Source organism: Schistocerca serialis, unplaced genomic scaffold (genome assembly GCF_023864345.2).
Source record: "Schistocerca serialis cubense isolate TAMUIC-IGC-003099 unplaced genomic scaffold, iqSchSeri2.2 HiC_scaffold_1420, whole genome shotgun sequence".
Lineage (NCBI taxonomy): Eukaryota > Metazoa > Arthropoda > Insecta > Orthoptera > Acrididae > Schistocerca > Schistocerca serialis.
The window spans coordinates 642,813-711,605 of record NW_026047648.1 but is presented as its reverse complement, the minus strand read 5'-3'; the positions used below and the strand labels follow the sequence as shown (position 1 = coordinate 711,605).

Below are 68,793 nucleotides of genomic sequence, written 5' to 3'. Positions count from 1 at the left end.
GGTAAAGCTGTGAGGATGGAGCGTGAGTTGTGCTTGGGTGGCTCGGCTGGTAGAGCACTTGCCCGCGAGAGGCAAATGTCCCGAGTTCGAGTCTCGGTCCGGCACGCAGTTTTAATCTGCCAGGAAGTTTCATATCAGCGCACACTCCGCTGCAGAGTGAAAATCTCATTCTGGAAACATTCCCCAGGCTGTGGCTATGCCATGTATCCGCAATATCCTTTCTTTCAGGTGTGCTAGTTCTGCAAGGTTCGCAGGAGAGCTTCTGTTAACTTTGGAAGGAAGGAGACGAGGTACTGGCAGAAGTAAAGCTGTGAGGATGGAGCGTGAGTCGTGCTTGGGTGGCTCAGTTGGTGGAGCACTTGCCCGCGAGAGGCAAATGTCCCGAGTTCGAGTCTCGGTCCGGCACGCAGTTTTAATCCGCCAGGAAGTTTCATATCAGCGCACACTACGCTGCAGAGTGAAAATCTCATTCTGGAAACATTCCCCAGGCTGTAGCTATGCCATGTCTCCGCAATATCCTTTCTTTCAGGAGTGCTAGTTCTGCAAGGTTCGCAGGAGAGCTTCTGTTAACTTTGGGAGGTATGATACGAGGTACTGGCAGAAGTAAAGCTGTGAGGATGGAGCGTAGGTCGTGCTTGGGTGGCTCAGTTGGTGGAGCACTTGCCCGCGAGAGGCAAATGTCCCGAGTTCGAGTCTCGGTCCGGCACGCAGTTTTAATCTGCCAGGAAGTTTCATATCAGCGCACACTCCACTGCAGAGTGAAAATCTCAATCTGGAAACATTCCCCAGGCTGTGGCTATGCCATGTATCCGCAATATCCTTTCTTTCAGGAGTGCTAGTTCAGCAAGGTTCGCAGGAGAGCTTCTGTTAACTTTGGAAGGTAGGAGACGAGGTACTGGCAGAGGTAAAGCTGTGAGGATGGAGCGTGAGTTGTGCTTGGGTGGCTCGGTTGGTAGAGCACTTGCCCGCGAGAGGCAAATGTCCCGAGTTCGAGTCTCGGTCCGGCACGCAGTTTTAATCTGCCAGGAAGTTTCATATCAGCGCACACTCCGCTGCAGAGTGAAAATCTCATTCTGGAAACGTTCCCCAGGCTGTGGCTATGCCATGTATCCGCAATATCCTTTCTTTCAGGAGTGCTAGTTCTGCAAGGTTCGCAGGAGAGCTTCTGTTAACTTTGGAAGGTAGGAGACGAGGTAATGGCAGAAGTAAAGCTGTGAGGATGGAACGTGAGTTGTGCTTGGGTGGCTCGGTTGGTAGAGCACTTGCCCGTGAGAGGGAAATGTCCCGAGTTCGAGTCTCGGTCCGGCACGCAGTTTTAATCTGCCAGGAAGTTTCATATCAGCGCACACTCCGCTGCAGAGTGAAAATCTCATTCTGGAAACATTCCCCAGGCTGTGGCTATGCCATGTCTCCGCAATATCCTTTCTTTCAGGAGTGCTAGTTCTGCAAGGTTCGCAGGAGAGCTTCTGTTAACTTTGGAAGGTAGGAGACGAGGTACTCGCAGAAGTAAAGCTGTGAGGATGGAGCGTGAGTTGTGCTTGGGAGGCTCGGTTGGTGGAGCACTTGCCCGCGAGAGGCAAATGTCCTGAGTTCGAGTCTCGGTCCGGCACGCAGTTTTAATCTGCCTGGAAGTTTCATATCAGCGCACACTCCGCTGCAGAGTGAAAATCTCATTCTGGAAACATTCCCCAGGCTGTAGCTATGCCATGTCTCCGCAATATCCTTTCTTTCAGGAGTGCTAGTTCTGCAAGGTTAGCAGGAGAGCTTCTGTTAACTTTGGAAGGTAGGATCCGAGGTACTGGCAGAAGTGAAGCTGTGAGGATGGGGCGTGTGTCGTGCTTGGGTGGCTCAGTTGGTGGAGCACTTGCCCGTGAGAGGCAAATGTCCCGAGTTCGAGTCTCTGTCCGGCACGCAGTTTTAATCTGCCAGGAAGTTTCATATCAGCGCACACTCCGCTGCAGAGTGAAAATCTCATTCTGGAAACATTCCCCAGGCTGTGGCTATTCCATGTATCCGCAATATCCTTTCTTTCAGGAGTGCTAGTTCTGCAAGGTTCGCAGGAGAGCTTCTGTTAACTTTGGAAGGTAGGAGACGAGGTACTGGCAGAGGTAAAGCTGTGAGGCTGGAGCGTGATTTGTGCTTGGGTGGCTCGGTTGGTAGAGCACTTGCCCGCGAGAGGCAAATGTCCCGAGTTCGAGTCTCGGTCCGGCACGCAGTTTTAATCTGCCAGGAAGTTTCATATCAGCGCACACTCCGCTGCAGAGTGAAAATCTCATTCTGGAAACATTCCCCAGGCTGTGGCTATGCCATGTATCCGCAATATCCTTTCTTTCAGGAGTGCTAGTTCTGCAAGGTTCGCAGGAGAGCTTCTGTTAACTTTGGAAGGTAGGAGACGAGGTAATGGCAGAAGTAAAGCTGTGAGGATGGAGCGTGAGTTGTGCTTGGGTGGCTCGGTTGGTAGAGCACTTGCCCGCGAGAGGCAAATGTCCCGAGTTCGAGTCTCGGTCCGGCACGCAGTTATAATCTGCCAGGAAGTTTCATATCAGCGCACACTCCGCTGCAGAGTGAAAATCTCAATCTGGAAATATACCCCAGGCTGTAGCTATGCCATGTCTCCGCAATATCCTTTCTTTCAGGAGTGCTAGTTCTGCAAGGTTCGCAGGAGAGCTTCTGTTAACTTTGGAAGGTAGGAGACGAGGTACTGGCAGAAGTATAACTGTGACGATGGAGCGTGAGTTGTGCTTGGGAGGCTCGGTTGATGGAGCACTTGCCCGCGAGAGGCAAATGTCCCGAGTTCGAGTCTCGGTCCGGCACGCAGTTTTAATCTGCCAGGAAGTTTCATATCAGCGCACACTCCGCTGCAGAGTGAAAATCTCATTCTGGAAACATTCCCCAGGCTGTAGCTATGACATGTCTCCGCAATATCCTTTCTTTCAGGAGTGCTAGTTCTGCAACGTTCGCAGGAGAGCTTCTGTTAACTTTGGAAGGTAGGATCCTAGGTACTGGCAGAAGTAAAGCTGTGAGGATGGGGCGTGGGTCGTGCTTGGGTGGCACAGTTGGTGGAGCACTTGCCCGCGAGAGGCAAATGTCCCGAGTTCGAGTCTCGGTCCGGCACGCAGTTTTAATCTGCCAGGAAGTTTCATATCAGCGCACACTCCGCTCCAGAGTGAAAATCTCATTCTGGAAACATTCCCCAGGCTGTAGCTATGCCATGTCTCCGCAATATCCTTTCTTTCAGGAGTGCTAGTTCTGCAAGGTTCGCAGGAGAGCTTCTGTTAACTTTGGGACGAAGGATCCGTTGTACTGGCAGAAGTAAAGCTGTGAGGATGGGGCGTGGGTCGTGCTTGGGTGGCTCAGTTGGTGGAGCACTTGCCCGCAAGAGGCAAATGTCCCGAGTTCGAGTCTCGGTCCGGCACGCAGTTTTAATCTGCCAGGAAGTTTCATATCAGCGAACACTCCACTGCAGAGTGAAAATCTCATTCTGGAAACATTCCCCAGGCTGTGGCTATGCCATGTATCCGCAATATCCTTTCTTTCAGGAGTGCTAGTTCTGCAAGGTTCGCAGGAGAGCTTCTGTTAACTTTGGAAGGTAGGAGACGAGGTACTGGCAGAGGTAAAGCTGTGAGGATGGAGCGTGAGTTGTGCTTGGGTGGCTCGGTTGGTAGAGCACTTGCCAGCGAGAGGCAAATGTCCCGAGTTCGAGTCTCGGTCCGGCACGCAGTTTTAATCTGCCAGGAGGTTTCATATCAGCGCACACTCCGCTGCAGAGTGAAAATCTCATTCTGGAAACACTCCCCTGGCTGTAGCTATGCCATGTCTCCGCAATATCCTTTCTTTCAGGAGTGCTAGTTCTGCAAGGTTCGCAGGAGAGCTTCTGTTAACTTTGGAAGGTAGGAGACGAGGTACTGGCAGAAGTAAAGCTGTGAGGATGGAGCGTGAGTTGTGCTTGGGAAGCTCGGTTGGTAGAGCACTTGCCCGCGAGAGGAAAATGTCCCGAGTTCGAGTCTCGGTCCGGCACTCAGTTTTAATCTGCCAGGAAGTTTCATATCAGCGCACACTCCGCTGCAGAGTGAAAATCTCATTCTGGAAACATTCCCCAGGCTGCAGCTATGCCATGTCTCCGCAATATCCTTTCTTTCAGGGGTGCTAGTTCTGCAAGGTTCGCAGGAGAGCTGCTGTTAACTTTGGAAGGTAGGAGACGAGGTACTCGCAGAAGTAAAGCTGTGAGGATGGAGCGTGAGTTGTTCTTGGGAGGCTCGCTTGGTGGAGCACTTGCCCGCAAGAGGCAAATGTCCCGAGTTCGAGTCTCGGTCCGGCACGAAGTTTTAATCTGCCAGGAAGTTTCATATCAGCGCACACTCCGCTGCAGGGTGAAAATCTCTTTCTGGAAACTTCCCCAGGCTGTGGCTATGCCATGTATCCGCAATATCCTTTCTTTCAGGAGTGCTAGTTCTGCAAGGTTCGCAGGAGAGCTTCTGTTAACTTTGGAAGGTAGGAGACGAGGTAATGGCAGAAGTAAAGCTGTGAGGATGGAGATTGAGTTGTGCTTGGGTGGCTCGGTTGGTAGAGCACTTGCCCGTGAGAGGCAAATGTCCCGAGTTCGAGTCTCGGACCGGCACGCAGTTTTAATCTGCCAGGAAGTTTCATATCAGCGCACACTCCGCTGCAGAGTGAAAATCTCATTCTGGAAACATTCCCCAGGCTGTGGCTATGCCATGTCTCCGCAATATCCTTTCTTTCAGGAGTGCTAGTTCTGCAAGGTTCGCAGGAGAGCTTCTGTTAACTTTGGAAGGTAGGAGACGAGGTACTGGCAGAAGTATAACTGTGAGGATGGAGCGTGAGTTGTGCATGGGAGGCTCGGTTGGTGGAGCACTTGCCCCCGAGAGGCAAAGGTCCCGAGTTCGAGTCTCGGTTCGGCACCCAGTTCTAATCTGACAGGAAGTTTCATATCAGCGGACACACCGCTGCAGAGTCAAAATCTCATTATGGAAACATTCCCCAGGCTGTGGCTATGCCATGTCTCCGCAATATCCTTTCTTTCAGGAGTGCTAGTTCTGCAAGGTTCGCAGGAGAGCTTCTGTTAACTTTGGGAGGTAGGAGAAGTGGTACTGGCAAAAGTGAAGCTGTGAGGATGGGGCGTGAGTCGTGCTTGGGTGGCACAGTTGGTAGAGCACTTGGCCGCGAGAGGCAAAGGTCCCGAGTTCGAGTCTCGGTCCGGCACGCAGTTTTAATCTGACACGAAGTTTCATATCAGCGCACACTCCGCTGCAGAGTGAAAATCTCATTCGGGAAACATTCCCTAGGCTGTGGCTATGCCATGTATCCGCAATATCATTTCTTTCAGGTGTGCTAGTTCTGCAAGTTTCGCAGGAGAGCTTCTGTCATCTTTGGAAGGTAGGAGACGAGGTACTGGCAAAAGTGAAGCTGTGAGGATGGGGCGTGAGTCGTGCTTGGGTGGCACAGTTGGTAGAGCACTTGGCCGCGAGAGGCAAAGGTCCCGAGTTCGAGTCTCGGTCCGGCACGCAGTTTTAATCTGACACGAAGTTTCATATCAGCGCACACTCCGCTGCAGAGTGAAAATCTCATTCGGGAAACATTCCCTAGGCTGTGGCTATGCCATGTATCCGCAATATCATTTCTTTCAGGTGTGCTAGTTCTGCAAGTTTCGCAGGAGAGCTTCTGTCATCTTTGGAAGGTAGGAGACGAGGTACTGGCAGAAGTAAAGCTGTGAGGATGGAGCGTGAGTCGTGCTTGGGTATCTCGGTTGGTAGAGCACTTGCCCCCGAGAGGCAAAGGTCCCGAGTTCGAGTCTCGGTTCGGCACCCAGTTCTAATCTGACAGGAAGTTTCATATCAGCGGACACACCGCTGCAGAGTCAAAATCTCATTCTGGAAACATTCCCCAGGCTGTGGCTATGCCATGTCTCCGCAATATCCTTTCTTTCAGGAGTGCTAGTTCTGCAAGGTTCGCAGGAGAGCTTCTGTTAACTTTGGGAGGTAGGAGAAGTGGTACTGGCAAAAGTGAAGCTGTGAGGATGGGGCGTGAGTCGTGCTTGGGTGGCACAGTTGGTAGAGCACTTGGCCGCGAGAGGCAAAGGTCCCGAGTTCGAGTCTCGGTCCGGCATGCAGTTTTAATCTGACACGAAGTTTCATATCAGCGCACACTCCGCTGCAGAGTGAAAATCTCATTCTGGAAACATTCCCTAGGCTGTGGCTATTCCATGTATCCGCAATACCATTTCTTTCAGGTGTGCTAGTTCTGCAAGTTTCGCAGGAGAGCTTCTGTTATCTTTGGAAGGTAGGAGACGAGGTACTGGCAGAAGTAAAGCTTTGAGGATGGAGCGTGAGTTGTGCTTGGGTGGCTCAGTTGGTAGAGCACTTGCCCGCGAGAGGCAAATGTCCCGAGTTCGAGTCTCGGTCCGGCATTCAGATTTAATCTGCCACGAAGTTTCATATCAGCGCACACTCCACTGCAGAGTGAAAATCTCATTCTGGAAACATTCCCCAGGCTGTGGCTATGCCATGTCTCCGCAATATCATTTCTTTCAGGAGTGCCAGTTCTGCAAGGTTCGCAGGAGAGCTTCTGTTATCTTTGGAAGGAAGGAGACGAGGTACTGGCAGAAGTAAAGCTGTGAGGATGGGGCGTGAGTTGTGCTTGGGTGGCTCAGTTGGTAGAGCACTTGCCCGCGAGAGGCAAAGGTCCCGAGTTCGAGTCTCGATCCAGCACACAGTTTTAATCTGCCAGGAAGTTTCATATCAGCGCACACTCCGCTGCAGAGTAAAAATCTCATTCTGGAAACATTCCCCAGGCTGCAGCTATGCCATGTCTCCGCAATATCCTTTCTTTCAGGAGTGCTAGTTCTGCAAGGTTCGCAGGAGAGCTTCTGTTAACTTTGGAAGGTAGGAGACGAGGTACTGGCAGAAGTAATGCTGTGATGATTGGGCGTGAGTTGTGCTTGCGTGGCTCAGTTGGTAGAGGACTTGCCCGCGAGAGGCAAACGTCCCGAGTTCGAGTCTCGGTCCGGCACACAGTTTTAATCTGCCAGGAAGTTTCATATCAGCGCACACTCCGCTGCAGAGTGAAAATCTCATTCTGGAAACATTCCCCAGGCTGTGGCTATGCCATGTCTCCGCAATATCCTTTCTTTCAGGAGTGCTAGTTCTGCAAGGTTCGCAGGAGAGCTTCTGTTATCTTTGGAAGGTAGGAGACGAGGTACTGGCAGAAGTAAAGCTGTGAGGATGGAGCGTGAGTTATGCGTGGGGGGGCTCGGTTGGTAGAGCAATTGCCCGCGAGCGGCAAATGTCCCGAGTTCGAACCTAGGTCCGGCACGCAGCTTTAATCTGCCAGGAAGTTTCATATCAGCACACACTCCCATGCAGAGTGAAAATCTCATTCTGGAAACATTCTCCAGGCTGTAGCTATGCCATGTCTCCGCAATATCCTTTCTTTCAGGAGTGCTAGTTCTGCAAGGTTCGCAGGAGAGCTTCTGTTAACTTTGGAAGGAAGGTGACGAGGTACTGGCAGAAGTAAAGCTGTGAGGATGGAGCGTGAGTTATGCTTGAGTGGCTCGGTTGGTAGAGCACTTGCCCGTGACAGGCAAATGTCCCGAGTTCGAGTCTCGGTCCGGCACGCAGTTTTAATCTGCCAGGAAGTTTCATATCAGCGCACACTCCGCTGCAGAGTGAAAATCTCATTCTGGAAACATTCCCCAGGCTGTAGCTATGCCATGTCTCCGCAATATCCTCTCTTTCAGGAGTGCTAGTTCTGCAAGGTTCGCAGGAGAGCTTCTGTTAACTTTGGAAGGTAGGAGACGAGGTACTGGCAGAAGTAAAGCTGTGAGGATGGAACGTGAGTTGTGCTTGGGAGGCTCGGTTGGTAGAGCACTTGCCCGCGAGAGGCAAAGGTCCCGATTTCGAGTCTCGGTCCAGCACGCAGTTTTAATCTGCCAGGAAGTTTCATATCAGCGCACACTCCGCTGCAGAGTGAAAATCGCATTCTGGAAACATTCCCCAGACTGTAGCTATGCCATGTCTCCGCAATACCATTTCTTTCAGGAGTGCTAGTTCTGCAAGGTTCGCAGGAGAGCTTCTGTTAACTTTGGAAGGTAGGAGACGAGGTACTGGCAGAAGTAAAGCTGTGAGGATGGAGCGTGAGTCGTGCTTGGGTGGCTCGTTTGGTAGAGCACTTGCCCGCGAAAAGCAAAGGTCCCGAGTTCGAGTCTCGGTCCGGCACGCAGTTTTAATCTGCCTGGAAGTTTCATATCAGCGCACACTCCGCTGCAGAGTGAAAATCTCATTCTGGAAACATTGCCCAGGCTGTGGCTATGCCATGTCTCCGCAATATCCTTTCTTTCAGGAGTGCTAGTTCTGCAAGATTCGCAGGAGAGCTTCTGTTAACTTTGGAAGGTATGAGACGAGGTACTGGCAGAAGTGAAGCTGTGAGGATGGGGCGTGAGTCGTGCTTGGGTGGCTCAGTTGGTAGAGCACTTGCCCGCGAGAGGCAAAGGTCCCGAGTTCGAGTCTCGGTCCGGCACGCAGTTTTAATCTGCCAGGAAGTTTCATATCAGCGCACACTCCGCTGCAGAGTGAAAATCTCATTCTGGAAACACTCCCCTGGCTGTAGCTATGCCATGTCTCTGCAATATCCTTTCTTTCAGGAGTGCTAGTTCTGCAAGGTTCGCAGGAGAGCTTCTGTTAACTTTGGAAGGTAGGATCCGAGGTACTGGCAGAAGTAAAGCTGTGAGGATGGGGCGTGGGTCGTGCTTGGGTGGCACAGTTGGTGGAGCACTTGCCCGCGAGAGGCAAATGACCCGAGTTCGAGTCTCGGTCCGGCACGCAGTTTTAATCTGCCAGGAAGTTTCATATCAGCGCACACTCTGCTTCAGAGTGAAAATCTCATTCTGGAAACATTCCCCAGGCTGTAGCTATGCCATGTCTCCGCAATATCCTTTCTTTCTGGAGTGCTAGTTCTGCAAGGTTCGCAGGAGAGCTTCTGTTAACTTTGGGACGAAGGATCCGAGGTACTGGCAGAAGTAAAGCTGTGAGGATGGGGCGTGGGTCGTGCTTGGGTGGCTCAGTTGGTGGAGCACTTGCCCGCGAGAGGCAAATGTCCCGAGTTCGAGTCTCGGTCCGGCACGCAGTTTTAATCTGCCAGGAAGTTTCATATCAGCGCACACTCCACTGCAGAGTGAAAATCTCATTCTGGAAACATTCCCCACGCTGTGGCTATGCCATGTATCCGCAATATCCTTTCTTTCAGGAGTGCTAGTTCTGCAAGGTTCGCAGGAGAGCTTCTGTTAACTTTGGAAGGTAGGAGACGAGGTACTGGCAGAAGTAAAGCTGTGAGGATGGAGCGTGAGTTGTGCTTGGGAAGCTCGGTTGGTAGAGCACTTGCCCGCGAGAGGAAAGTGTCCCGAGTTCGAGTCTCGGTCCGGCTCGCAGTTTTAATCTGCCAGGAAGTTTCATATCAGCGCACACTCCGCTGCAGAGTAAAAATCTCATTCTTTAAACATTCCCCAGGCTGTAGCTATGCCATGTCTCCGCAATATCCTTTCTTTCAGGGGTGCTAGTTCTGCAAGGTTCGCAGGAGAGCTGCTGTTAACTTTGGAAGGTAGGAGACGAGGTACTGGCAGAAGTAAAGCTGTGAGGATGGAGCGTGAGTTGTGCTTGGGAGGCTCGGTTGGTAGAGCACTTGCCCGCAAGAGACAAATGTCCCGAGTTCGAGTCTCGGTCCGGCACGCAGTTTTAATCTGCCAGGAAGTTTCATATCAGCGCACACTCCGCTGCAGAGTGAAAAATCTCATTCTGGAAACTTCCCCAGGTTGTGGCTATGCCATGTATCCGCAATATCCTTTCTTTCAGGAGTGCTAGTTCTGCAAGGTTCACAGGTGAGCTTCTGTTAACTTTGGAAGGTAGGAGACGAGGTACTGGCAGAAGTAAAGCTGTGAGGATGGGGCGTGAGTTGTGCTTGGGTGGCTCGGTTGGTAGAGCACTTGCCCCCGAGAGGCAAAGGTCCCGAGTTCGAGTCTCGGTTCGGGACCCAGTTCTAATCTGACAGGAAGTTTCATATCAGCGGACAAACCGCTGCAGAGGGAAAATCTCATTCTGGAAACATTCCCCAGGCTGTGGCTATGCCATGTCTCCGCAATATCCTTTCTTTCAGGAGTGCTAGTTCTGCAAGGTTCGCAGGAGAGCTTCTGTTAACTTTGGGAGGTAGGAGAAGTGGTACTGGCAAAAGTGAAGCGGTGAGGATGGGGCGTGAGTCGTGCTTGGGTGGCACAGTTGGTAGAGCACTTGGCCGCGAGAGGCAAAGGTCCCGAGTTCGAGTCTCGGTCCGGCACGCAGTTTTAATCTGACACGAAGTTTCATATCAGCGCACACTCCGCTGCAGAGTGAAAATCTCATTCTGGAAACATTCCCTAGGCTGTGGCTATGCCATGTATCCGCAATATCATTTCTTTCAGGTGTGCTAGTTCTGCAAGTTTCGCAGGAGAGCTTCTGTTATCTTTGGAAGGTAGGAGACGAGGTACTGGCAGAAGTAAAGCTGTGAGGATGGAGCGTGAGTCGTGCTTGGGTGGCTCGGTTGGTAGAGCACTTGCCCACGAGAGGCAAAGTTTCCGAGTTCGAGTCTCGGTCCGGTACACAGTTTTAATCTGCCAGGAAGTTTCATATCAGCGCACACTCTCCTGCAGAGTGAAAATCTCATTCTGGTAACATTCCTCAGGCTGTGGCTATGCCATGTCTCCGCAATATCCTTTCTTTCAGGAGTGCTAGTTCTGCAAGGTTCGCAGGAGAGCTTCTTTTATCTTTTGAAGGTAGGAGACGAGGTACTGGCAGAAGAAAAGCTGTGAGGATGGGGCGTGGGTCGTGCTTGGGTGGCTCAGTTGGTAGAGCACTTGCCCGCGAGAGGCAAATGTCCCGAGTTCGAGTCTCGGTCCGGCATTCAGATTTAATCTGCCACGAAGTTTCATATCAGCGCACACTCCACTGCAGAGTGAAAATCTCATTCTGGAAACATTCCCCAGGCTGTGGCTATGCCATGTCTCCGCAATATCATTTCTTTCAGGAGTGCCAGTTCTGCAAGGTTCGCAGGAGAGCTTCTGTTATCTTTGGAAGGTAGGAGACGAAGTACTGGCAGAAGTAATGCTGTGAGCATGGGGCGAGAGTTGTGCTTGGGTGGCTCAGTTGGTAGAGCACTTGCCCGCGAGAGGCAAAGGTCCCGAGTTCGAGTCTCGATCCAGCACACAGTTTTAATCTGCCAGGAAGTTTCATATCAGCGCACACTCCGCTGCAGAGTAAAAATCTCATTCTGGAAACATTCCCCAGGCTGCAGCTATGCCATGTCTCCGCAATATCCTTTCTTTCAGGAGTGCTAATTCTGCAAGTTTCGCAGGAGAGCTTCTGTTAACTTTGGAAGGTAGGAGACGAGGTACTGGCAGAAGTAAGGCTGTGAGGATTGGGCGTGAGTTGTGCTTGCGTGGCTCAGTTGGTAGAGGACTTGCCCGCGAGAGGCAAACGTCCCGAGTTCGAGTCTCGGTCCGGCACACAGTTTTAATCTGCCAGGAAGTTTCATATCAGCGCACACTCCGCTGCAGAGTGAAAATCTCATTCTGGAAACATTCCCCAGGCTGTGGCTATGCCATGTCTCCGCAATATCCTTTCTTTCAGGAGAGCTAGTTCTGCAAGTTTCGCAGGAGAGCTTCTGTTATCTTTGGAAGGTAGGAGACGAGGTACTGGCAGAAGTAAAGAAGTGAGGATGGAGCGTGAGTTATGCTTGGGTAGCTCGGTTGGTAGAGCACTTGCCCGCGAGCGGCAAATGTCCCGAGTTCGAACCTAGGTCCGGCACGCAGTTTTAATCTGCCAGGAAGTTTCATATCAGCGCACACTCCCCTGCAGAGTGAAAATCTCATTCTGGAAACATTCTCCAGGCTGTAGCTATGCCATGTCTCCGCAATATCCTTTCTTTCAGGAGTGCTAGTTCTGCAAGGTTCGCAGGAGAGCTTCTGTTAACTTTGGAAGGAAGGTGACGAGGTACTGGCAGAAGTAAAGCTGTGAGGATGGAGCGTGAGTCGTGCTTGGGTGGCTCGGTTGGTAGAGCACTTGCCCGCGAAAGGCAAAGGTCCCGAGTTCGAGTCTCGGTCCGGCACGCAGTTTTAATCTGCCAGGAAGTTTCATTTCAGCGCACACTCCGCTGCAGAGTGAAAATCTCATTCTGGAAACATTGCCCAGGCTGTGGCTATGCCATGTCTCCGCAATATCCTTTCTTTCAGGAGTGCTAGTTCTGCAATATTCGCAGGAGAGCTTCTGTTAACTTTGGAAGGTATGAGACGAGGTACTGGCAGAAGTAAAGCTGTGAGGATGGGGCGTGAGTTGTGCTTGGGTGGCTCGGTTGGTAGAGCACTTGCCCGCGGGAGGCAAAGTTCCCGAGTTTGAGTCTCGGTCCGGCACGCAGTTTTAATCTGCCAGGAAGTTTCATATCAGCGCACACTCCGCTGCAGAGTGAAAATCTCATTCTGGAAACATTCCCCAGGCTGTGGTTATGCCATGTCTCCGCAGTATCCTATCTTTCAGGAGTGCTAGTTCTGCAAGTTTCGCAGGAGAGCTTCTGTTAACTTTGGAAGGTATGAGACGAGGTACTTGCAGAAGTAAAGATGTGAGGATGGGGCGTGAGTCGTGCTTGAGTGGCACAGTTGGTAGAGCACTTGGCCGGGAGAGGCGAAGGTCCCGAGTTCGAGTCTCGGTCCGGCACGCAGTTTTAATCTGACACGAAGTTTCATATCAGCGCACACTCCGCTGCAGACTGAAAATCTCATTCTGGAAACATTCCCTAGGCTGTGGCTATGCCATGTATCCGCAATATCATTTCTTTCAGGTGTGCTAGTTCTGCAAGTTTCGCAGGAGAGCTTCTGTTATCTTTGGAAGGTAGGAGACGAGGTACTGGCAGAAGTAAAGCTGTGAGGATGGAGCGTGAGTCACGCTTGGGTGGCTCGGTTGGTAGAGCACTTGCCCGCGAGAGGCAAAGGTTCCGAGGTCGACTCTCGGTCCGGCACACAGTTTTAATCTGCCAGGAAGTTTCATATCAGCGCACACTCTCCTGCAGAGTGAAAATCTCATTCTGGTAACATTCCCCAGGCTGTGGCTATGCCATGTCTCCGCAATATCCCTTCTTTCAGGAGTGCTAGTTCTGCAATTTTCGCAGCAGAGCTTCTGTTATCTTTGGAAGGTAGGAGACGAGGTACTGGCAGAAGTAAAGCTGAGAGGATGGAGCGAGAAATATGCTTGAGTGGCTCGGTTGGTAGAGCACTTGCCCGTGACAGGCAAATGTCCCGAATTCGAGTCTCGGTCCGGCACGCAGTTTTAATCTGTCAGGAAGTTTCATATCAGCGCACACTGCGCTGCAGAGTGAAAATCTCATTCTGGAAACATTCCCCACGCTGTAGCTATGCCATGTCTCCGCAATACCATTTCTTTCAGGAGTCCTAGTTCTGCAAGGTTCGCAGGAGAGCTTCTGTTAACTTTGGAAGGTAGGAGACGACGTACTGGCGGAAGTAAAGCTGTGAGGATGGGGCGTGGGTCGTGCTTGGGTGGCTCAGTTGGTAGAGCACTTGCCCGCGAGAGGCAAATGTCCCGAGTTCTAGTCTCGGTCCGGCATGCAGATTTAATCTACCACAAAGTATCATGTCAGCACACACTCCACTGCAGAGTGAAAATCTCATTCTGGAAACATTCCCCAGGCTGTGGCTATGCCATGTCTCCGCAATATCATTTCTTTCAGGAGTTCCAGTTCTGCAAGGTTCGCAGGAGAGCTTCTGTTATCTTTGGAAGGTAGGAGACGACGTACTGGCAGAAGTAAAGCTGTGAGGATGGGGCGTGAGTCGTGCTTGGGTGGCTCAGTTTGTAGAGCACTTACCCGCGAAAGGCAAAGGTCCCGAGTTCGAGTCTAGATCCAGCACACAGTTTTAATCTGCCAGGAAGTTTCATATCAGCGCACACTCCGCTGCAGAGTGAAAATCTCATTCTGGAAACATTCCCCAGGCTGCGGCTATGCCATGTCTCCGCAATATCCTTTCTTTCAGGAGTGCTAGTTCTGCAAGTTTCGCAGGAGAGCTTCTGTTAACTTTGGAAGGTAGGAGACGAGGTACTGGCTGAAGTAAAGCTGTGAGGATGGAGCGTGAGTTGTGCTTGGGTGGCTCAGTTGGTAGAGCACTTGCCCGCGAGAGGCAAATGTCCCGAGTTCGAGTCTCGGTCCGGCACGCAGTTCAATCTGCCGGGAAGTTTCATATCAGCGCACACTCCGCTGCAGGGTGAAAATCTCATTCTTGTAACATTCCCCAGGCTTTGGCTATGCCATGTCTCCGCAATATCATTTCTTTCAGGAGTGCTAGTTCTGCAAGGTTTGCAGGAGAGCTTCTGTTAACTTTGGAAGGTAGGAGACGAGGTACTGGCAGAAGTAAAGCTGTAAGGATGGGGCGTGAGTCGTGCTTGGGTGGCGCAGTTGGTAGAGCACTTGCCCGCGGGAGGCAAACGTCCCAAGTTCGTGTCTCGGTCCGGCACACAGTTTTAATCTGCCAGGGAGTTTCATATCAGCGCACACTCTCCAGCAGAGTGAAAATCTCATTCTGCAAACATTCCCTAGGCTGTGGCTATGCCATGTCTCCGCAATATCCATTCTTTCAGGAGTGCTAGATCTGCAAGGTTCGCAGGAGAGCTTCTGTTAACTTTGGAAGGTAGGAGACGAGGTACTGGCAGAAGTAAAGCTGTGAGGATGGGGCGTGAGTCGTGCTTCCGTGGCTCAGTTGGTAGAGCACTTTCCCGCGAGTGGCAAATGTCCCGAGTTCGAGTCTCGGTCCGGCACGCAGATTTAATCTGCCAGGAAGTTTCATATCAGCACACACTCCATTGCAGAGTGAAAATCTCATTCTGGAAACATTCCCCAGGCTGTGGCTATGCCATGTCTCCGCAATATTCTTTCTATCAGGAGTGCTAGTGCTGCAAGATTCGCAGGAGAGCTTCTGTTATCTTTGGAAGGTAGGAGACGAGGTACTGGCAGAAGTAAAGCTGTGAGGATGGGGCGTGAGTCGTGCTTGGGTGGCTCAGTTAGTAGAGCACTTGCCCGCGAGAGGCAAAGGTCCCGAGTTCGAGTCTCGGTCCGGCACGCAGTTTTAATCTGCCAGGAAGTTTCATATCAGCGAACACTCCGCTGCAGAGTGAAAATCGCATAATGCAAACATTCCCCAGGCTATAGCTATGCCATGTCTCCGCAATATCCTTTTTTTCAGGAGTGCTAGTTCTGCAAGGTTCGCAGGAGAGCTTCTGTTTACTTTGGAAGGTAGGAGACGATGTACTGGCAGAAATAAACCTGTGAGCATAGGGTGTGAGTTGTGCTTGGGTGGCTCGGTTGGTAGAGCACTTGCCCGCGAGAGGCAAATGTCCCGAGTTCGAGTCTTGGTCAGGCACGCAGTTTTAATCTGCCAGGAAGTTTCATATCAGCGCACACTCCGCTGCAGAGTGAAAATCGCATTCTGCAAACATTCCCCAGGCTGTAGCTATGCCATGTCTCCGCAATATCTTTTCTTTCAGGAGTGCTAGTTGTGCAAGGTTCGCAGGAGAGCTTCTGTTAACTTTGGAAGGTAGGAGACGAGGTACTGGCAGAAGTAAAGCTGTGAGGATGTAGCGTGAGTTGTGCTTGGGTGGCCTGGTTGGTAGAGCACTTGGCCGCGAGAGGCAAATGTCCCGAGTTCGAGTCTCGGTCCGGCACGCAGTTTTCATCTGCCAGCAAGTTTCATATCGGCGCACACTCCGCTGCAGAGTGAAAATCTCATTCTGGAAACATTCCCCAGGCTGTAGCCATGCCATGTCTCCGCAATATCCTTTCTTTCAGGGGTGCTACTTCTGCAAGGTTCGCAGGAGAGCTTCTGTTAACTTTGGAAGGTAGGAGACGAGGTACTGGCAGAAGTAAAGCTGTGAGGATGGAGCGTGAGTTGTGCTTGGGTGGCTCGGTTGGTAGAGCACTTGCCCGCGAGAGGCAAATATCCCGAGTTCGAGTCTCGGTCCGGCACTCAGTTTTTATCTGCCAGGAAGTTTCATATCAGCGCACACTAAGCTGCAGAGTCAAAATCTAATTCTGGAAACATTCCCCAGGCTGTAGCTATGCCATGTCTCCGCAATATCCTTTCTTTCAGGAGTGGTAGTTCTGCAAGGTTCGCAGGAGAGCTTCTGTTATCTTTGGAAGGTAGGAGACGAGGTACTGGCAGAAGTAAGGCTGTGAGTATGGGGCGTTAGTTGTGCTTGGGTGGCTCGGTTGGTAGAGCACTTGCCCGCGAGAGGCAAATGTCCCGAGTTCGGGTCTCGGTCCGGCACGCAGTTTTAATCTGCCAGGAAGTTTCATATCAGCGCACACTCCGCTGCAGAGTGAAAATCTCATTCTGGAAACCTTCCCCAGGCTGTAGCTATGCCATGTCTCCGCAATACCCTTTCTTTCAGGAGTGCTAGTTCTGCAAGTTTCGCAGGAGAGCTTCTGTTAACTTTGGAAGGTACGAGACGAGGTACTGGCAGAAGTAAAGCTGTGAGGATGGAGCGTGAGTTGTGCTTGGGTGGCTCGGTTGGTAGAGCAGTTGCCCGTGAGAGGCAAATGTCCCGAGTTCGAGTCTCGGTCCGGCACGCAGTTTTATTCTGCCAAGAAGTTTCATATCAGCGGACACTCCGCTGCAGAGTGAAAATCTCATTCTGGAAACATTCCCCAGGCTCTAGCTATGCCATGTCTCCGCAATATCCTTTCTTTCAGGAGTGCTAGTTCTGCAAGGTTCGCAGGAGAGCTTCTGTTATCTTTGGAAGGTAGGAGACGAGGTACTGGCAGAAGTAAGGCTGTGAGTATGGGGCGTTAGTTGTGCTTGGGTGGCTCGGTTGGTAGAGCACTTGCCCGCGAGAGGCAAATGTCCCGAGTTCGAGTCTCGGTCCGGCACGCAGTTTTAATCTGCCAGGAAGTTTCATATCAGCGCACACTCCGCTGCAGAGTGAAAATCTCATTCTGGAAACCTTCCCCAGGCTGTAGCTATGCCATGTCTCCGCAATACCCTTTCTTTCAGGAGTGCTAGTTCTGCAAGGTTCGCAGGAGAGCTTCTGTTAACTTTGGAAGGTACGAGACGAGGTACTGGCAGAAGTAAAGCTGTGAGGATGGAGCGTGAGTTGTGCTTGGGTGGCTCGGTTGGTAGAGCAGTTGCCTGTGAGAGGCAAATGTCCCGAGTTCGAGTCTCGGTCCGGCACGCAGTTTTAATCTGCCAAGAAGTTTCATATCAGCGGACACACCGCTGCAGAGTGAAAATCTCATTCTGGAAACATTCCCCGGGCTGTAGCTATGCCATGTTTCCGCAATATCCTTTCTTTCAGGAGTGCTAGTTCTGCAAGGTTCGCGGGAGAGCTTCTGTTAACTTTGGAAGGTAGGAAACGAGGTACTGGCAGAAGTAAAGCTGTGAGGATGGAGCGTGATTCGTGCTTGGGTGGCTCAGTTGGTAGAGCACATGCCCGCGAGAGCCAAAGGTCCCGAGTTCGAGTCTCGGTCCGGCACACAGTTTTAATCTGCCAGGAAGTTTCATATCAGCGCACACTCTCCTGCAGAGTGAAAATCTCATTCTGGAAACATTCCCCAGGCTGTGGCTATGCCATGTCTCCGCAATATCCTTTCTTTCAGGAGTGCTAGTACTGCAAGGTTCGCAGGAGAGCTTCTGTTATCTTTGGAAGGTAGGAGACGAGGTACTGGTAGAAGTAAAGCTGTGAGGATGGGGCGTGAGTCGTGCTTGGGTGGCTCAGTTGGTAGAGCACTTGCCCGCGAGAGGCAAATGTCCCGAGTTCGGGTCTCGGTCCGGCACGCAGATTTAATCTGCCACGAAGTTTCATTTCAGCGCACACTCCACTGCAGAGCGAAAATCTCATTTTGGAAACATTCCCCAGGCCGTGGCTATGCCATGTCTCCGCAATATCATTTGTTTCAGGAGTGCCAGATCTGCAAGATTCGCAGGAGAGCTTCTGTTAACTTTGGAAGGTAGGAGACGATGTACTGCCAGAAATAAAGCTGTGAGCATGAGGCGTGAGTTGTGCTTGGGTGGCTCGGTTGGTAGAGCACTTGCCCGCGAGAGGCAAATCTCCCGAGTTCGAGTCTTGGTCAGGCACGCAGTTTTAATCTGCCAGGAAGTTTCATATCAGCGCACACCCCGCTGCAGAGTGAAAATCGCATTCTGCAAACATTCCCCAGGCTGGGTCTATGCCATGTCTCCGCAATATCTCTTCTTTCAGGAGTGCTTGTTGTGCAAGGTTCGCAGGAGAGCTTCTGTTAACTTTGGAAGGTAGGAGACGAGGTACTGGCAGAAGTAAAGCTGTGAGGATGTAGCGTGAGTTGTGCTTGGGTGGCTTGGTTGGTAGAGCACTTGCCCGCGAGAGGCAAATGTCCCGAGTTCGAGTCTCGGTCCGGCACGCAGTTTTAATCTGCCAGCAAGTTTCATATCGGCGCACACTCCGCTGCAGAGTGAAAATCTCATTCTGGAAACATTCCCCAGGCTGTAGCCATGCCATGTCTCCGCAATATCCTTTCTTTCAGGAGTGCTACTTCTGCAAGGTTCGCAGGAGAGCTTCTGTTAACTTTGGAAGGTAGGAGACGAGGTACTGGCAGAAGTAAAGCTGTGAGGATGGAGCGTGAGTTGTGCTTGGGTGGCTCGGTTGGTAGAGCACTTGCCCGCGAGAGGCAAATATCCCGAGTTCGAGTCTCGGTCCGGCACTCAGTTTTTATCTGCCAGGAAGTTTCATATCAGCGCACACTCCGCTGCAGAGTGAAAATCTCATTCTGGAAACATTCCCCAGGCTGTAGCTATGCCATGTCTCCGCAATATCCTTTCTTTCAGGAGTGGTAGTTCTGCAAGGTTCGCAGGAGAGCTTCTGTTAACTTTGGAAGGTAGGAGAAGAGGTACTGGCCGAAGTAAAGCTGTGAGGATGGAGCGTGAGTTGTGCTTGGGTGGCTCGGTTGGTAGAGCACTTGCCCGCGAGAGGCAAATGTCCCGAGTTCGAGTCTCGGTCCGGCACGCAGTTTTAATCTGCCAGGAAGTTTCATATCAGCGCACACTCCGCTGCAGAGCGAAACTCTCATTCTGGAAATATTCCCCAGGCCGTGGCTGTGCCATGTCTCCGCAATATCCTTTCTTTCAGGAGTGCTAGTTCTGCAAGGTTCGCAGGAGAGCTTCTGTTATCTTTGGAAGGTAGGAGACGAGGTAGTGGCAGAAGTAAGGGTGTGAGTATGGGGCGTTAGTTGTGCTTGCGTGGCTCGGTTGGTAGAGCACTTGCCCGCGAGAGGCAAATGTCCCGAGTTCGAGTCTCGGTCCGGCACGCAGTTTTAATCTGCCAGGAAGTTTCATATCAGCGCACACTCCGCTGCAGAGTGAAAATCTCACTCTGGAAACCTTCCCCAGGCTGTAGCTATGCCATGTCTCCGCAATACCCTTTCTTTCAGGAGTGCTAGTTCTGCAAGGTTCGCAGGAGAGCTTCTGTTAACTTTGGAAGGTACGAGACGAGGTACTGGCAGAAGTAAAGCTGTGAGGATGGAGCGTGAGTTGTGCTTGGGTGGCTCGGTTGGTAGAGCACTTGCCCGTGAGAGGCAAATTTCCCGAGTTCGAGTCTCGGTCCGGCACGCAGTTTTAATCTGCCAGGAAGTTTCATATCAGCGGACACTCCGCTGCAGAGTGAAAATCTCATTCTGGAAACATTCCCCAGGCTGTAGCTATGCCATGTCTCCGCAATATCCTTTCTTTCAGGAGTGCTAGTTCTGCAAGGTTCGCGGGAGAGCTTCTGTTAACTTTAGAAGGTAGGAGACGAGGTACTGGTAGATATAAAGCTGTGAGGATGGAGCGTGAGTCGTGCTTGGGTGGCTCAGTTGGTAGAGCACATGCCCGCAAGAGCCAAAGGTCCGAGTTCGAGTCTCGGTCCGGCACACAGTTTTAATCTGCCAGGAAGTTTCATATCAGCGCACACTCTCCTGCAGAGTGAAAATCTCATTCTGGAAACATTCCCCAGGCTGTGGCTATGCCATGTCTCCGCAATATCCTTTCTTTCAGGAGTGCTAGTACTGCAAGGTTCGCAGGAGAGCTTCTGTTATCTTTGGAAGGTAGGAGACGAGGTACTGGTAGAAGTAAAGCTGTGAGGATGGGGCGTGAGTCGTGCTTGGGTGGCTCAGTTGGTAGAGCACTTGCCCGCGAGAGGCAAATGTCCCGAGTTCGAGTCTCGGTCCGGCACGCAGATTTAATCTGCCACGAAGTTTCATTTCAGCGCACACTCCACTGCAGAGTGAAAATCTCATTTTGGAAACATTCCCCAGGCTGTGGCTATGCCATGTCTCCGCAATATCATTTGTTTCAGGAGTGCCAGTTCTGCAAGTTTCGCAGGAGAGCTTCTGTTAACTTTGGAAGGTAGGAGACGATGTACTGGCAGAAATAAAGCTGTGAGCATTGGGCGTGAGTTGTGCTTGGGTGGCTCAGTTGGTAGAGCACTTGCCCGCGAGAGGCAAATGTCCCGAGTTCGAGTCTCGGTCCGGCACGCAGTTTTAATCTGCCAGGAAGTTTCATATCAGCGCACACTCCGTTGCAGAGTGAAAATCTCATTCTGGAAACATTCCCCAGGCTGTAGCTATGCCATGTCTCCGCAATATCCTTTCTTTCAGGAGTGCTAGTTCTGCAAGTTTCGCAGGAGAGCTTCTGTTAACTTTGGAAGGTAGGAGACGAGGTACTGGCAGAAGTAAAGCTGTGAGGATGGAGCGTGAGTTGTGCTTGTGTTGCTCGGTTGGTAGAGCACTTGCCCGCGAGAGGCAAATGTCCCGAGTTCGAGTCTTGGTCCGGCACGCAGTTTTAATCTGCCAGGAAGTTTCATATCAGCGCACACTCCGCTGCAGAGTGAAAATCCCATCTGGAAACATTCCCCAGGCTGTAGCTATTCCATGTCTCAGCAATATCCTTTCTTTCAGGAGTGCTAGTTCTGCAAGTTTCGCAGGAGAGCTTCTGTTATCTTTGGAATGTAAGAGACGATGTACTGGCAGAACTAAAGATGTGAGGATAGGGCGTGAGTCGTGCTTGGGTGGCTCGGTTGGTAGAGCACTTGCCCGCGAGAGGCAAAGGTCCCGATTTCGAGTCTCGGTCCGGCACGAAGTTTTAATCTGCCAGGAAGTTTCATATCAGCGCACACTCCACTGCAGAATGAAAATCTCATTCTGGAAACATTCCCCAGGCTGTAGCTATGCCATGTCTCCGCAATATCCTTCCTTTCAGGAGTGCTACTTCTGCAAGGTTCGCAGGAGAGCTTCTGTTAACTTTGGAAGGTAGGAGACGAGGTACTGGCAGAAGTAAAGCTGTGAGGATGGAGCGTGAGTTGTGCTTGGGTGACTCGGTTGGTAGAACACTTGCCCACGAGAGGCAAATATCCCGAGTTCGAGTCTCGGTCCAGCACGCAGTTTTAATCTGCCAGGAAGTTTCATATCAGCGCACACTCCGCTGCAGAGTGAAAATCTCATTCTGGAAACATTCCCCAGGCTGTAGCTATGCCATGTCTCCGCAATTTCCTTTCTTTCAGGAGTGCTAGTTCTGCAAGGTTCGCAGGAGAGCTTCTGTTAACTTTGGAAGGTAGGAGACGAGGTACTGGCAGAAGTAAAGCTGTGAGGATGGAGCGTGAGTTGTGCTTGGGTGGCTCGGTTGGTAGAGCACTTGCCCGCGAGAGGCAAATGTCCCGAGTTCGAGTCTCGGTCCGGCACGCAGTTTTAATCTGCCAGGAAGTTTCATGTCAGCGCACACTCCGATGCAGAGTGAAAATCTCATTCTGGAAACATTCCCCAGGCTGTGGCTATGCCATGTCTCCGCAATAGCCTTTCTTTCAGGAGTGCTAGTTCTGCAAGGTTTGCAGGAGAGCTTCTGTTATCTTTGGAAGGTAGGAGACGAGGTACTGGCAGAAGTAAAGCTGTGAGGATGGGGCGTGAGTCGTGCTTGGGTGGCTCAGTTGGTAGAGCACTTGCCCGCGAGAGGCAAAGGTCATGAGTTCGAGTCTCGGTCCGGCACGCAGTTTTAATCTGCCACGAAGTTTCATATCAGCGCACACTCCGCCACTGAGTGAAAATCTCATTCTGGAAACATTCCCCAGGCTGTGGCTGTGCCATGTCTCCGCAATATCCTTTCTTTCAGGAGTGCTAGTTCTGCAAGTTTCGCCGGAGAGCTTCTGTTATCTTTGGAAGGTAGGAGACGAGGTACTGGCAGAAATAAAGCTGTGAGCATGGGGCATGAGTTGTGCTCGGGTGGCTCGTTTGGTAGAGCACTTGCCCGCGAGAAGCAAATGTCCCGAGTTCGAGTCTCGGTCCGGCACGCAGTTTTAATCTGCCAGGAAGTTTCATATCAGCGCACACTCCGCTGCAGAGTGAAAATCTCATTCTGGAAACCTTCCCCAGGCTGTAGCTATGCCATGTCTCCGCAATATCCTTTCTATCAGGAGTGCTAGTTGTGCAAGGTTCGCAGGAGAGCTTCTGTTAACTTTGGAAGGTAGGAGACGAGGTACTGGCAGACGTAAAGCTGTGAGGATGGAGCGTGAGTTGTGCTTGGGTGGCTCGGTTGGTAGAGCACTTGCCCGCGAGAGGCAAATGTCCCGAGTTCGAGTCTCGGTCCGGCACGCAGTTTTAATCTGCCAGGAAGTTTCATATCAGCGCACACTTCGCTGCAGAGTGAAAATGTCATTCTGGAAACATTCCCCAGGCTGTGGCTATGCCATGTCTCCGCAATATCCTTTCTTTCAGGAGTGCTAGTTCTGCAAGGTTCGCAGGAGAGCTTCTGTTAACTTTGGAAGGTAGGAGACGAGGTACTGGCCGAAGTAAAGCTGTGAGGATGGAGCGTGAGTTGTGCTTGGGTGGCTCGGTTGGTAGAGCACTTGCCCGTGAGAGGCAAATGTCCCGAGTTCGAGTCTCGGTCCGGCACGCAGTTTTAATCTGCCAGGAAGTTTCATATCAGCGCACACTTCGCTGCAGAGTGAAAATCTCATTCTGGAAACATTCCCCAGGCTGTGGCTATGCCATGTCTCCGCAATATCCTTTCTTTCAGGAGTGCTAGTTCTGCAAGGTTCGCAGGAGAGCTTCTGTTATCTTTGGAAGGTAGGAGACGAGGTACTGGCAGAAGTAAAGCTGTGAGGATGGGGCGTGAGTCGTGCTTGGGTGGCTCAGTTGGTAGAGCACTTGCCCGCGAGAGGCAAATGTCCCGTGTTCGAGTCTCGGTCCGGCACGCAGATTTAATCTGCCAGGAAGTTTCATTTCAGTTAACACTCCACTCAGAGTGAAAATCTCATTCTGGAAACATTCCCCAGGCTGTGGCTATGCCATGTCTCTACAACATAATTTCTTTCAGGAGTGCCAGTTCTGCAAGATTCACAGGAGAGCTTCTGTTATCTTTGGAAGGTAGGAGACGAGGTACTGGAAGAAGAAAAGCTGTGAGGATGGGGCGTGAGTCGTGCTTGGGTGGCTTAGTTGGTAGAGCGCTTCCCCGCGAGAGGCAAATGTCCCGTGTTCGAGTCTCGGTCCGGCACGCAGTTTTAATCTGCCAGGAAGTTTCATATCAGCGCACACTCCGCTGCAGAGTGATAATCTCATTCTGGAAACATTCCCCAGGCTGTAGCGATGCCATGTCTCAGCAATATCCTTTCTTTCAGGAGTGCTAGTTCTGCAAGGTTCGCAGGAGAGCTTCTGTTAACTTTGGAAGGTAGGAGACGAGGTACTGGCCGAAGTAAAGCTGTGAGGATGGGGCGTGAGTTGTGCTTGGGTGGCTCGGTTGGTAGAGCACTTGCCCGCGAGAGACAAATGTCCCGAGTTCGAGTCTCGGTCCGGCACGCAGATATAATCTGCCAGGAAGTTTCATTTCAGCGCACACTCCACTGCAGAGTGAAAATCTCATTCTGGAGACATTCCCCAGGCTGTAGCTATGCCATGTCTCCACAATATCATTTCTTTCAGGAGTGCCAGTTCTGCAAGGTTCACAGGAGAGCCTCCGTTATCTTTGGAAGGTAGGAGACGAGGTACTGGCAGAAGTAAAGCTGTGAGGATGGGGCGTGAGTCGTGCTTGGGTGGCTCAGTTGGTAGAGCACTTGCCCGCGAGAGGCAAATGTCCCGTGTTCGAGTCTCGGTCCGGCACGCAGATTTAATCTGCCAGGAAGTTTCATTTCAGTTAGCACTCCACTCAGAGTGAAAATCTCATTCTGGAAACATACCCCAGGCTGTAGCTATGCCATGTCTCTACAATATAATTTCTTTCAGGAGTGCCAGTTCTGCAAGATTCGCAGGAGAGCTTCTGTTATCTTTGGAAGGTTAGAGACGAGGTACTGGAAGAAGAAAAGCTGTGAGGATGGGGCGTGAGTCGTGCTTGGGTGGCTTAGTTGGTAGAGCGCTTCCCCGCGAGAGGCAAATGTCCCGAGTTCGAGTCTCGCTCCGGCACGCAGATATAATCTGCCAGGAAGTTTCATTTCAGCGCACACTCCACTGCAGAGTGAAAATCTCATTCTGGAAACATTCCCCAGGCTGTAGCTATGCCATGTCTCCACAATATCATTTCTTTCAGGAGTGCCAGTACTGCAAGGTTCACAGGAGAGCCTCCGTTATCTTTGGAAGGTAGGAGACGAGGTACTGGCAGAAGTAAAGCTGTGAGGATGGGGCGTGAGTCGTGCTTGGGTGGCTCAGTTGGTAGAGCACTTGCCCGCGAGAGGCAAATGTCCCGTGTTCGAGTCTCGGTCCGGCACGCAGTTTTAATCTGCCAGGAAGTTTCATATCAGCGCACACTTCGCTGCAGAGTGAAAATCTCATTCTGGAAACATTCCCCAGGCTGTAGCTATGCCATGTCTCCACAATATCATTTCTTTCAGGAGTGCCAGTTCTGCAAGGTTCACAGGAGAGCCTCCGTTATCTTTGGAAGGTAGGAGACGAGGTACTGGCAGAAGTAAAGCTGTGAGGATGGGGCGTGAGTCGTGCTTGGGTGGCTCAGTTGGTAGAGCACTTGCCCGCGAGAGGCAAATGTCCCGAGTTCGAGTCTCGCTCCGGCACGCAGATATAATCTGCCAGGAAGTTTCATTTCAGCGCACACTCCACTGCAGAGTGAAAATCTCATTCTGGAAACATTCCCCAGGCTGTAGCTATGCCATGTCTCCACAATATCATTTCTTTCAGGAGTGCCAGTTCTGCAAGGTTCACAGGAGAGCCTCCGTTATCTTTGGAAGGTAGGAGACGAGGTACTGGCAGAAGTAAAGCTGTGAGGATGGGGCGTGAGTCGTGCTTGGGTGGCTCAGTTGGTAGAGCACTTGCCCGCGAGAGGCAAATGTCCCGTGTTCGAGTCTCGGTCCGGCACGCAGTTTTAATCTGCCAGGAAGTTTCATATCAGCGCCCACTCCGCTGCAGAGTGAAAATCTCATTCTGGAAACATTCCCCAGGCTGTAGCTATGCCATGTCTCCGCAATATCCTTTCTTTCAGGAGTGCTAGTTCTGCAAGGTTCGCAGGAGAGCTTCTGTTAACTTTGGAAGGTAGGAGACAAGGTACTGGCCGAAGTAAAGCTGTGAGGATGGAGCGTGAGTTGTGCTTGGGTGGCTCGGTTGGTAGAGCACTTGCCCGCGAGAGGCAAATGTCCCGAGTTCGAGTCTCGGTCCGGCACGCAGTTTTGATCTGCCAGGAAGTTTCATATCAGCGCACACTTCGCTGCAGAGTGAAAATCTCATTCTGGAAACATTCCCCAGGCTGTGGCTATGCCATGTCTCCGCAATATCCTTTCTTTCAGGAGTGCTAGTTCTGCAAGGTTCACAGGAGAGCTTCTGTTATCTTTGGAAGGTAGGAGACGAGGTACTGGCAGAAGTAAAGCTGTGAGGATGGGGCGTGAGTCGTGCTTGGGTGGCTCAGTTGGTAGTGCACTTGCCCGCGAGAGGCAAATGTCCCGTGTTCGAGTCTCGGTCCGGCACGCAGATTTAATCTGCCAGGAAGTTTCATTTCAGTTAACACTCCACTCAGAGTGAAAATCTCATTCTGGAAACATTCCCCAGGCTGTGGCTATGCCATGTCTCTACAATATAATTTCTTTCAGGAGTGCCAGTTCTGCAAGATTCGCAGGAGAGCTTCTGTTATCTTTGGAAGGTTAGAGACGAGGTACTGGAAGAAGAAAAGCTGTGAGGATGGGGCGTGAGTCGTGCTTGGGTGGCTTAGTTGGTAGAGCGCTTCCCCGCGAGAGGCAAATGTCCCGAGTTCGAGTCTCGCTCCGGCACGCAGATATAATCTGCCAGGAAGTTTCATTTCAGCGCACACTCCACTGCAGAGTGAAAATCTCATTCTGGAAACATTCCCCAGGCTGTAGCTATGCCATGTCTCCACAATATCATTTCTTTCAGGAGTGCCAGTTCTGCAAGGTTCACAGGAGAGCCTCCGTTATCTTTGGAAGGTAGGAGACAAGGTACTGGTAGAAGTAAAGCTGTGAGGATGGGGCGTGAGTCGTGCTTGGGTGGCTCAGTTGGTAGAGCACTTGCCCGCGAGAGGCAAATGTCCCGTGTTCGAGTCTCGGTCCGGCACGCAGTTTTAATCTGCCAGGAAGTTTCATATCAGCGCACACTCCGCTGCAGAGTGAAAATCTCATTCTGGAAACATTCCCCAGGCTGTAGCTATGCCATGTCTCCGCAATATCATTTCTTTCAGGAGTGCTAGTTCTGCAAGGTTCGCAGGAGAGCTTCTGTTAACTTTGGAAGGTAGGAGACAAGGTACTGGCCGAAGTAAAGCTGTGAGGATGGAGCGTGAGTTGTGCTTGGGTGGCTCGGTTGGTAGAGCACTTGCCCGCGAGAGGCAAATGTCCCGAGTTCGAGTCTCGGTCCGGCACGCAGTTTTGATCTGCCAGGAAGTTTCATATCAGCGCACACTTCGCTGCAGAGTGAAAATCTCATTCTGGAAACATTCCCCAGGCTGTGGCTATGCCATGTCTCCGCAATATCCTTTCTTTCAGGAGTGCTAGTTCTGCAAGGTTCACAGGAGAGCTTCTGTTATCTTTGGAAGGTAGGAGACGAGGTACTGGCAGAAGTAAAGCTGTGAGGATGGGGCGTGAGTCGTGCTTGGGTGGCTCAGTTGGTAGTGCACTTGCCCGCGAGAGGCAAATGTCCCGTGTTCGAGTCTCGGTCCGGCACGCAGATTTAATCTGCCAGGAAGTTTCATTTCAGTTAACACTCCACTCAGAGTGAAAATCTCATTCTGGAAACATTCCCCAGGCTGTGGCTATGCCATGTCTCTACAATATAATTTCTTTCAGGAGTGCCAGTTCTGCAAGATTCGCTGGAGAGCTTCTGTTATCTTTGGAAGGTAGGAGACGAGGTACTGGAAGAAGAAAAGCTGTGAGGGTGGGGCGTGAGTCGTGCTTGGGTGGCTTAGTTGGTAGAGCGCTTCCCCCCGAGAGGCAAATGTCCCGAGTTCGAGTCTCGGTCCGGCACGCAGATATAATCTGCCAGGAAGTTTCATTTCAGCACACACTCCTTTGCAGAGTGAAAATCTCATTCTGGGAACATTCCCCAGGCTGTAGCTATGCCATGTCTCCACAATATCATTTCTTTCAGGAGTGCCAGTTCTGCAAGGTTCACAGGAGAGCCTCCGTTATCTTTGGAAGGTAGGAGACGAGGTACTGGCAGAAGTAAAGCTGTGAGGATGGGGCGTGAGTCGTGCTTGGGTGGCTCAGTTGGTAGAGCACTTGCCCGCGACAGGCAAAGGTCCCGAGTTCGAGTCTCGGTCCGACACGCAGTTTTAATCTGCCAGGAAGTTTCATATCAGCGCACACTCCGCTGCAGAGTGATAATCTCATTCTGGAAACATTCCCCAGGCTGTAGCTATGCCATGTATCTGCAATATCCTTTCTTTCAGGAGTGCTAGTTCTGCAATTTTGGCAGGAGAGCTTCTGTTATCTTTGGAAGGTATGAGACGGGGTACTGGAAGAAGTAAAGCTGTGAGGATGGAGCGTGAGTTGTGCTTGGGTGGCTCGGTTGGTAGAGCACTTGCCCGCGAGAGGCAAATGTCCCGAGTTCGAGTCTCGGTCCGGCACACAGTTTTAATCTGCCAGGAAGTTTCGTATCAGTGCACACTCCGCTGCAGAGTGAAAATCTCATTCTGGAAACATTCCCCAGGCTGTAGCTATGAGATGTCTCAGCAATATCCTTTCTTTCAGGAGTGCTAGTTGTGCAAGGTTCGCAGGAGAGCTTCTGTTAACTTTGGAAGGTAGGAGACGAGGTACTGGCAGAAGTAAAGCTGTGAGGATGGAGCGTGAGTTGTGCTTGGAAGGCTCGGTTGGTAGAGCACTTGCCCGCGAGAGGCAAATGTCCCGAGTTCGAGTCTCGGTCCGGCACTCAGTTTTAATCTGCCAGGAAGTTTCACATCAGCGCACACTCCGCTGCAGAGTGAAAATCTCGTTCTGGAAACATTCCCCAGGCTGTAGCTATGCCATGTCTCCGCAATATCCTTTCTTTCAGGAGTGCTAGTTCTGCAAGGTTCGCAGGAGAGCTTCTGTTAACTTTGGAAGGTAGGAGACGAGGTACTGGCAGAAATAAAGCTGTGAGCATGGGGCGTGAGTTTTGCTTGGGTGGCTCAGTCGGTAGAGCACTTGCCCCCGAGAGGCAAAGGTCCCGAGTTCGAGGCTCGGTCCGACACGCAGTTCTAGTCTGCCAGGAAGTTTCATATCAGCGCACACTCCGCTGCAGAGTGAAAATCTCATTCTGGAAACATTCCCCAGGCTGTAGGTATGCCATGTCTCCGCAATATCCTTCCTTTCAGGAGTGCTAGTTCTGCAAGGTTCGCAGGAGAGCTTCTGTTAGTTTTGGAAGATAGGAGGCGAGGTACTGGCAGAAATAGAGCTGTGAGCATGGGGCGTGAGTTTTGCTTGGGTGGCTCAGTCGGTAGAGCACTTGCCCCCGAGAGGCAAAGGTCCCGAGTTCGAGGCTCGGTCCGACACCCAGTTCTAGTCTGCCAGGAAGTTTCATATCAGCGCACACTCCGCTGGAGAGTGAAAATCTCAATCTGGAAACAATCCCCTGGCTGTAGCTATGCCATGTCTAAGCAATATCCTTTCTTTCAGGAGTGCTAGTTCTGCAAGTTTCGCAGGAGAGCTTCTGTTAACTTTGGAAGGTAGGAGAAGAGGTACTGGCAGAAGTAAAGCTGTGAGGATGGAGCGTGAGTTGTGCTTGGGTGGCTCAGTTGGTAGAGCACTTGCCCGCAAGAGGCAAATGTCCCGAGTTCGAGTTTCAGTCTGGCACGCAGTTTCAATCTGCCAGGAAGTTTCGTATCAGCGCACACTCCGCTGCAGAGTGAAAATCTCATTCTGGAAACATTCCCCAGGCTGTAGCTATGCCATGTATCCGCAATATCCTTTCTTTCAGGAGTGCTAGTTCTCCAAGATTCGCAGATGATTTTCTGTTAACTTTGGAAGGTAGGAGACGAGGTACTGGCAGAAGTAAAGCTGTGAGGATGGAGCGTGAGTTGTGCTTGGGTGGCTCGGTTGGTAGAGTACTTGCCCCCGAGATCAAAGGTCCCGAGTTCGGGTCTCGGTCCGGCACGCAGTTTTAATGTGCCAGGAAGTTTCATATCAGCGCACACTCCACTGCAGAGTGAAAATCTCATTCTGGAAGCATTCCCCAGGCTGTAGCTATGCCATGTCTCCGCAATATCCTTTCTTTCAGGAGTGCTAGTTCTGCAAGGTTCGCAGGACAGCTTCTGTTAACTTTGGAAGGTAGGAGACGAGGTACTGGCAGAAGTAAAGCTGTGAGGATGGAGCGTGAGTTGTGCTTGGGTGGCTCGGTTGGTAGAGCACTTGCCCGCGAGAGGCAAATGTCCCGAGTTCGAGTCTCGGTCCGGCACGCAGTTTTAATCTGCCAGGAAGTTTCACATCAGCGCACACTCCGCTGCAGAGTGAAAATCTCATTCTGGAAACATTGCCCAGGCTGTAGCTATGCCATGTCTCCGCAATATCCTTTCTTTCAGGAGTGCTAGTTCTGAAAGTTTCCCAGGAGAGCTTCTGTTAACTTTGGAAGGTAGGAGACGAGGTACTGGCAGAAATAAAGCTGTGAGCATGGGGCGTGAGTTGTGCTTGGGTGCCTCGGTTGGTAGAGCACTTGCCCGCGAGAGGCAAATGTACCGAGTTCGAGTCTCGGTCCGGCATGCATATTTAATCTGCCAGGAAGTTTCATATCAGGGCACACTCCACTGCAGAGTGAAAATCTCATTCTGGAGAAATTCCCCAGTCTGTGGCTATGCCATGTCTCCGCAATATTATTTCTTTCAGGAGTGCTAGTTCTGCAAGGTTCGCAGGGGAGCTTCTGTTATCTTTGGAAGGTAGGAGACGAGGTACTGGCAGAAGTAAAGCTGTGAGGATGGGGCGTGAGTCGTGCTTGGGTGGCTCAGTTGGTAGAGCACTTGCCCGCGAGAGGCAAAGGTCCCGAGTTCGAGTCTTTGTCGGGCACGCAGTTTTAATCTGCCAGGAAGTTTCATATCAGCGCACACTCCGCTTCAGAGTGAAAATCTCATTCTGGAAACATTCCCCAGGCTGTAGCTATGCCATGTCTCCGCAATATCCTTTCTTTCAGGAGTGCTAGTTCTCCAAGATTCGCAGATGATTTTCTGTTAACTTTGGAAGGTAGGAGACGAGGTACTGGCAGAAGTAAAGCTGTGAGGATGGGGCGTGAGTCGTGCTTGGGTGGCTCAGTTGGTAGAGCACTTGCCCGCGAGAGGCAAATGTCCCGTGTTCGAGTCTCGGTCCGGCACGCAGATTTAATCTGCCAGGAAGTTTCATTTCAGTTAACACTCCACTCAGAGTGAAAATCTCATTCTGGAAACATTCCCCAGGCTGTGGCTATGCCATGTCTCTACAATATCATTTCTTTCAGGAGTGCCAGTTTTGCAAGATTCGCAGGAGAGCTTCTGTTATATTTGGAAGGTAGGAGACGAGGTACTGGAAAAAGAAAAGCTGTGAGGATGGGGCGTGAGTCGTGCTTGGGTGGCTCAGATGGTAGAGCACTTGCCCTCGAGAGGCAAATGTCCCGAGTTCGAGTCTCGGTCCGGCACACAGTTTTAATCTGCCAGGAAGTTTCGTATCAGTGCACACTCCGCTGCAGAGTGAAAATCTCATTCTGGAAACATTCCCCAGGCTGTAGCTATGCCATGTCTCCGCAATATCCTTTCTTTCAGGAGTGCTAGTTCTGCAAGGTTCGCAGGAGAGCTTCTGTTAACTTTGGAAGGTAGGAGACGAGGTACTGGCAGAAATAAAGCTGTGAGCATGGGGCGTGAGTTGTGCTTTGGTGGCTCAGTCGGTAGAGCACTTGCCCCCGAGAGGCAAAGGTCCCGAGTTCGAGGCTCGGTCCGACACGCAGTTCTAGTCTGCCAGGAAGTTTCATATCAGCGCACACTCCGCTGCAGAGTGAAAATCTCATTCTGGAAACATTCCCCAGGCTGTAGCTATGCCATGTCTCCGCAATATCCTTTCTTTCCGGAGTGCTAGTTCTGCAAGGTTCGCAGGAGAGCTTCTGTTAGTTTTGGAAGATAGGAGGCGAGGTACTGGCAGAAATAAAGCTGTGAGCATGGGGCGTGAGTTGTGCTTGGGTGGCTCGGTTGGTAGAGCACTTGCCCGCGAGAGGCAAATGTCCCGAGTTCGAGTCTCGGTCCGGCACGCAGTTTTAATCTGCCAGGAAGTTTCATATTAGCGCACACTTCGCTGGAGAGTGAAAATCTCATTCTGGAAACAATCCCCTGGCTGTAGCTATGCCATGTCTAAGCAATATCCTTTCTTTCAGGAGTGCTAGTTCTGCAAGTTTCGCAGGAGAGCTTCTGTTAACTTTGGAAGGTAGGAGAAGAGGTACTGGCAGAAGTAAAGCTGTGAGGATGGAGCGTGAGTTGTGCTTGGGTGGCTCAGTTGGTAGAGCACTTGCCCGCAAGAGGCAAATGTCCCGAGTTCGAGTTTCAGTCCGGCACGCAGTTTTAATCTGCCAGGAAGTTTCGTATCAGCGCACACTCCGCTGCAGAGTGAAAATCTCATTCTGGAAACATTCCCCAGGCTGTAGCTATGCCATGTCTCCGCAATATCCTTTCTTTCAGGAGTGCTAGTTCTCCAAGATTCGCAGATGATTTTCTGTTAACTTTGGAAGGTAGGAGACGAGGTACTGGCAGAAGTAAAGCTGTGAGGATGGAGCGTGAGTTGTGCTTGGGTGGCTCGGTTGGTAGAGCACTTGCCCCCGAGATCAAAGGTCCCGAGTTCGGGTCTCGGTCCGGCACGCAGTTTTAATGTGCCAGGAAGTTTCATATCAGCGCACACTCCACTGCAGAGTGAAAATCTCATTCTGGAAGCATTCCCCAGGCTGTAGCTATGCCATGTCTCCGCAATATCCTTTCTTTCAGGATTGCTAGTTCTGCAAGTTTCGCAGGAGAGCTTCTGTTAACTTTGGAAGGTAGGAGACGAGGTACTGGCATAAGTAAAGCTGTGAGGATGGAGCGTGAGTTGTGCTTGGGTGGCTCGGTTGGTAGAGCACTTGCCCGCGAGAGGCAAATGTCCCGAGTTCGAGTCTCGGTCCGGCACGCAGTTTTAATCTGCCAGGAAGTTTCACATCAGCGCACACTCCGCTGCAGAGTGAAAATCTCATTCTGGAAACATTCCCCAGGCTGTAACTATGCCATGTCTCCGCAATATCCTTTCTTTCAGGAGTGCTACTTCTGCATTGTTCGCAGGAGAGCTTCTGTTATCTTTGGAAGGTAGGAGACGAGGTACTGTCAGAAGTAAAGCTGTGAGGATGGAGCGTGAGTCGTGCTTGGTTGGCTCAGTTGGTAGAGCACTTCCCCACGAGAGGCAAATGTCCCGAGTTCGAGTCTCGGTCCGGCACGCAGTTTTAATCTGCCAGGAAGTTTCATATCAGCGCACACTCCGCTGCAGAGTGAAAATCTCATTCTGGAAATATTGCCCAGGCTGTAGCTATGCCATGTCTCCGCAATATCCTTTCTTTCAGGAGTGCTAGTTCTGAAAGTTTCGCAGGAGAGCTTCTGTTAACTTTGGAAGGTAGGAGACGAGGTACTGGCAGAAATAAAGCTGTGAGCATGGGGCGTGAGTTGTGGATGGGTGCCTCGGTTGGTAGAGCACTTGCCCGCGAGAGGCAAATGTACCGAGTTAGAGTCTCGGTCCGGCATGCAGATTTAATCTGCCAGGAAGTTTCATATCAGGGCACACTCCACTGCAGAGTGAAAATCTCATTCTGGAGAAATTCCCCAGTCTGTGGCTATGCCATGTCTCCGCAATATTATTTCTTTCAGGAGTGCTAGTTCTGCAAGATTCGCAGGGGAGCTTCTGTTATCTTTGGAAGGTAGGAGACGAGGTACTGGCAGAAGTAAAGCTGTGAGGATGGGGCGTGAGTCGTGCTTGGGTGGCTCAGTTGGTAGATCACTTGCCCGCGAGAGGCAAAGGTCCCGAGTTCGAGTCTTTGTCGGGCACGCAGTTTTAATCTGCCAGGAAGTTTCATATCAGCGCACACTCCGCTTCAGAGTGAAAATCTCATTCTGGAAACGTTCCCCATGCTGTAGCTATGCCATGTCTCCGCAATATCCTTTCTTTCAGGAGTGCTAGTTCTCCAAGATTCGCAGATGATTTTCTGTTAACTTTGGAAGGTAGGAGACGAGGTAATGGCAGAGGTAAAGCTGTGAGGATGGAGCGTGAGTTGTGCTTGGGTGGCTCGGGTGGTAGAGCACTTGCCCGCGAGAGGCAAATGTCCCGAGTTCGAGTCTCGGTCCGGCACGCAGTTTTAATCTGCCAGGAAGTTTCATATCAGCGCACACTCCGCTGCAGAGTGAAAATCTCATTCTGGAAACATTCCCCAGGCTGTGGCTGTGCCATGTCTCCGCAATATCCTTTCTTTCAGGAGTGCTAGTTCTCCAAGATTCGCAGATGATTTTCTGTTAACTTTGGAAGGTAGGAGACGAGGTAATGGCAGAGGTAAAGCTGTGAGGATGGAGCGTGAGTTGTGCTTGGGTGGCTCGGGTGGTAGAGCACTTGCCCGCGAGAGGCAAATGTCCCGAGTTCGAGTCTCGGTCCGGCACGCAGTTTTAATCTGCCAGGAAGTTTCATATCAGCGCACACTCCGCTGCAGAGTGAAAATCTCATTCTAAAAACATTCCCCAGGCTGTAGTTATGCCATGTCTCCGCAATATCCTTTCTTTCAGGAGTGCTAGTTCTCCAAGATTCGCAGATGATTTTCTGTTAACTTTGGAAGGTAGGAGACGAGGTACTGGCAGAAGTAAAGCTGTGGGGATGGAGCGTGAGTTGTGCTTGGGTGGCTCAGTTGGTAGAGCACTTGCCCGCAAGAGGCAAACGTCCCGAGTTCGAGTCTCAGTCCGGCACGCAGTTTTAATCTGCCAGGAAGTTTCGTATCAGCGCACACTCCGCTGCAGAGTGAAAATCTCATTCTGGAAACATTCCCCAGGCAGTAGCTATGCCATGTCTCCGCAATATCCTTTCTTTCAGGAGTGCTAGTTCTCCAAGATTCGCAGATGTTTTTCTGATAACTTTGGAGGGTAGGAGACGAGGTACTGGCAGAAGTAAAGCTGTGAGGATGGAGCGTGAGTTGTGCTTGGGTGGCTCGGTTGGTAGAGCACTTGCCCGCGAGAGGCAAATGTCCCGAGTTCGAGTCTCGGTCCGGCACGCAGTTTTAATCTGCCAGAAAGTTTCATATCAGCGCACACTCCGCTGCAGAGTGAAAATCTCATTCTGGAAACATTCCCCTGGCTGTAGCTATGCCATGTCTCCGCAATATCCTTTCTTTCAGGAGTGCTAGTTCTGCAAGGTTCGCAGGAGGGCTTCTGTTAACTTTGGAAGGTAGAAGACGAGGTACTGGCAGAAATAATGCTGTGAGCATGGGGCGTGACTTGTGCTTGGGTGGCTCGGTTGGTAGAGCACTTGCCCGCGAGAGGCAAATGTCCCGAGTTCGAGTCTCGGTCCGGCACGCAGTTTTAATCTGCCAGGAGGTTTCATATCAGCGCACACTCCGCTGCAGAGTGAAAATCTCATTCTGGAAACATTCCCCTGGCTGTAGCTATGCCATGTCTCCGCAATATCCTTTCTTTCAGGAGTGCTAGTTCTGCAAGTTTCGCAGGAGAGCTTCTGTTAACTTTGGAAGGTAGGAGACGAGGTACTGGCAGAAGTAAAGCTGTGAGGATGGAGCGTGAGTCGTGCTTGGGTGGCTCAGTTGGTAGAGCACTTGCCCACGAGAGGCAAATGTACCGAGTTCGAGTCTTTGTCCGGCACGCAGTTTTAAACTGCCAGGAAGTTTCATATCAGCGCACACTCCGCTGCAGAGTGAAAATCTCATTCTGGAAACATTCCCCAGGCTGTAGCTATGCCATGTCTCCGCAATATCCTTTCTTTCAGGAGTGCTAGTTCTGCAAGATTCGCAGGAGAGCTTCTGTTAACTTTGGAAGGTAGGAGACGAGGTACTGGCAGAAGTAAAGCTGTGAGGATGGAGCGTGAGTTGTGCTTGGGTGGCTCAGTTGGTAGAGCACTTGCCCGCAAGAGGCAAATGTCCCGAGTTCGAGTTTCAGTCCGGCACGTAGTTTTAATCTGCCAGGAAGTTTCGTATCAGCGCACACTCTGCTGCAGAGTGAAAATCTCATTCTGGAAACATTCCCCAGGCTGTAGCTATGCCATGTCTCCGCAATATCCTTTCTTTCAGGAGTGCTAGTTCTGCAAGGTTCGCAGGAGAGCTTCTGTTAACTTTGGAAGGTAGGAGACGAGGTACTGGCAGAAGTAAAGCTGTGAGGATGGAGCGTGAGTTGTGCTTGGGTGGCTCGGTTGGTAGAACACTTGCCCGCAAGAGGCAAATGTCCCGAGTTCGAGTCTTTGTCCGGCACGCAGTTTTAATCTGCCAGGAAGTTACATATCAGCAGACACTCCGCTGCAGAGTGAAAATCTCATTCTGGAAACATTCCCCAGGCTGTAGCTATGCCATGTCTCCGCAATATCCTTTCTTTCAGGAGTGCTAGTTCTGCAAGTTTCGCAGGAGGGCTTCTGTTAACTTTGGAAGGTAGAAGACGAGGTACTGGCACAAATAATGCTGTGAGCATGGGGCGTGACTTGTGCTTGGGTGGCTCGGTTGGTAGAGCACTTGCCCGCGAGAGGCAAATGTCCCGAGTTCGAGTCTCGGTCCGGCACGCAGTTTTAATCTGCCAGGAGGTTTCATATCAGCGCACCCTCCGCTGCAGAGTGAAAATTTCATTCTGGAAACATTCCCCTGGCTGTAGCTATGCCATGTCTCCGCAATATCCTTTCTTTCAGGAGTGCTAGTTCTGCAAGTTTCGCAGGAGAGCTTCTGTTAACTTTGGAAGGTAGGAGACGAGGTACTGGCAGAAGTAAAGCTGTGAGGATGGAGCGTGAGTCGTGCTTGGGTGGCTCAGTTGGTAGAGCACTTGCCCACGAGAGGCAAATGTACCGAGTTCGAGTCATTGTCCGGCACGCAGTTTTAAAATGCCAGGAAGATTCATATCAGCGCACACTCCGCTGCAGAGTGAAAATCTCATTCTGGAAACATTCCCCAGGCTGTAGCTATGCCATGTCTCCGCAATATCCTTTCTTTCAGGAGTGCTAGTTCTGCAAGATTCGCAGGAGAGCTTCTGTTAACTTTGGAAGGTAGGAGACGAGGTACTGGCAGAAGTAAAGCTGTGAGGATGGAGCGTGAGTTGTGCTTGGGTGGCTCAGTTGGTAGAGCACTTGCCCGCAAGAGGCAAATGTCCCGAGTTCGAGTTTCAGTTCGGCACGTAGTTTTAATCTGCCAGGAAGTTTCGTATCAGCGCACACTCCGCTGCAGAGTGAAAATCTCATTCTGGAAACATTCCCCAGGCTGTAGCTATGCCATGTCTCCGCAATATCCTTTCTTTCAGGAGTGCTAGTTCTGCAAGGTTCGCAGGAGAGCTTCTGTTAACTTTGGAAGGTAGGAGACGAGGTACTGGCAGAAGTAAAGCTGTGATGATTGAGCGTGAGTTGTGCTTGGGTGGCTCGGTTGGTAGAGCACTTGCCCTCAAGAGGCAAATGTCCCGAGTGCGAATCTCGGTCCGGCACGCAGTTTTTATCTGCCAGGAAGTTTCATATCAGCGCACACTCCGCTGCAGGGTGAAAATCTCATTCTGGAAACATTCCCCAGGCTGTGGCTATGCCATGTCTCCGCAATATCCTTTCTTTCAGGAGTGCTAGTTCTGCAAGTTTCGCAGGAGAGCTTCTGTTAACTTTGGAAGGTAGGAGACGAGGTACTGGCAGAAGTAAAGCTGTGAGGATGGAGCGTGAGTTGTGCTTGGGTGGCTCAGTTGGTAGAGCACTTGCCCGCAAGAGGCAAATGTCCCGAGTTCGAGTTTCAGTTCGGCACGTAGTTTTTATCTGCCAGGAAGTTTCGTATCAGCGCACACTCCGCTGCAGAGTGAAAATCTCATTCTGGAAACATTCCCCAGGCTGTAGCTATGCCATGTCTCCGCAATATCCTTTCTTTCAGGAGTGCTAGTTCTGCAAGTTTCGCAGGAGAGCTTCTGTTAACTTTGGAAGGTAGGAGACGAGGTACTGGCAGAAGTAAAGCTGTGAGGATGGAGAGTGAGTCGTGCTTGGGTGGCTCAGTTGGTAGAGCACTTGCCCGCAAGAGGCAAATGTACCGAGTTCGAGTCTTTGTCCGGCACGCAGTTTTAAACTGCCAGGAAGTTTCATATCAGCGCACACTCCGCTGCAGAGTGAAAATCTCATTCTGGAAACATTCCGCAGGCTGTAGCTATGCCATGTCTCCGCAATATCATTTCTTTCAGGAGTGGTAGTTCTGCAAGGTTCGCAGGAGAGCTTCTGTTATCTTTGGAAGGTAGGAGACGAGGTACTGGCAGAAGTAAAGCTGTGAGGATGGGGCGTGAGTCGTGCTTGGGTGGCACAGTTGATAGAGCACTTACCCGCGAGAGGCAAATGTCCCGAGTTCGAGTCTCGGCCCGGCACGCAGTTTTAATCTGCCACGAAGTTTCATATCAGCGCACACTCCGCTGCAGAGTGAAAATCTCATTCTGGAAACATTCCCCAGGCTGTGGCTGTGCCATGTCTCCGCAATATCATTTCTTTCAGGAGTGCTAGTTCTGCAAGGTTCGCAGGAGAGCTTCTGTTATCTTTGGAAGGTAGGAGACGAGGTAATGGTAGAAGTAAAGCTGTGAGGGTTGGGCGTGAGTCGTGCTTGGGTGGCTCAGTTGGTAGAGCACTTGCCCGCGAGAGGCAAGGGTTCCGAGTTCGAGTCTCGGTCCGGCACGCAGTTTTAATCTGCCAGGAAGTTTCCTATCATCGCACACTCCGCTGCAGAGTGAAAATCTCATTCTGGAAACATTCCCCAGGCTGTAGCTATGCCATGTCTCCGCAATATCCTTTCTTTCAGGAGTGCTAGTTCTGCAAGATTCGCAGGAGAGCTTCTGTTATCTTTGGAAGGTAGGAGACGAGGTAATGGTAGAAGTAAAGCTGTGAAGATGGGGCGCGGGTCGTGCTTGGGTGGCTCAGTTGGTAGAGCACTTGCCCGCGAGAGGAAATGTCCCGAGTTCGGGTCTCGGTCCGGCACGCAGTTTTAATCTGAAACGAAGTTTCATATCAGCGCACACTCCGCTGCAGAGTGAAAATCTCATTCTGGAAACATTCCATAGGCTGAGGCTATGCCATGTATCCGCAATATCATTCCTTTCAGGAGTGCTAGTTCTGCAAGGTTCGCAGGAGAGCTTCTGTTGTCTTTGGAAGGTAGGAGACGAGGTACTGGCAGAAGTAAAGCTGTGAAGATGGGGCGTGGGTCGTGCTTGGGTGGCTCAGTTGGTAGAGCACTTGCCCGCGAGAGGCATATGTCCCGAGTTCGAGTCTCGGTCCGGCATGCAGATTTAATCTGCCAGGAAGTTTCATATCAGCGCACACTCTCCTGCAGAGTGAAAATCTCATTCTGGAAACATTCCCCAGGCTGTGGCTATGCCATGTCTCCGCAATGTCATTTCGTTCAGGAGTGCTAGTTCTGCAAGGTTCGCAGGAGAGCTTCTGTTATCTTTGGAAGGTATGAGACGAGGTACTGGCAGAAGTAAAGCTGTGAGGATGGGGCGTGAGTCGTGCTTGGGTGGCACAGTTGGTAGAGCACTTACCAGCGAGAGGCAAATGTCCCGAGTTCGAATCTCGGTCCGGCACGCAGTTTTAATCTGCCACGAAGTTTCATATCAGCGCACACTCCGCTGCAGAGTGAAAATCTCATTCTGGAAACATTCCCCAGGATGTGGCTATGGCATGTCTCCGCAATATCATTTCTTTCAGGAGTGCTAGTTCTGCAAGGTTCGCAGGAGAGCTTCTGTTATCTTTGGAAGGTAGGAGACGAGGTAATGGTAGAAGTAAAGCTGTGAGGATTGGGCGTGAGTCGTGCTTGGGTGGCTCAGTTGGTAGAGCACTTGCCCGCGGGACTCAAGGGTTCCGAGTTCGAGTCTCGGTCCGGCACGCAGTTTTAATCTGCCAGGAAACTTCATATCAGCGCACACTCCGCTGCAGAGTGAAAATCTCATTCTGGAAACACTCCCCAGGCTGTGGCTATGCCATGTCTCCGCAATATCCTTTCTTTCAGGAGTGCTAGTTCTGCAAGATTCGCAGGAGAGCTTCTGTTATCTTTGGAAGGTAGGAGACGAGGTAATGGTAGAAGTAAAGCTGTGAGGATGGGGCGTGAGTCGTGCTTGGGTGGCTCAGTTGGTAGAGCACTTGCCCGCGAGAGGCAAGGGTTCCGAGTTCGAGTCTCGGTCCGGCACGCAGTTTTAATCTGCCACGAAGTTTCATATCAGCGCACACTCCGCTGCAGAGTGAAAATCTCATTCTGGAAACATTCCATAGGCTGTGGCTATACCATGTATCCGCAATATCATTTCTTTCAGGAGTGCTAGTTCTGCAAGGTTCGCAGGAGAGCTTCTGTTGTCTTTGGAAGGTAGGAGACGAGGTACTGGCAGAAGTAAAGCTGTGAAGATGGGGCGTGGGTCGTCCTTGGGTGGCTCAGTTGGTAGAGCACTTGCCCGCGAGAGGCAAACGTCCCGAGTTCGAGACTCGGTCCGGCATGCAGATTTAATCTGCCAGGAAGTTTCATATCAGCGCACACTCCACTGCAGAGTGAAAATCTCATTCTGGAAACATTCCCCAGGCTGTGGCTATGCCATGTCTCCGCAATATCCTTTCCTTCATGAGTGCTAGATCTGCAAGGTTCGCAGGAGAGCTTCTGTTATCTTTGGAAGGTAGGGGACGAGGTACTGGCAGAAGTAAAGCTGTGAGGATGGGGCGTGAGTCGTGCTTGGGTGGCTCAGTTGGTAGAGCACTTGCCCGCGAGAGACAAATGTCCCGAGTTCGAGTCTCGATCCGGCATGCAGATTTAATCTGCAAGGAAGTTTCATATCAGGGCACACTTCACTGCAGAGTGAAAATCTCATTCTGGAAACATTCCCCAGGCTGCGGCTATGCTATTTATCCGCAATATCCTTTCTTTCAGGAGTGCTAGATCTGCAAGGTTCGCAGGAGAGCTTCTGTTAACTTTGGAAGGTAGGAGACGAGGTACTGGCAGAAGTAAAGCTGTGAGGATGGGGCGTGAGTCGTGCTTGGGTGGCTCAGTTGGTAGAGCACTTGCCCGCGAGAGGCGAAGGTCCCGAGTTCGAGTCTCGGTCCGGCACGCAGTTTTAATCTGCCAGGAAGTTTCATATCAGCCCACACTCCGCTGCAGAGTGAAAATCTCATTCTGGAAACATTCCCCAGGCTGTAGCTATGCCATGTCTCCGCAATATCCTTACTTTCATGAGTGCAAGTTCTCCAAAGTTCGCAGGAGAGCTACTGTTAACTTTGGAAGGTTGGAGACGAGGTACTGGCAGAAGTAAAGCTGTGAGGATGGAGCGTGAGTTGTGCTTGGGTGGCTCGGTTGGTAGAGCACTTGCCCGCGAGAGGCAAATGTCCCGAGTTCGAGTCTCGGTCCGGCACGCAGTTTTAGTCTGCCAGGAAGTTTCATATCAGCGCACACTCCGCTGCAGAGTGAAAATCTCATTCTGGAAACATTCCCCAGGCTGTAGCTATGCCATGTCCCCCAAATATCCTTTCTTTCAGGTGTGCTAGTTCTGCAAGGTTCGCAGGAGAGCTTCTGTTAACTTTGGAAGGTAGGAGACGAGGTACTGGCAGAAATAAAGCTGTGAGGATAGAGCGTGAGTTGTGCTTGGGTGGCTCGGTTGGTAGAGCACTTGCCCGCGAGAGGCAAATGTCCCGAGTTCGAGTCTCGGTCCGGCACGCAGTTTTAATCTGCCAGCAAGTGTCATATCAGCGCACATTCCGCTGCAGAGTAAAAATCTCATTCTGGAAACATTCCCCAGGCTGTAGCTATGCCATGTCTCTGCAATATCCTTTCTTTCAGGAGTGCTAGTTCTGCAAGGTTCGCAGGAGAGCTTCTGTTAACTTTGGAAGGTAGGAGACGAGGTACTGGCAGAAATAAAGCTGTGAGCATGGGGCGTGAGTTGAGCTTGGGTGGCTCAGTTGGTAGAGCACTTGCCCCCGAGAGGCAAAGTTCCCGAGTTCGAGTCTCGGTCCGGCACGCAGTTTTAATCTGCCAGGAAGTTTCATATCAGCGCACACTCAGCTGCAGAGTGAAAATCTCATTCTGGAAACATTCCCCAGGCTGTAGCTATGCCATGTCTCCGCAATATCCTTTCTTTCAGGAGTCCTAGTTCTGCAAGTTTCGCAGGAGAGCTTCTCTTAACTTGGAAGGTAGGAGACGAGGTACTGGCAGAAGTAATGCTGCGAGGATGGAGCGTGATTTGTGCTTGGGTGGCTCGGTTGGTAGAGCACTTGCCCGCGAGAGGCAAATGTCCCGAGTTCGAGTCTCGGTCCGGCACGCAGTTCTAATCTGCCAGGAAGTTTCATTTCAGCGCACATTACGCTGCAGAGTGAAAATCTCATTCTGGAAACATTCCCCAGGCTGTAGCTATGCCATGTCTCCGCAATATCCTTTCTTTCAGGAGTGCTAGTTCTGCAAGGTTCGCAGGAGAGCTTCTGTTAACTTTGGAAGGTAGGAGACGAGGTACTGGCAGAAATAAAGCTGTGAGCATGGGGCGTGAGTTGTGCTTGGGTGGCTCAGTTGGTAGAGCACTTGCCCCCGAGATGCAAAGGTCCCGAGTTCGAGTCTCGGTCCGGCACGCAGTTTTAATCTGCCAGGAAGTTTCATATCAGCGCATACTCCGCTACAGAGTGAAAATCTCATTCTGGAAACATTCCCCAGGCTGTAGCTATGCCATGTCTCCGCAATATCCTTTCTTTCAGGAGTGCTAGTTCTGCAAGGTTCGCAGGAGAGCTTCTGTTATCTTTGGAAGGTAGGAGAAGAGGTACTGGCAGAAGTAAAGCTGTGAGGATGGGGCGTGAGTCGTGCTTGGGTGGCTCAGTTGGTAGAGCACTGGCCCGCGAGAGGCAAATGTCCCGAGTTCGAGTCTCGGTCCGGCACGCAGATCTAATCTGCCACGAAGTTTCATATCAGCGCACACTCCGCTGCAGAGTGAAAATCTCATTCTGGAAACATTCCCCAGGCTGTGGCATTGCCATGTCTCCGCAATATCATTTCTTTCAGGAGTGCCAGTTCTGCAAGGTTCGCAGGAGAGCTTCTGTTATCTTTGGAAGGTAGGAGACGAGGTACTGGCAGAAGTAAAGCTGTGAGGATGGGTCGTGAGTCGTGCTTGGCTGGCTCGGTTGGTAGTGCACTTGCCCGCGAGAGGCAAATGTCCCGAGTTCGAGTCTCGGTCCGGCACGCAGTTTTAATCTCCCAGGAAGTTTCATATCAGCGCACACTCCGCTGCAGAGTGAAAATCTCATTCTGGAAACATTCCCCAGGCTGTAGCTATGCCATGTCTCCGCAATATCCTTTCTTTCAGGAGTGCTAGTTCTGCAAGGTTCGCAGGAGAGCTTCTGTTATCTTTGGAAGGTAGGAGACTAGGTACTGGCAGAAATAAAGCTGTGAGCATTGGGCGTGAGTTGTGCTTGGGTGGCTCAGTTGGTAGAGCACTTGCCCGCGAGAGGCAAATGTCCCGAGTTCGAGTCTCGGTCCGGCACGCAGTTTTAATCTGCCAGGAAGTTTCTTATCAGCGCACACTCCACTGCAGAGTGAAAATCTCATTCTGGAAACATTCCCCAGGCTGTAGCTATGCCATGTCTCCGCAATATCCTTTCTTTCAGGAGTGCTAGTTCTGCAAGGTTCGCAGGAGAGCTTCTGTTAACTTTGGAGGGTAGGAGACGAGGTACTGGCAGAAGTAAAGCTGTGAGGACGGAGCGTGAGTTGTGCTTGGGTGGCTCGGTTGGTAGAGCACTTGCCCGCGAGAGGCAAATGTCCCGAGTTCGAGTCTCGGTCCGGCACGCAATTTTAATCTGCCAGGATGTTTCATATCAGCGCACACTCCCCTGCAGAGTGAAAATCTCAATCTGGAAACATACCCCAGGCTGTAACTATGCCATGTGTCCGCAATATCCTTTTTTTCAGGAGTGCTAGTTCTGCAAGGTTCGCAGGAGAGCTTCTGTTATCTTTGGAAGGTAGGAGACGAGGTACTGGCAGAAGTAAAGCTGTGAGGATGGAGCGTGGGTTGTGCTTGGGTGGCTCGGTTCGTAGAGCAGTTGCCCGCGAGAGGCAAATGTCCCGAGTTCGAGTCTCGGTCCGGCACGCAGTTTTAATCTGCCAAAAAGTTTCGTATCAGCGCACACTCCGCTGCAGAGTGAAAATCTCATTCTGGAAACATTCCCCAGGCTGTAGCTATGCCATGTCTCCGCAATATCATTTCTTTCAGGAGTGCTAGTTCTGCAAGGTTCGCAGGAGAGCTTCTGTTAACTTGGAAGGTAGGAGACGAGGTACTGGCAGAAGTAAAGCTGTGAGGATGGAGCGTGAGTCGTGCTTGGGTGGCTCAGTTGGTAGGGCACTTGCCCGCGAGAGGCAAAGGTCCCGAGTTCGAGTCTCGGTCCGGCACGCAGATTTAATCTGCCAGGAAGTTTCATATCAGCGCACAGTCCACTGCAGAGTGAAAATCTCATTCTGGAAACATTCCCCAGGCTGTGGTTATGCCATGTCTCCGCAATATCATTTCTTTCAGGAGTGCTAGTTCTGCAAGGTTCGCAGGAGAGCTTCTGTTAACTTTGGAAGGTAGGAGACGAGGTACTGGCAGAAGTAAAGCTGTGAGGATGGAGCGTGAGTTGTGCTTGGGTTTCTCGGTTGGTAGAGCACTTGCCCGCGAGAAGAAAATGTCCCGAGTTCGAGTCTCGGTCCGGCACGCAGTTTTAATCTGCCAGGAAGTTTCATATCAGCGCACACTCCGCTGCAGCGTGAAAATCTAATTCTGGAAACATTCCCTAGGCTGTAGCTATGCCATGTCTCCGCAATATCCTTCCTTTCAGGAGTGCTAGTTCTGCAAGGTTCGCAGGAGAGCTTCTGTTAACTTTGGAAGGTAGGAGACGAGGTACTGGCAGAAGTAAAGCTGTGAGGATGGAGCGTGAGTTGTGCTTGGGTGGCTCGGTTGGTAGAACACTTGCCCGCGAGAGGCAAATGTACCGAGTTCGAGTCTCGGTCCGGCACGCAATTTTAATCTGCCAGGAAGTTTCATATCAGCGCACACTCTGCTGCAGAGTGAAAATCTCATTCTGGAAACATTCCCCAGGCTGTAGCTATGCCATGTCTCCGCAATATCCTTTCTTTCAGGAGTGCTAGTTCTGCAAGGTTCGCAGGAGAGCTCCTGTTAACTTTGGAAGGTAGGAGACGAGGTACTAACAGAAGTAATGCTGTGAGCATGGGGCGTGAGTCGTGCTTGGGTGGCTCAGTTGGTAGAGAACTTGCCCGCGAGAGGCAAATGTCCCGAGTTCGAGTCTCGGTCCGGCACGCAGTTTTAATCTCCCAGGAAGTTTCATATCAGCGCACACTCCGCTGCAGAGTGAAAATCTCATTCTGGAAACATTCCCCAGGCTGTAGCTGTGCCATGTCTCCGCAATATCCTTTCTTTCAGGAGTGCTAGTTCTGCAAGGTTCGCAGGAGAGCTTCTGTTAACTTTGGAAGGTAGGAGACTAGGTACTGGCAGAAATAAAGCTGTGAGCATGGGGCGTGAGCTGTGCTTGGGTGGCTCAGTTGGTAGAGCACTTGCCCGCGAGAGGCAAATGTCCCGAGTTCGAGTCTCGGTCCGGCACGCAGTTTTAATCTGCCAGGAAGTTTCTTATCAGCGCACACTCCACTGCAGAGTGAAAATCTCATTCTGGAAACATTCCCCAGGCTGTAGCTATGCCATGTCTCCGCAATATCCTTTCTTTCAGGAGTGCTAGTTCTGCAAGGTTCGCAGGAGAGCTTCTGTTAACTTTGGAAGGTAGGAGACGAGGTACTGGCAGAAGTAAAGCTGTGAGGACGGAGCGTGAGTTGTGCTTGGGTGGCTCGGTTGGTATAGCACTTGCCCGCGAGAGGCAAATGTCCCTAGTTCGAGTCTCGGTCCGGCACGAAATTTTAATCTGCCAGGAAGTTTCATATCAGCGCACACTCCGCTGCAGAGTGAAAATCTCAATCTGGAAACATACCCCAGGCTGTAACTATGCCATGTCTCCGCAATATAATTTTTTTCAGGAGTGCTAGTTCTGCAAGGTTCGCATGAGAGCTTCTGTTATCTTTGGAAGGTAGGAGACGAGGTACTGGCAGAAGTAAAGCTGTGAGGATGGAGCGTGAGTTGTGCTTGGGTGGCTCGGTTCGTAGAGCAGTTGCCCGCGAGAGGCAAATGTCCCGAGTTCGAGTCTCGGTCCGGCACGCAGTTTTAATCTGCCAAAAAGTTTCGTATCAGCGCACACTCCGCTGCAGAGTGAAAATCTCATTCTGGAAACATTCCCCAGGCTGTAGCTATGCCATGTCTCCGCAATATCATTTCTTTCAGGAGTGCTAGTTCTGGAAGGTTCGCAGGAGAGCTTCTGTTAACTTGGAAGGTAGGAGACGAGGTACTGGCAGAAGTAAAGCTGTGAGGATGGAGCGTGAGTCGTGCTTGGGTGGCTCAGTTGGTAGGGCACTTGCCCGCGAGAGGCAAAGGTCCCGAGTTCGAGTCTCGGTCCGGCACGCAGATTTAATCTGCCAGGAAGTTTCATATCAGCGCACACTCCGCTGCAGCGTGAAAATCTCATTCTGGAAACATTCCCCTGGCTGTGGTTATGCCATGTCTCCGCAATATCATTTCTTTCAGGAGTGCTAGTTCTGCAAGGTTCGCAGGAGAGCTTCTGTTAACTTTGGAAGGTAGGAGACGAGGTACTGGCAAAAGTAAAGCTGTGAGGATGGAGCGTGAGTTGTGCTTGGGTGGCTCGTTTGGTACAACACTTGCCCGCGAGAGGCAAATGTCCCGAGTTCGAGTCTCGGTCCGGCACGCAGTTTTTATCTGCCAGGAAGTTTCATATCAGCGCACACTCCGCTGCAGAGTGAAAATCTCATTCTGGAAACATTCCCCAGGCTGTAGCTATGCCATGTCTCCGCAATATCCTTTCTTTCAGGAGTGCTAGTTCTGCAAGGTTCGCAGGAGAGCTCCTGTTAACTTTGGAGGTAGGAGACGAGGTACTGGCAGAAGTAATGCTGTGAGCATGGGGCGTGAGTCGTGCATGGGTGGCTCAGTTGGTAGAGCACTTGCCCGCGAGAGGCAAATGTCCCGAGTTCGAGTCTTTGTCCGGCACGCAGTTTTAATCTGCCAGGAAGTTTCATATCAGCGCACACTCCGCTGCAGAGTGAAAATCTCATTCTGGAAACATTCCCCAGGCTGTAGCTATGCCATGTCTCCGCAATATCCTTTCTTTCAGGGGTGCTAGTTCTGCAAGGTTCGCAGGAGAGCTTCTGTTAACTTTGGAAGGTAGGAGACGAGGTACTGGCAGAAGTAAAGCTGTGAGGATGGAGCGTGAGTTGTGCTTGGGTGGCTCGGTTGGTAGAGCAGTTGCCCGCGAGTGGCAAATATCCCGATTTCGAGTCTCGGTCCGGCACGCAGCTTTAATCTGCCAGGAAGTTTCATGTCAGCGCACTCTCCGCTGCAGAGTGAAAATCTCATTCTGGAAACATTCCCCAGGCTGTAGCTATGCCATGTCTCCGCAATATCATTTCTTTCAGGAGTGCTAGTTCTGCAAGCTTCGCAGGAGAGCTTCTGTTAATTTGGAAGGTAGGAGACAAGGTACTGGCAGAAGTAAAGCTGTGAGGATGGAGTGTGAGTCGTGCTTGGGTGGCTCAGTTGGTAGAGCACTTGCCCGCGAGAGGCAAATGTCCCGAGTTCGAGTCTCGGTCCGGCACGCAGATTTAATCTGCCAGGAAGTTTCATATCAGCGCACAGTCCACTGCAGAGTGAAAATCTCATTCTGGAAACATTCCCCAGGCTGTGGCTATGCCATGTCTCCGCAATATCATTTCTTTCAGGAGTGCTAGTTCTGCAAGGTTCGCAGGAGAGCTTCTGTTAACTTTGGAAGGTAGGAGACGAGGTACTGGCAGAAGTAAAGCTGTGAGGATGGAGCGTGAGTTGTGCTTGGGTGCCTCGGTTGGTAGAGCACTTGCCCGCGAGAGGCAAATGTCCCGAGTTCGAGTCTCGGTCCGGCACGCAGTTTTAATCTGCCAGGAAGTTTCATATCAGCGCACCTTCCGCTGCAGCGTGAAAATCTCATTCTGGAAACATTCCCCAGGCTGTAGCTATGCCATGTCTCCGCAATATCCTTTTTTTCAGGAGTGCTAGTTCTGCAAGGTTCGCAGGAGAATTTCTGTTAACTTTGGAAGGTAGGAGACGAGGTACTGGCAGGAGTAAAGCTGTGAGGATGGAGCGTGAGTTGTGCTTGGGTGGCTCGGTTGGTAGAGCACTTGCCCACGAGAGGCAAATGTCCCGAGTTCGAGTCTCGGTCCGGCACGCAGTTTTAATCTGCCAGGAAGTTTCATATCAGCGCACACTCCGCTGCAGAGTGAAATTCTCATTCTGGAAACATTCCCCAGGCTGTAGCTATGCCATGTCTCCGCAATATCATTTCTTTCAGGAGTGCTAGTTCTGCAAGGTTCGCAGGAGAGCTGCTGTTAACTTTGGAAGGTAGGAGACAAGGTACTGGCAGAAGTAAAGCTGTGAGGATGGAGCGTGAGTGCTGCTTGGGTGGCTCGGTTGGTAGAGCACATGCCCGCGAGAGGCAAAGGTCCCGAGTTCGAGTCTCGGTCCGGCACGCCGATTTAATCTGCCAAGAAGTTTCATATCAGCGCACACTCCACTGCAGAGTGAAAATCTCATTCTGGAAACATTCCCCAGGCTGTGGCTATGCCATGTCTCCGCAATATCATTTCTTTCAGGAGTGCTAGTGCTGCAAGGTTCGCAGGAGAGCTTCTGTTAAGTTTGGAAGGTAGGAGACGAGGTACTGGCAGAAATAAAGCTGAGAGCATGGGGCGTGAGTTGTGCTTGGGTGGCTCAGTTGGTAGAGCACTTGCCCCCGAGAGGCAAATGTCCCGAGTTCGAGTCTCGGTCCGGCACGCAGTTTTAATCTGCCTGGAAGTTTCATATCAACCCACACTCCGCTGCAGAGTGAAAATCTCATTCTGGAAACATTCCCCAGGCTGTAGCTATGCCATGTCTCCGCATTATCCTTTCTTTCAGGGGTGCTAGTTCTGCAAAGGTTCGCAGGAGAGCTTCTGTTAACTTTGGAAGCTAGGAGACGAGGTACTGGCAGAAGTAAAGCTGTGAGGATGGAGTGTGAGTCGTGCTTGGGTGGCTCAGTTGGTAGAGCACTTGCCCCCGAGAGGCAAAGGTCCCGAGTTCGAGTCTCGGTCCGGCACGCAGTTTTAATCTGCCAGGAAGTTTCATATCAGCGCACTCTCCGCTGCAGAGTGAAAATCTCATTCTGGAAACATTCCCCAGGCTGTAGCTATGCCATGTCTCCGCAATATCCTTTCTTTCAGGAGTGCTATTCCTGCAAGGCTCGCAGGAGAGCTTCTGTTAACTTTGGAATGTAGGAGACGAGGTCCTGGCAGAAATAAAACTGTGAGCATGGGGCGTGAGTCGTGCTTGGGTGGCTCAGTTGGTAGAGCACTTGCCCCCGAGAGGCAAATGTCCCGAGTTCGAGTCTCGGTCCGGCACGCAGTTTTAATCTGCCAGGAAGTTTCATATCAGCGCACACTCCGCTGCAGAGTGAAAATCTCATTCTGGAAACATTCCCCACGCTGTAGCTATCCCGTGTCTCCGCATATCCTTACTTTCAGGAGTGCTAGTTCTGCAAGGTTCGCAGGAGAGCTTCTGTTAACTTTGGAAGGTAGAAGACGAGGTACTGGCAGAAATAAAGCTTTGAGCATGGGGCGTGACTTGTGCTTGGGTGGCTCGGTTGGTAGAGCACTTGCCGGAGAGAGGCAAATGTCCCGAGTTCGAGAATCGGTTCGGCACGCAGTTTTAATCTGCCAGGAAGTTTCATATCAGCGCACACTTCTCTGCAGAGTGAAAATCTCATTCTGGAGACATTCCCCAGGCTGTAGCTATGCCATGTCTCTGCGATATCCTTTCTTTCAGGTGTGCTAGATCTGCAAGGTTCGCAGGAGAGCTTCTGTTAACTTTGGAAGGTTGGAGACGAGGTACTGGCAGAAGTAAAGCTGTGAGGATGGAGCGTGAGTTGTGCTTGGGTGGCTCGGTTGGTAGAGCACTTGCCCGCGAGAGGCAAATGTCCCGAGTTCGAGTCTTTGTCCGGCACGCAGTTTTAATCTGCCAGGAAGTTTCATATCAGCGCACACTCCGCTGCAGAGTGAAAATCTCATTCTCGAAACATTCCCCAGGCTGTGGCTATGCCATGTCTCCGCAATATCCATTCTTTCAGGGGTGCTAGTTCTGCAAGGTTCGCAGGAGAGCTTCTGTTAACTTTGGAAGGTTGGAGACGAGGTACTGGCAGAAGTAAAGCTGTGAGGATGGTGCGTGAGTTGTGCTTGGGTGGCTCGGTTGGTAGAGCACTTGCCCGCGAGAGGCAAATGTCCCGAGTACGAGTCTTGGTCCGGCACGCAGTTTTAATCTGCCAGGAAGTTTCATATCAGCGCACACTCCGCTGCAGAGTGAAAATCTCATTCTGGAAACATTCCCCAGACTGTAACTATGCCATGTCTCCGCAATATCCTTTTTTTCAGGAGTGCTAGTTATGCAAGGTTCGCAGGAGAGCTTCTGTTATCTATGGAAGGTAGGAGACGAGGTACTGGCAGAAGTAAAGCTGTGAGGATGGAGCGTGAGTCGTGCTTGGGTGGCCCAGTTGGTAGAGCACTTGCCCGCGAGAGGCAAAGGTCCCGAGTTCGAGTCTCGGTCCGGCACGCAGATTTAATCTGCCAGGAAGTTTCATATCAGCGCACAGTCCACTGCAGAGTGACAATCTCATTCTGGAAACATTCCCCAGGCTGTGGCTATGCCATGTCTCCGCAATATCATTTCTTTCAGGAGTGCTAGTTGTGCAAGGTTCGCAGGAGAGCTTCTGTTAACTTTGGAAGGTAGGAGACGAGGTACTGGCAGAAGTAAAGCTGTGAGGATGGAGCGTGAGTTGTGCTTGGGTGCCTCGGTTGGTAGAGCACTTGCCCGCGAGAGGCAAATGTCCCGAGTTCGAGTCTCGGTCCGGCACGCAGTTTTAATCTGCCAGGAAGTTTCATATCAGCGCACACTCCGCTGCAGCGTGAAAATCTCATTCTGGAAACCTTCCCCAGGCTGTAGCTATGCCATGTCTCCGCAATATCCTTTTTTTCAGGAGTGCCAGTTCTGCAAGGTTCGCAGGAGAATTTCTGTTAACTTTGGAAGGTAGGAGACGAGGTACTGGCAGGAGTAAAGCTGTGAGGATGGAGCGTGAGTTGTGCTTGGGTGGCTCGGTTGGTAGAGCACTTGCCCGCGAGAGGCAAATGTCCCGAGTTCGAGTCTCGGTCCGGCACGCAGTTTTAATCTGCCAGGAAGTTTCATATCAGCGCACACTCCGCTGCAGAGTGAAATTCTCATTCTGGAAACATTCCCCAGGCTGTAGCTATGCCATGTCTCCGCAATATCCTTTCTTTCAGGAGTGCTATTTCTGCAAGGTTCGCATTAGAGCTGCTGTTAACTTTGGAAGGTAGGAGACCAGGTACTGGCAGAAGTAAAGCTGTGAGGATGGAGTGTGAGTCGTGCTTCGGTGGCTCAGTTGGTAGAGCACTTGCCCCCGAGAGGCAAAGGTCCCGAGTTCGAGTCTCGGTCCGGCACGCAGTTTTAATCTGCCAGGAAGTTTCATATCAGCGCACTCTCCGCTGCAGAGTGAAAATCTCATTCTGGAAACATTCCCCAGGCTGTAGCTATGCCATGTCTCCGCAATATCCTTTCTTTCAGGAGTGCTATTCCTGCAAGGCTCGCAGGAGAGCTTCTGTTAACTTTGGAAGGTAGGAGACGAGGTACTGGCAGAAATAAAACTGTGAGCATGGGGCGTGAGTTGTGCTTGGGTGGCTCAGTTGGTAGAGCACTTGCCCCCGAGAGGCAAATGTCCCGAGTTCGAGTCTCGGTCCGGCACGCAGTTTTAATCTGCCAGGAAGTTTCATATCAGCGCACACTCCGCTGCAGAGTGAAAATCTCATTCTGGAAACATTCCCCAGTCTGTAGCTATGCCATGTCTCCGCATATCCTTACTTTCAGGAGTGCTAGTTCTGCAAGGTTCGCAGGAGAGCTTCTGTTAACTTTGGAAGGTAGGAGACGAGGTACTGGCAGAAGTAAAGCTGTGAGTATATAGCGTGAGTCGTGCTTGGGTGGCACAGTTGGTAGAGCACTTGCCCCCGAGAGGCAAAGGTCACGAGTTCGAGTCTCGGTCCGGCACGCAGTTTTAATCTGCCAGGAAGTTTCATAACAGCGCACACTCCACTGCAGAGTGAAAATCTCATTCTGGAAACATTCCCCAGCCTGTGGCTATGCCATGTCTCCGCAATATCCTTACTTTCAGGAGTGCTAGTTCTGCAAGGTTCGCAGGAGAGGTTCTGTTAACTTTGGAAGGTAGGAGACGAGGTACTGGCAGAAATAAAACTGTGAGCATGGGGCGTGAGTTGTGCTTGGGTGTCTCAGTTGGTAGAGCACTTGCCCCCGAGAGGCAAATGTCCCGAGTTCGAGTCTCGGTCCGGCACGCAGTTTTAATCTGCCAGGAAGTTTCATATCAGCGCACACTCCGCTGCAGAGTGAAAATCTCATTCTGGAAACATTCCCCAGCCTGTGGCTATGCCATGTCTCCGCAATATCCTTTCTTTCAGGAGTGTTAGTTCTGCAAGGTTCGCAGGAGAGCTTCTGTTAACTTTGGAAGGTAGGAGACGAGGTACTGGCAGAAATAAAGCTGTGAGCATGGGGCGTGAGTTGTGCTTGCATGGCTCAGTTGGTGGAGCACTTGCCCCCGAGAGGCAAAGGTCCCGAGTTCGAGTCTCGGTCCGGCACACAGTTTTAATCTGCCAGGAAGTTTCATATCAGCACACACTGCACTGCAGAGTGAAAATCTCATTCTGGAAACGTTCCCCAGGCTGTAGCTATGCTATGTCTCCGCAATTTCCTTTCTTTGAAGAGTGCTAGTTGTGCCAGGTTCGCAGGACAGCTTCTGTTAACTTTGGAAGGTAGGAGACGAGGTACTGGCAGAAGTAAAGCTGTGAGGATGTAGCGTGAGTCGTGCTTGGGTGGCTCAGTTGGTAGAGCACTTGCCCGCGAGAGGCAAAGGTCCCGAGTTCGAGTCTCGGTCCGGCACGCAGTTTTAATCTGCCAGGAAGTTTCATATCAGCGCACACTCCGCTGCAGAGTGAAAATCTCATTCTGGAAACATTCCCCAGGCTGTAGCTATGCCATGTCTCCGCAATATCCTTTCTTTCAGGAGTGCTAGTTCTGCAAGGTTCGCAGGAGAGCTTCTGTTAACTTTGGAAGGTAGGAGACGAGGTACTGGCAGAAGTAAAGCTGTGAGCATGGGGCGTGAGTTGTGCTTGGGTGGCTCAGTTGGTAGAGCACTTGCCCGCGATAGGCAAATGTCCCGAGTTCGAGTCTCGATCCGGCACGCAGTTTTAATCTGCCAGGTAGTTTCATACCAGCGCACACTCCACTGCAGAGTGAAAATCCCATTCTGGAAACATTCCCCAGGCTGTAGCTATGCCATGTCTCCGCAATATCCTTTCTTTCAGGAGTGCTAGTTCTGCAAGGTTCGCAGGAGAGCTTCTGTTAACTTTGTAAGGTACGAGACGAGGTACTGGCAGAAGTAAAGCTGTGAGGATGGAGCGTGAGTCGTGTTTGGGTGGCTCAGTTGGTAGAGCATTTGCCCGCGAGAGGCAAATGTCCCGAGTTCGAGTCTCGGTCTGGCACGCAGTTTTAATCTGCCACGAAGTTTCATAACAGCGCTCACTCCGCTGCAGAGTGAAAATCTCATTCTGGAAACATTCCCCGGGCTGTAGCTATGCCATGTCTCCGCAATATCCTTTCTTTCAGGAGTGTTAGTTCTGCAAGTTTCGCAGGAGAGCTTCTGTTAACTTTGGAAGGTTGGAGACGAGGTACTGGCAGAAGTAATGATGTGAGGATGGAGCGTGAGCCGTGCTTGGGTGGCTCAGTTGGTAGAGCACTTGCCCCCGAGAGGCAAAGGTCACGAGTTCGAGTCTCGGTCCGGCACGCAGTTTTAATCTGCCAGGAAGTTTCATATCAGCGCACACTCCACTGCAGAGTGAAAATCTCATTCTGGAAACATTCCCCAGCCTGTGGCTATGCCATGTCTCCGCAATATCCTTTCTTTCAGGAGTGTTAGTTCTGCAAGTTTCGCAGGAGAGCTTCTGTTAACTTTGGAAGGTAGGAGACGAGGTACTGGCAGAAATAAAGCTGTGAGCATGGGGCGTGAGTTGTGCTTGCATGGCTCAGTTGGTGGAGCACTTGCCCCCGAGAGGCAAAGGTCCCGAGTTCGAGTCTCGGTCCGGCACACAGTTTTAATCTGCCAGGAAGTTTCATATCAGCACACACTGCACTGCAGAGTGAAAATCTCATTCTGGAAACGTTCCCCAGGCTGTAGCTATGCTATGTCTCCGCAATATCCTTTCTTTGAGGAGTGCTAGTTCTGCCAGGTTCGCAGGACAGCTTCTGTTAACTTTGGAAGGTAGGAGACGAGGTACTGGCAGAAGTAAAGCTGTGAGGATGTAGCGTGAGTCGTGCTTGGGTGGCTCAGTTGGTAGAGCACTTGCCCGCGAGAGGCAAAGGTCCCGAGTTCGAGTCTCGGTCCGGCACGCAGTTTTAATCTGCCAGGAAGTTTCATATCAGCGCACACTCCGCTGCAGAGTGAAAATCTCATTCTGGAAACATTCCCCAGGCTGTAGCTATGCCATGTCTCCGCAATATCCTTTCTTTCAGGAGTGCTAGTTCTGCAAGGTTCGCAGGAGAGCTTCTGTTAACTTTGGAAGGTAGGAGACGAGGTACTGGCAGAAGTAAAGCTGTGAGCATGGGGCGTTAGTTGTGCTTGGGTGGCTCAGTTGGTAGAGCACTTGCCCGCGATAGGAAAATATCCCGAGTTCGAGTCTGGATCCGGCACGCAGTTTTAATCTGCCAGGTAGTTTCATACCAGCGCACACTCCACTGCAGAGTGAAAATCTCATTCTGGAAACATTCCCCAGGCTGTAGCTATGCCATGTCTCCGCAATATCCTTTCTTTCAGGAGTGCTAGTTCTGCAAGGTTCGCAGGAGAGCTTCTGTTAACTTTGTAAGGTACGAGACGAGGTACTGGCAGAAGTAAAGCTGTGAGGATGGAGCTTGAGTCGTGCTTGGGTGGCTCAGTTGGTAGAGCATTTGCCCGCGAGAGGCAAATGTCCCGAGTTCGAGTCTCGGTCTGGCACCTAGTTTTAATCTGCCACGAAGTTTCAAATCAGCGCTCACTCCGCTGCAGAGTGAAAATCTCATTCTGGAAACATTCCCCGGGCTGTGGCTATGCCATGTCTCCGCAATATCCTTTCTTTCAGGAGCGTTAGTTCTGCAAGTTTCGCAGGAGAGCTTCTGTTAACTTTGGAAGGTAGGAGACGAGGTACTAGCAGAAATAAAGCTGTGAGGATGGAGCGTGAGTTGTGCTTGGGTGTCTCAGTTGGTAGAGCACTTGCCCGCGAGAGGCAAATGTCCCGAGTTCGAGTCTCGGTCCCGCACGCAGTTTTAATCTGCCAGGAAGTTTCATATCAGCGCACACTCCGCTGCAGAGTGAAAATCTCATTCTGGAAACATTCCCCAGACTGTAGCTATGTCATGTCTCCGCAATATCTTTTCTTTGAGGAGTGCTAGTTCTGCAAGATTCGCAGGAGAGCTTCTGTTAACTTTGGAAGGTAGGAGACGAGGTATTGGCAGAAGTAAAGCTGTGAGGATGGAGCGTGAGTCGTGCTTGAGTGGCTCAGTTGGTAGAGCATTTGCCCGCGAGAGGCAAATATCCCGAGTTCGAGTCTCGGTCCGGCACGCAGTTTTAATCTGCCAGGAAGTTTCATATCAGCGCACACTCCGCTGCAGAGTAAAAATCTCATTCTGGAAACATTGCCCAGACTGTAGCTATGTCATGTCTCCGCAATATCCTTTCTTTCAGCAGTGCTAGTTCTGCAAGGTTTGCAGGAGAGCTTCTGTTAACTTTGGAGGGTAGGTGACGAGGTACTGGCAGAAATAAAGCTGTGAGCATGGGGCGTGAGTTTTGCTTGCGTGGCTCAGTTGGTAGAGCACTTGCCCCCGAGAGTCAAAGGTCCCGAGTTCGAGTCTCGGTCCGGCACGCAGTTTTAATCTGCCAGGAAGTTTCATATCAGCGCACACTCCGCTGCAGAGTGAAAATCACATTCTGGAAACATTCCCCAGGCAGTAGTTATGTCATGTCTCCGCAATATCCTTTCATTCAGGAGTGCTAGTTCTGCAAGGTTCGCAGGAGAGCTTCTGTTAACTCTGGAAGGTAGGAGACGAGGTACTGGCAGAAATAAAGCTGTGAGCATGGGGCGTGATTTGTGCTTCCGTGGCTCAGTTCGTAGAGCACTTGCCCTCGAGAGGCAAAGGTCCCGAGTTCGAGTCTCGGTCCGGCACACAGTTTTAATCTGCCAGGAAGTTTCATATCAGCGCACACTCCGCTGCAGAGTGAAAATCTCATTCTGGAATTATTCCCCAGACTGTAGCTATGTCATGTCTCCGCAATCTCCTTTCTTTCAGGAGTGCTAGTTCTGCAAGGTTCGCAGGACAGCTTCTGTTAACTTTGGAAGGTAGGAGACGAGGTACTGGCAGAAGTAAAGCTGTGAGGATGGAGCGAGAGTCGTGCTTGAGTGGCTCAGTTGGTAGAGCACTTGCCCGCGAGAGGCAAATGTCCCGAGTTCGAGTCTTGGGCCGGCACGCAGTTTTAATCTGCCAGGAAGTTTCATATCAGCGCACACTCCGCTGCAGAGTGAAAATCTCATTCTGGAAACATTCCCCAGCCTGTGGCTATGCCATGTCTCCGCAATATCCTTTCTTTCAGGAGTGTTAGTTCTGCAAGGTTCGCAGGAGAGCTTCTGTTAACTTTGGAAGGTAGGAGACGAGGTACTGGCAGAAATAAAGCTGTGAGCATGGGGCGTGAGTTGTGCTTGCATGGCTCAGTTGGTGGAGCACTTGCCCCCGAGAGGCAAATGTCCCGAGTTCGAGTCTCGGTCCGGCACACAGTTTTAATCTGCCAGGAAGTTTCATATCAGCACACACTGCACTGCAGAGTGAAAATCTCATTCTGGAAACGTTCCCCAGGCTGTAGCTATGCTATGTCTCCGCAATATCCTTTCTTTGAGGAGTGCTAGTTCTGCCAGGTTCGCAGGACAGCTTCTGTTAACTTTGGAAGGTAGGAGACGAGGTACTGGCAGAAGTAAAGCTGTGAGGATGTAGCGTGAGTCGTGCTTGGGTGGCTCAGTTGGTAGAGCACTTGCCCGCGAGAGGCAAAGGTCCCGAGTTCGAGTCTCGGTCCGGCACGCAGTTTTAATCTGCCAGGAAGTTTCATATCAGCGCACACTCCGCTGCAGAGTGAAAATCTCATTCTGGAAACATTCCCCAGGCTGTAGCTATGCCATGTCTCCGCAATATCCTTACTTTCAGGAGTGCTAGTTCTGCAAGGTTCGCAGGAGAGCTTCTGTTAACTTTGGAAGGTAGGAGACGAGGTACTGGCAGAAATAAAACTGTGAGCATGGGGCGTGAGTTGTGCTTGGGTGGCTCAGTTGGTAGAGCACTTGCCCCCGAGAGGCAAATTTCCCGAGTTCGAGTCTCGGTCCGGCACGCAGTTTTAATCTGCCAGGAAGTTTCATATCAGCGCACACTCCGCTGCAGAGTGAAAATCTCATTCTGGAAACATTCCCCAGCCTGTGGCTATGCCATGTCTCCGCAATATCCTTTCTTTCAGGAGTGTTAGTTCTGCAAGGTTCGCAGGAGAGCTTCTGTTAACTTTGGAAGGTAGGAGACGAGGTACTGGCAGAAATAAAGCTGTGAGCATGGGGCGTGAGTTGTGCTTGCATGGCTCAGTTGGTGGAGCACTTGCCCCCGAGAGGCAAAGGTCCCGAGTTCGAGTCTCGGTCCGGCACACAGTTTTAATCTGCCAGGAAGTTTCATATCAGCACACACTGCACTGCAGAGTGAAAATCTCATTCTGGAAACGTTCCCCAGGCTGTAGCTATGCTATGTCTCCGCAATTTCCTTTCTTTGAGGAGTGCTAGTTCTGCCAGGTTCGCAGGACAGCTTCTGTTAACTTTGGAAGGTAGGAGACGAGGTACTGGCAGAAGTAAAGCTGTGAGGATGTAGCGTGAGTCGTGCTTGGGTGGCTCAGTTGGTAGAGCACTTGCCCGCGAGAGGCAAAGGTCCCGAGTTCGAGTCTCGGTCCGGCACGCAGTTTTAATCTGCCAGGAAGTTTCATATCAGCGCACACTCCGCTGCAGAGTGAAAATCTCATTCTGGAAACATTCCCCAGGCTGTAGCTATGCCATGTCTCCGCAATATCCTTTCTTTCAGGAGTGCTAGTTCTGCAAGGTTCGCAGGAGAGCTTCTGTTAACTTTGGAAGGTAGGAGACGAGGTACTGGCAGAAGTAAAGCTGTGAGCATGGGGCGTGAGTTGTGCTTGGGTGGCTCAGTTGGTAGAGCACTTGCCCGCGATAGGCAAATGTCCCGAGTTCGAGTCTCGATCCGGCACGCAGTTTTAATCTGCCAGGTTGTTTCATACCAGCGCACACTCCACTGCAGAGTGAAAATCCCATTCTGGAAACATTCCCCAGGCTGTAGCTATGCCATGTCTCCGCAATATCCTTTCTTTCAGGAGTGCTAGTTCTGCAAGGTTCGCAGGAGAGCTTCTGTTAACTTTGTAAGGTACGAGACGAGGTACTGGCAGAAGTAAAGCTGTGAGGATGGAGCGTGAGTCGTGTTTGGGTGGCTCAGTTGGTAGAGCAATTGCCCGCGAGAGGCAAATGTCCCGAGTTCGAGTCTCGGTCTGGCACGCAGTTTTAATCTGCCACGAAGTTTCATATCAGCGCTCACTCCGCTGCAGAGTGAAAATCTCATTCTGGAAACATTCCCCGGGCTGTAGCTATGCCATGTCTCCGCAATATCCTTTCTTTCAGGAGTGTTAGTTCTGCAAGTTTCGCAGGAGAGCTTCTGTTAACTTTGGAAGGTTGGAGACGAGGTACTGGCAGAAGTAATGATGTGAGGATGGAGCGTGAGCCGTGCTTGGGTGGCTCAGTTGGTAGAGCACTTGCCCCCGAGAGGCAAAGGTCACGAGTTCGAGTCTCGGTCCGGCACGCAGTTTTAATCTGCCAGGAAGTTTCATATCAGCGCACACTCCACTGCAGAGTGAAAATCTCATTCTGGAAACATTCCCCAGCCTGTGGCTATGTCATGTCTCCGCAATATCCTTTCTTTCAGGAGTGTTAGTTCTGCAAGTTTCGCAGGAGAGCTTCTGTTAACTTTGGAAGGTAGGAGACGAGGTACTGGCAGAAATAAAGCTGTGAGCATGGGGCGTGAGTTGTGCTTGCATGGCTCAGTTGGTGGAGCACTTGCCCCCGAGAGGCAAAGGTCCCGAGTTCGAGTCTCGGTCCGGCACACAGTTTTAATCTGCCAGGAAGTTTCATATCAGCACACACTGCACTGCAGAGTGAAAATCTCATTCTGGAAACGTTCCCCAGGCTGTAGCTATGCTATGTCTCCGCAATATCCTTTCTTTGAGGAGTGCTAGTTCTGCCAGGTTCGCAGGACAGCTTCTGTTAACTTTGGAAGGTAGGAGACGAGGTACTGGCAGAAGTAAAGCTGTGAGGATGTAGCGTGAGTCGTGCTTGGGTGGCTCAGTTGGTAGAGCACTTGCCCGCGAGAGGCAAAGGTCCCGAGTTCGAGTCTCGGTCCGGCACGCAGTTTTAATCTGCCAGGAAGTTTCATATCAGCGCACACTCCGCTGCAGAGTGAAAATCTCATTCTGGAAACATTCCCCATTCTGTAGCTATGCCATGTCTCCGCAATATCCTTTCTATCAGGAGTGCTAGTTCTGCAAGGTTCGCAGGAGAGCTTCTGTTAACTTTGGAAGGTAGGAGACGAGGTACTGGCAGAAGTAAAGCTGTGAGCATGGGGCGTTAGTTGTGCTTGGGTGGCTCAGTTGGTAGAGCACTTGCCCGCGATAGGAAAATATCCCGAGTTCGAGTCTCGATCCGGCACGCAGTTTTAATCTGCCAGGTAGTTTCATACCAGCGCACACTCCACTGCAGAGTGAAAATCTCATTCTGGAAACATTCCCCAGGCTGTAGCTATGCCATGTCTCCGCAATATCCTTTCTTTCAGGAGTGCTAGTTCTGCAAGGTTCGCAGGAGAGCTTCTGTTAACTTTGTAAGGTACGAGACGAGGTACTGGCAGAAGTAAAGCTGTGAGGATGGAGCTTGAGTCGTGCTTGGGTGGCTCAGTTGGTAGAGCATTTGCCCGCGAGAGGCAAATGTCCCGAGTTCGAGTCTCGGTCTGGCACCTAGTTTTAATCTGCCACGAAGTTTCAAATCAGCGCTCACTCCGCTGCAGAGTGAAAATCTCATTCTGGAAACATTCCCCGGGCTGTAGCTATGCCATGTCTCCGCAATATCCTTTCTTTCAGGAGCGTTAGTTCTGCAAGTTTCGCAGGAGAGCTTCTGTTAACTTTGGAAGGTAGGAGACGAGGTACTAGCAGAAATAAAGCTGTGAGGATGGAGCGTGAGTTGTGCTTGGGTGTCTCAGTTGGTAGAGCACTTGCCCGCGAGAGGCAAATGTCCCGAGTTCGAGTCTCGGTCCCGCACGCAGTTTTAATCTGCCAGGAAGTTTCATATCAGCGCACACTCCGCTGCAGAGTGAAAATCTCATTCTGGAAACATTCCCCAGACTGTAGCTATGTCATGTCTCCGCAATATCTTTTCTTTGAGGAGTGCTAGTTCTGCAAGGTTCGCAGGAGAGCTTCTGTTAACTTTGGAAGGTAGGAGACGAGGTATTGACAGAAGTAAAGCTGTGAGGATGGAGCGTGAGTCGTGCTTGAGTGGCTCAGTTGGTAGAGCATTTGCCCGCGAGAGGCAAATATCCCGAGTTCGAGTCTCGGTCCGGCACGCAATTTTAATCTGCCAGGAAGTTTCATATCAGCGCACACTCCGCTGCAGAGTAAAAATCTCATTCTGGAAACATTGCCCAGACTGTAGCTATGTCATGTCTCCGCAATATCCTTTCTTTCAGCAGTGCTAGTTCTGCAAGGTTTGCAGGAGAGCTTCTGTTAACTTTGGAGGGTAGGTGACGAGGTACTGGCAGAAATAAAGCTGTGAGCATGGGGCGTGAGTTTTGCTTGCGTGGCTCAGTTGGTAGAGCACTTGCCCCCGAGAGTCAAAGGTCCCGAGTTCGAGTCTCGGTCCGGCACGCAGTTTTAATCTGCCAGGAAGTTTCATATCAGCGCACACTCCGCTGCAGAGTGAAAATCTCATTCTGGAATTATTCCCCAGACTGTAGCTATGTCATGTCTCCGCAATCTCCTTTCTTTCAGGAGTGCTAGTTCTGCAAGGTTCGCAGGACAGCTTCTGTTAACTTTGGAAGGTAGGAGACGAGGTACTGGCAGAAGTAAAGCTGTGAGGATGGAGCGTGAGTCGTGCTTGAGTGGCTCAGTTGGTAGAGCACTTGCCCGCGAGAGGCAAATGTCCCGAGTTCGAGTATTGGGCCGGCACGCAGTTTTAATCTGCCAGGAAGTTTCATATCAGCGCACACTCCGCTGCAGAGTGAAAATCTCATTCTGGAAACATTCCCCAGGCTGTAGCTATGCCATGTCTCGACAATATCCTTTCTTTCAGGAGTGCTAGTTCTGCAAGGTTCGCAGGAGAGCTTCTGTTAACTTTGGAAGGTAGGAGACAAGGTACTGGTAGAAGTAAAGCTGTGAGCATGGGGCGTGAGTTGTGCTTGGGTGGCTCGGTTGGTAGAGCACTTGCCCGCAAGAGGCAAATGTCCCGAGTTCGAGTCTCGGTCCGGCACGCAGTTTTAATCTGCCAGGAAGTTTCATATCAGCGCACACTCCGCTGCAGAGTGAAGATCTCATTCTGGAAACATTCCCCAGGCTGTAGCTATGCCATGTCTCCGCAATATCCTTTCTTTCAGGAGTGCTAGTTCTGCAAGGTTCGCAGGAGAGCTTCTGTTAACTTTGGAACGTAGGAGACGAGGTGCTGGCAGAAGTAAAGCTGTGAGGATGGAGCGTGAGTCGTGGTTGGGTGGCTCAGTTGGTAGAGCACTTGCCCCCGAGAGGCAAAGGTCCCGAGTTCGAGTCTCGGTCCGGCACGCAGTTTTAATCTGCCAGGAAGTTTCATATCTGCGCACACTCCGCTGCAGAGTGAAAATCTCATTCTGGAAACATTCCCCAGGCTGTAGCTATGCCATGTCTCCGCAATATCCTTTCTTTGAGGAGTGCTAGTTCTGCAAGGTTCGCAGTAGAGCTTCTGTTAACTTTGGAAGGTAGGAGACGAGGTACTGGCAGAAATAAAGCTGTGAGCATGGGGCGTGAGTTGTGCTTGGGTGGCTCGGTTGGTAGAGCACTTGCCCGCAAGAGGCAAATGTCCCGAGTTCGAGTCTCGGTCCGGCACGCAGTTTTAATCTGCCAGGAAGTTTCATATCAGCGCACACTCCGCTGCAGAGTGAAAATCTCATTCTGGAAACATTCCCCAGGCTGTAGCTATGCCATGTCTCCACAATATCCTTTCTTTCAGGAGTGCTAGTTCTGCAAAGTTCGCAGGAGAGCTTCTGTTAACTTTGGAAGGTAGGAGACAAGGTACTGGTAGAAGTAAAGCTGTGAGCATGGGGCGTGAGTTGTGCTTGGGTGGCTCGGTTGGTAGAGCACTTGCCCGCAAGAGGCAAATGTCCCGAGTTCGAGTCTCGGTCCGGCACGCAGTTTTAATCTGCCAGGAAGTTTCATATCAGCGCACACTCCGCTGCAGAGTGAAAATCTCTTTCTGGAAACATTCCCCAGGCTGTAGCTATGCCATGTCTCCGCACTATCCTTTCTTTGAGGAGTGCTAGTTCTGCAAGGTTCGCAGGACAGCTTCTGTTAACTTTGGAAGGTAGGAGACGAGGTACTGGCAGAGGTAAAGCTGTGAGGATGGAGCGTGAGTCGTGCTTGAGTGGCTCAGTTGGTAGAGCACTTGCCCGCGAGAGGCAAATGTCCCGAGTTCGAGTCTTGGGCCGGTACGCAGTTTTAATCTGCCAGGAAGTTTCATATCAGCGCACACTCCGCTGCAGAGTGAAAATCTCATTCTGGAAACATTCCCCAGGCTGTAGCTATGCCATGTCTCCACAATATCCTTTCTTTCAGGAGTGCTAGTTCTGCAAGGTTCGCAGGAGAGCTTCTGTTAACTTTGGAAGGTAGGAGACAAGGTACTGGTAGAAGTAAAGCTGTGAGCATGGGGCGTGAGTTGTGCTTGGGTGGCTCGGTTGGTAGAGCACTTGCCCGCAAGAGGCAAATGTCCCGAGTTCGAGTCTCGGTCCGGCACGCAGTTTTAATCTGCCAGGAAGTTTCATATCAGCGCACACTCCGCTGCAGAGTGAAAATCTCTATCTGGAAACATTCCCCAGGCTGTAGCTATGCCATGTCTCCGCACTATCCTTTCTTTCAGGAGTGCTAGCTCTGCAAGTTTCGCAGGAAAGCTTCTGTTAACTTTGGAAGGTAGGAGACGAGGTACTGGCAGAAGTAAAGCTGTGAGCATGGGGCGTGAGTTGTGCTTGGGTGGCTCAGTTGGTAGAGCACTTGCCCCAGAGAGGCAAAGGTCCCGAGTTCGAGTCTCGGTCCGGCACGCAGTTTTAATCTGCCAGGAAGTTTCATATCAGCGCACACTCCGCTGCAGAGTGAAAATCTCATTCTGGAAACATTCCCCAGGCTGTAGCTATGCCATGTCTCCGCAATATCCTTTCTTTCAAGAGTGCTAGTTCTGCAAGGTTCGCAGGAGAGCTTCTGTTAACTTTGGAAGGTAGGAGACGAGGTACTGGCAGAAATAAAGCTGTGAGCATGGGGCGTGTGTTGTGCTTGGGTGGCTCAGTTGGTAGAGCACTTGCCCGCGAGAGGCAAATGTCCCGAGTTTGAGTCTCGGTCCGGCACGCAGTTTTAATCTGCCAGGAAGTTTCATATCAGCGCACACTCCGCTGCAGAGTGAAGATCTCATTCTGGAAACATTCCCCAGGCTGTAGCTATGCCATGTCTCCGCAATATCCTTTCTTTCAGGAGTGCTAGTTCTGCAAGGTTCGCAGGAGAGCTTCTGTTAACTTTGGAACGTAGGAGACGAGGTGCTGGCAGAAGTAAAGCTGTGAGGATGGAGCGTGAGGCGTGATTGGGTGGCTCAGTTGGTAGAGCACTTGCCCCCGAGAGGCAAAGGTCCCGAGTTCGAGTCTCGGTCCGGCACGCAGTTTTAATCTGCCAGGAGGTTTCATATCTGCGCACACTCCGCTGCAGAGTGAAAATCTCATTCTGGAAACATTCCCCAGGCTGTAGCTATGCCATGTCTCCGCAATATCCTTTCTTTGAGGAGTGCTAGTTCTGCAAGGTTCGCAGTAGAGCTTCTGTTAACTTTGGAAGGTAGGAGACGAGGTACTGGCAGAAATAAAGCTGTGAGCATGGGGCGTGAGTTGTGCTTGGGTGGCTCGGTTGGTAGAGCACTTGCCCGCAAGAGGCAAATGTCCCGAGTTCGAGTCTCGGTCCGGCACGCAGTTTTAATCTGCCAGGAAGTTTCATATCAGCGCACACTCCGCTGCAGAGTGAAAATCTCATTCTGGAAACATTCCCCAGGCTTTAGCTATGTCATGTCTCCGCAATATCCTTTCTTTCAGGAGCGCTAGTTCTGCAAGGTTCGCAGGAAAGCTTCTGTTAACTTTGGACGGTAGGAGACGAGGTACTTGCAGAAATAAAGCTGTGAGCATGGGGCGTGAGTTGTGCTTGGGTGGATCGGTTGGTAGAGCACTTGCCCGCAACAGGCAAATGTCCCGAATTCGAGTCTCGGTCCGGCACGCAGTTTTAATCTTCCACGAAGTTTCATATCAGCGCACACTCCGCTGCAGAGTGAAAATCTCATTCTCGAAACATTCCCCAGGCTGTAGCTATACCATGTCTCCGCAATATCCTTTATTTCAGGAGTGCTAGTTCTGCAAGGTTCGCAGGAGAGCTTCTGTTAACTTTGGACGGTAGGAGACGAGGTACTAGCAGAAATAAAGCTGTGAGCATGGGGCGTGAGTTGTGCTTGGGTGGCTCGGTTGGTAGAGCACTTGCCCCCGAGAGGCAAAGGTCCCGATTTCGAGTCTCGGTCCGGCACGCAGTTTTAATCTGCCAGGAAGTTTCATATCAGCGCACACTCCCCTGCAGAGTGAAAATCTCATTCTGGAAACATTCCATAGGCTGTAGCTATGCCATTACCTTGCAATACCCTTTCTTTGAGGAGTGCTAGTTCTGCAAGGTTCGCAGTAGAGCTTCTGTTAACTTTGGAAGGTAGGAGACGAGGTACTGGCAGAAGTAAAGCTGTGAGCATGGGGCGTGAGTACTGCTTGGGTGGCTCGGTTGGTAGAGCACTTGCCTGCAAGAGGCAAATGTCCCGAGTTCGAGTCTCGGTCCGGCACGCAGTTTTAATCTGCCAGGAAGTTTCATATCAGCGCACACTTCTCAGCAGAGTGAAAATCTCATTCTGGAAACATTCCCCAGGCTGTAGCTATGCCATGTCTCCGCAATATCCTTTCTTTCAGGAGTGCTAGTTCTGCAAGGTTCGCAGGAGAGCTTCTGTTAACTTTGGAAGGTAGGAGACGAGGTACTGGCAGAAAAAAAGCTGTGAGGATGGAGCGTGAGTTGTGCTTGGGTGGCTCGGTTGGTAGAGCACTTGCCCGCAAGAGGCAAATGTCCCGAGTTCGAGTCTCGGTCCGGCACGCAGTTTTAATCTGCCAGGAAGTTTCATATCAGCGCACACTCCGCTGCAGAGTGAAAATCTCGTTCTGGAAACTATCCCCATGCTGTAGCTATGCCATGTCACCGCAATATCCTTTCTTTCAGGAGTGCTAGTTGTGCAAGGTTCGCAGGAGCGCTTCTGTTAACTTTGGAAGGTAGGAGACGAGGTACTGGCAGAAATAAAGCTGTAAGCATGGTGCGTGAGTTGTGCTTTGGTGGCTCAGTTGGTAGAGCACTTGCCCCCGAGAGGCAAAGGTCCTGAGTTCGAGTCTCGGTCCGGCACGCAGTTTTAATCTGCCAGGAAGTTTCATATCAGCGCACACACCGCTGCAGAGTGAAAATCTCAATCTGGAAACATCCCCAGGCTGTAGCTATGCCATGTCTCCGCAATATCCTTTCTTTCAGGAGTGCTAGTTCTGCAAGGTTCGCAGGAGAGCTTCTGTTAACTTTGGAAGGTAGGAGACGAGGTACTGGCAGAAGTAAAGCTGTGAGGATGGAGCGTGAGTCGTGCTTGGGAGGCTCAGTTGGTAGAGCACTTGCCCCCAAGAGGCAAATGTCCCGAGTTCGAGTCTCGGTCCAGCACGCAGTTTTAATCTGCCAGGAAGTTTCATATCAGCGCACACTCCGCAGCAGAGTGAAAATCTCATTTTGGAAACTTTCCCCAGGCTGTAGCTATGCCATGTCTCCGCAATATCCTTTCTTTCAGGAGTGCTAGTTCTGCAAGGTTCACAGGAGAGCTTCTGTTAACTTTGGAAGGTTGGAGACGAGGTACTGGCAAAAGTAAACCTGTGAGGATGGGGCGTGAGTCGTGCTTGGGTGGCACAGTTGGTAGAGCACTTGCCCCCAAGAGGCAAATGTCCCGAGTTCGAGTCTCGGTCCGGCACGCATTTTCAATCTGCCAGGAAGTTTCATATCAGCGCACACTCCGCAGCAGAGTGAAAATCTCATTCTGGAAACATTCCCCAGGCTGTAGCTATGCCATGTCTGCGCAATATCCTTTCTTTCAGGAGTGCTAGTTCTGCAAGGTTCGCAGGAGAGCTTCTGTTAACTTTGGAAGGTAGGAGACGAGGTACTGGCAGAAGTAAAGCTGTGAGGATGGAGCGTGAGTCGTGCTTGGGTGGCTCAGTTGGTAGAGCACTTGCCCGCGAGAGGCAAAGTTCCCGAGTTCGAGTCTCGGACAGCACGCAGTTTTAATCTGCCAGGAAGTTTCATATCAGCGCACACTTCGCTGCAGAGTGAAAATCTCATTCTGCAAACATTCCCCAGGCTGTGGCTATGCCATGTCTCCGCAATATCCTTTCTTTCAGGAGTGCTAGTTCTGCAAGGTTCGCAGGAGAGCTTCTGTTAACTTTGGAATGTAGGAGACGAGGTACTGGCAGAAATAAAGCTGTGAGCATGGGGCGTGAGTTGTGCTTGGGTGGCTCGGTTGGTAGAGCACTTGCCCGCAAGAGGCAAATGTCCCGAGTTCGAGTCTCGGTCCGGCACGCAGTTTTAATCTGCCAGGAAGTTTCATATCAGCGCACACTCCGCTGCAGAGTGAAAATCACATTCTGGAAACATCCCCCAGGCTGTAGCTATGCCATGTCTCCGCAATATCCTTTCTTTCAGGAGTGCTAGTTCTGCAAGGTTCGCAGGAGAGCTTCTGTTAACTTTGGAAGGTAGGAGACGAGGTACTGGCAGAAGTAATGCTGTGAGGATGGGGCGTGAGTTGTGCTTGGATGGCTCGGTTGGTAGAGCACTTGCCCGCGAGTGGCAAAGGTCCCGAGTTCGAGTCTCGGTCCGGCACGCAGTTTTAATCTGCCAGTAAGTTTCATATCAGCGCACACTCCGCTGCAGAGTGAAAATCTCGTTCTGGAAACATTCCCCAGGCTGTGGCTATGCCATGTCTCCGCAATATCCTTTCTTTCAGGAGTGCTAGTTCTGCAAGGTTCGCAGGAGAGCTTCTGTTAACTTTGGAATGTAGCAGACGAGGTACTGGCAGAAATAAAGCTGTGAGCATGGGGCGTAAGTTGTGCTTGGATGGCTCAGTTGGTAGAGCACTTGCCCGCGGGAGGCAAATGTCCCGAGTTCGCGTCTCGGTCCGGCACGCAGTTTTAATCTGCCAGGAAGTTACATGTCAGCGCACACTCCGCTGCAGAGTGAAAATCTCATTCTGGAAACATTCCCCAGGCTGTAGCTATGCCATGTCTCCGCAATATCCTTTCTTTCAGGAGTGCTAGTTCTGCAAGTTTGCAGGAGAGCTTCTGTTAACTTTGGAAGTTAGGAGACGAGGTACTGGCAGAGGTAAGCCTGTGAGGATGGAGCGTGAGTCGTGTTTGGGTGGCTAGGTTGGTAGAGCACTTGCCCGCGAGAGGCAAAGGTCCCGAGTTCGAGTCTCGGTCCGGCACGCAGTTTTAATCTGCCAGGAAGTTTCATATCAGCGCACACTCCGCTGCAGAGTGAAAATCTCATTCTGGAAACATTCCCCAGGCTGTAGCTATGCCATGTCTCCGCAATATCCTTTCTTTCAGGAGTGCTAGTTCTGCAAGGTTCGGAGGAGATCTTCTGTTAACTTTGGACGGAAGGAGACGAGGTACTGGCAGAAGTAAGGCTGCGAGGATGGAGGGTGAGTCGTGCTTGGGTGGCTCAGTTGGTAGAGCACTTGCCCGCGAGAGGCAAAGGTCCCGAGTTCGAGTCTCGGTCCGGCACGCAGTTTTAATCTGCCAGTAAGTTTCATATCAGCGCACACACCGCTGCAGAGTGAAAATCTCATTCTGGAAACATTCCCCAGGCTGTAGCTATGCCATGTCTCCGCAATATCCTTTCTTTCAGGAGTGCTAGTTCTGCGAGGTTCGGAGGAGAGCTTCTGTTAACTTTGGACGGAAGGAGACGAAGTACTTGCAGAAATAATGCTGTGAGGATGGGGCGTGAGTCGTGCTTGGGTGGCTCAGTTGGTAGAGCAATTGCCTGCGAGAGGCAAAGGTCCCAAGTTCGAGTCTCGGTCCGGCACGCAGTTTTAATCTGCCAGTAAGTTTCATATCAGCGCACACTCCGCTGCAGAGTGAAAATCTCATTCTGGAAACATTCCCCAGGCTGTAGCTATGCCATGTCTCCGCAATATCCTTTCTTTCAGGAGTGCTAGTTCTGCAAGTTTGCAGGAGAGCTTCTGTTAACATTGGAAGTTAGGAGACGAGGTACTGGCAGAAGTAAGGCTGCGAGGATGGAGGGTGAGTCGTGCTTGGCTGGCTCGGTTGGTAGAGCACATGCCCGCGAGAGGCAAAGGTCCCAAGTTCGAGTCTCGGTCCGGCACGCAGTTTTAATCTGCCAGTAAGTTTCATATCAGCGCACACTCCGCTGCAGAATGAAAATCTCATTCTGGAAACATTCCCCA

General features: G+C 51.2%; 4 non-coding genes across 4 annotated transcripts; all 4 read left to right on the top strand.

The window, feature by feature from the left end:
* Positions 1 to 48,778: 48,778 nt before the first annotated feature.
* Positions 48,779 to 48,855, top strand: Trnas-cga (transfer RNA serine (anticodon CGA)). Its single transcript has one exon. It is a non-coding gene; the product is annotated as a tRNA-Ser (tRNA).
* Positions 48,856 to 51,183: 2,328 nt separating this feature from the next.
* Trnas-cga (transfer RNA serine (anticodon CGA)) lies at positions 51,184 to 51,260 on the top strand. The gene has a single exon. It is a non-coding gene; the product is annotated as a tRNA-Ser (tRNA).
* A 10,459-nt stretch (positions 51,261 to 61,719) lies between these two features.
* On the top strand, positions 61,720 to 61,794 carry Trnas-cga (transfer RNA serine (anticodon CGA)). The gene has a single exon. It is a non-coding gene; the product is annotated as a tRNA-Ser (tRNA).
* Positions 61,795 to 63,224: 1,430 nt separating this feature from the next.
* Positions 63,225 to 63,301, top strand: Trnas-aga (transfer RNA serine (anticodon AGA)). Its single transcript has one exon. It is a non-coding gene; the product is annotated as a tRNA-Ser (tRNA).
* The last annotated feature ends 5,492 nt before the right edge of the window (positions 63,302 to 68,793 follow it).